This window comes from Theropithecus gelada, chromosome 1 (genome assembly GCF_003255815.1).
Source record: "Theropithecus gelada isolate Dixy chromosome 1, Tgel_1.0, whole genome shotgun sequence".
Lineage (NCBI taxonomy): Eukaryota > Metazoa > Chordata > Mammalia > Primates > Cercopithecidae > Theropithecus > Theropithecus gelada.
Window position 1 is genome coordinate 146,382,177 of NC_037668.1, and position 72,089 is coordinate 146,454,265.

The window sequence follows — 72,089 nt, forward strand, 5'->3', positions numbered from 1 at the left end:
TAAAAGAACATCCAAATAAACTAGCAGTTAAAAAAGGCAACCAGAAATGATAGTTATGTTATCGTCCAGTATTGCATGTCAATTGTGTGGTAATCACTGTACCAGGAATTAAGAGAAAAAAAAAAAAAACCAGATAGATAAAGGGATAGATAGCCCTTACCCTTGAGTTCAAAATGTGTAGTGGGTACAGGACCAACATGTAAAAGATGAATACAGAAACATGGAGAACAGAGAACATGAGTGACTTCTTCTACTGTAGACACTTGGGCAAGGCATTGGGTCACTCAAAACTTGGGTCTGAAACATTTAGTTTGTCAATTGAGGGAGAAGGAAAGAGCATTCCAGGTAGAGGGAATAATATGCTACACACAAAGTCATGAAAAGGTTTGGCATGTCCAGGAAATATTGGCATGGCAGAGGCATCAGGTGGGGGTGTGTGTGTGTGTGTGTGTGTGTGTCTGTGTGTGTCTGTGTGTCTGTTTGTGCATATGCACTGTAACATGGGAGACAAGAAAGGCAGGAGGTGAAGCCGTGGTGAAGCTGGTAAGGACCAGACTGTGAAGAGATTTACTGCTGAGCTAAAGAATTTGAGTGTTATTCTGAAGACAGACTAACATGGGGAGCCAGCAGGGCTTATTGGGTGGTGAAACAAACCAATAACTCTCAGGGCACGTGGGAAATAAACAGATGGAAGACAGGAGAAACCAGAAGCTGGGAGATCCATCCAAACTGATGATGAGGTGGGTAGAACTAAGATGGAGACAACAAGGATGGTTTAGAGGCCACAGTGGCAAGATGTTGCTTTTGTAGAACATCAGAAACATCTGACATTAACTGACAAGTGAGAAGATGAGGGGGGGATGAATAGATGCTGACATAATGATATTGTACGGAGGAAAAGTCATTTTTTGAAGATCACAAAAGGAGAAGAAGGTTCCAGGATGAACCACAAAAACAGTAACTTAACTTCTGTCCTGGGCTCTTTATATTAAATCTCACCACAAACCCATTTTACAGGTAAGGAAACAAAAACCTGGAGAGATTAGCTTCCGCCTCCCCGCCCCCACCAAATCACACATTTGGTAAATGTAAGAATTTTTCATTGTTTTGAACATATTATGACTGGTGAGCAACCAGGAGAGGAGGCCCAGCAGGAAGTTAGAAACATGAATCTGGAAATAGGAATGAGTGCTTGGGGCCACAGGTATAGACATGGAGCCAGTAGTCTGAAGCCACAGGAATAGCAGCTCAGCCAGAGTGAGAATAAAAAGAAACAATAGAGCCAGAAGGACCTTCCACATTAAGGGGCTAACAATGAGTGGGTCATTGAAAGAAACAGGAAACAGCTGAGAGAGACAAGAAAAACTAGACTGCAAGGTCCAAGTTTCTAGAATCAGAGGTTAATCAAACCCTATGAAGATATGGAAAAGATAAGGACTGAAGCAGGCTATGGAATTAGAAAATTAGAACTCTGAAGGAAATGATTCATAACCTTCAAAAACTCCTAAATACACAATTCTACACCATGACTATGGAAATTAGATTGGGTCAGCTATCACACTGCAGCAGAGGGAGAGACCAATGTATTCCTTTAGCAGAACAGTAAAAACTGAGCTAAAAGCAGCATGAATATAAAATGTCTACAAAGGAAATAGCTCTGAATCTAGAACATTTGAATTTTATATGAATTTTCAGTCATATTTTTTTCTGAACACTACCACTATGGCAGTGTGGCACAGTGACAATAACATCCATAAGGAGAATTATGTTTTCGTCCTGCATAATCAGAACCATGAGTACATTACCGCTCTTCTTTGGATCTCTGTTTCCATGTGTATAAAATGATAATCTCTGAATTCCCCTCCAGTAATAAAAGTTATTTGATTCTATAGAAGAACTAAGACAATGTTAACCAGCTGACCCAAAACATATGAGACTTCATAAGGTAATTAAGAAGTCCCCCTCAAAAATGCATTTTAGCTACTATTTGAAATGGAAATTTTTTTCTCTTGCCATTTAAAAATACTGTTGTTAGACTTACCTAGAGATTTATTGCTGTTGAAGTAAAATATTTTAAAAGAGTCATTTATTTGCTCTTGCCAGTTAGCTCATGTTGTGAACTTTCATGTTTAACACTTCTTTCTTTCTTGTTATATAATCGAGAAGCTGGCTTAATACCTAATGCCCAAAGGAAAGACTTCTGTCTCTCATGGATACCCCCACTCAATATTTCAATTTCAGTAATTTCACTGGCAAAAGAACACATACCAGAAGTTGCCAAAATTAATATGTTAAGTAACTAATATGTCAAGTGTATCTCTAATTTCAACTGGACAAGTCAACAACTGAATAGGAAAAATCAGAGTAGGGAAGAAAGAGAGAGACAAAAAATGGAAACAGTGATTTTTAACAAATAATACTATGCCTTTAAGAGTAGAAAGTGAAACCGCAAAAGAAGAAAACAAAACAAAATACCAATTATGAATTCATCACAATACAGACTGAAGTAACAAGCTATTTTGAAATTACCCCTAAAACAAATTTAAAATAAAATGCAAAAGCATCGAACTTTCTCATCACTTTTTAAGAAAAAAAAAAAAAAAAGATCCCAGAGGCTCTGAACCAAACTGTTGGCAAAAACATAAGTCTTTTATGGGCACTTTGCCCAAAAGATGATTTCTCCAAAACAAAACATCCACTATTCATCATGGAACCATTAATTCTATTCTTGTTATAAAAATCACATGACTTTCAAAACCAAATTGAAAACTAAAGGCCTAAATAATATCACAAAGCAAAAGCACATAATAATGAGAGGACAGCACAAAAATATATTTTGAAGTAATATTTTACATTTTTGAAAAGTCTACTCAATATTTTAAATATGATTTCACACTTATTTTCTAAAGTACTCATGGGCTAGAAAACAAAGAATAAAGGGCTTTGCAGGAGGATTAACAGGATTTGAGGGAAGTCAATGGCAAATGTTGAAAATGTTGATCAAATTGTATGGTTTACCGGGCAATAAATTATTTTTCACCTTATTTCCTTTTAATGAAGATAAATTAGGGAGGTAGGTGATTGTAGGCTGAAGGAAGACATCCAAACAACTACCCAAATGGTGTCTTATTTGTTGCTACTTCTCTTTCAGTTGGGAGAAGCTTGGTCCACCTCAGCCTTGGGCCCATGCTTTTATATCTAGTGTTAACATTCATTCTGGATGGGTAGAAGGTTCTGCCCTCTTTCAGAAAACAGTTACTGCTATGGTTTGAATGTATGTGTCCCTCCAAGATCCGCATGTTGGAATTTAAACCCCAAGGTGATGGTATTAAGAGGTGGAGCCTTTTGGAAAGTGATTATGTCATGATGGCTGTGCCCTCAAGAATACATTAGTGCTCTTATAACAGAAGTTTAAGGAACCCCCTAGTGCCTTTTGCCTTCTCCATTCCACCATGTGTGGACATAACATTCTGCCATATGAGAATTTAGCAAAAAGACACCATCTTGAAGAAAAGAGACAGCCTTCACCAGACACCAAATCTGCTGGTACTGTGCTCTTGGACTTCCTTATCAATTAATGATTCTATGGTATTTTGTTATAGCAATGGGAACAAACTAAGACAGTTACAGAGACACACACTTGCATTGAGTGTAAAAGGAGGGAAACTTACAGTCCTTTTAAGCAGAAACCAAGCAAGTTGCTAGACAGCTGGCTGGTACACCTGGAAGATGAGGGGGGTGGTGTGCGTTACAGTTGCAAAGGAAAAACCAGCAACAGCGAGACTTCTAAAGTCCATTATGCCAACCTTTGATCCATTTGAAGATGGCAGTGAACCACCTCAGAACTTTGTTTTGTTTTCTTTACAACTGGTCATGCCTGCTTTCAAGAAGCTTTGGCCCTCTCAGGGAGATTTCCCTGAGACAATTTCCCATGGGAAACCAAAAATGGGCCTTGACTAACATTCAGGGTCTTATTGTTTAGACTGAGTTTACAAAGCTGAAGAGGTTGATGCCCTGAAGTGTGAGAAACTGACCCCTCAAAATCAAAATAAGTTCTTGCAAGCAGCTGCCACATTGCTCAAAATTGAAATGTGGTTTGCTTACCGCATAGTGCCACTCTCCTCCATGGAGAGCCCTTTGATACATCCCTCCTCCTCTCACTGCCTTAAGTGGCATGAGAAGGATAATTCGAGATAGGACAACATCTCCCTGCTCCCAAGAGGGATTAAAAGCCATACATCTATTGAATATTTTGAAGAATGTCGGGTAGGGAAAGGATTCCAACTTCTGTGGCTCTGTTGGATTCTAGCATGTGAGTTATCATCCTACTGGGTCCCATAGGGTGAGGATATGTCCAAATTTGAGTTGGGGCAGAGATCATGGTGGGGAAGGGAAGTTACCATAACCTGAGGGTTGAGCCCTCTGTTGTTTTAACATATTGTTGTTTTGGCTTCCACTGCTGAAAGTGTAAGTGGTGTTGATGTTTTAAATGCCTATACTGTGAATGCTTGCAAGTACCAAAAGGGATTTTAGTGATTGGAAACAGCCAGATGTAGAGAGGTGCTAATACTTCTGCAGTCCCACATCTTCAATGATTCCTTTGAATTACACATCTCCGTGACTCTAATGTTGCCAATGGGAGCCTCTGGCAAAGGAAGGTGGCCTCCACTTGGAGGTGCCCCTTAGAATTTGGGCTTCACCTCCTTAACACAGCTACCAGCAGATAGGCCTCTTTTGAAAAGCAGCTATTAGTTTACTATTGGGTGGGTTCTTGTTGAAACTGAGCACCTGACCCCCAGGGGAACTGTAACTCTTTGGTTGATATTTCAGTTTTGGCAAGATCAACTCAGACTCCATGACTAACAAAGTGAAAAGGGTCCAAAAAGCTCACTTGTCAAATAGAAATGGTAAATCAAGAACACAGCCAGCCTGGCCTTGGTGACATCTAGGTGCTACATGAAAAGATGCAGCTTTTCTATTCCACCAATAGCAAGATGCTGGCTCAACGGAGCCCCTGATTCATAGAGGTTCCCCATAATCACTTCGCCTGCTTCACCAATGGTTCAGCTAAGCTGAAATCTGCTGGTGTCCACTGGGTGGCTTTAACTGCTCAGTCTCAGGCAGGGCCAACTATTCAGAACTGAAAATAGGCACAGTCATCACTGCACTTAGTGGGCAGAACTCAAGGCTGTTCTCATAGCTCTGGCAAATAATACCCTTGATGAACCTTATTATATTTTTACTGACTCTTGAGTTGTTGCCATGACCTGATATATTTTGGACTGTCACTAGGAAAACTACAGACTGGCAGATTTTAAAACACTCCTCTTTGGCTCTACAAACTAATAAAACAAATAGTGGCTGCTGATTGAATCATCTGGGTCACTCATGGACATGGATGGACCCATTCTGTGTTGAAACTGTCTGTAGTTAAGTTATCAATTGGGCCTGAACTGCCTAGATTGCTACCCTTGCTTACCTAAACCACCATCATAGCAGATATGGCAATATATCAACCATCACATTGGGCAAAAAGTAAAAAGTCCTGTGTTTTTGATGCATAGGCTGCAATTGCATGCCAGAATTTTGATTCCTGCTAAAAGTTGACCTGGTTGTCTTGCAATGAGGGCAGCCACACAGCATGGGTCACTGACATTGACCATATCTGTTTCTGACACATTAATCCCATCTGCTCTGTGACCTCTCCTAGGGGTTGTAAAGGCTGCCTTACTGAAATTAACACTTTTTCAGGTTGTGTATTGGTGTTACAGTCTCATAAGTTTACTCTGAACACAACATTGTGGCCCATGAAACTAATCTGTTGTATTTCTGACTTTATGAGCCACTTGGTATCTGACAACAATGTGCCTTTTATTGCAAAACAATTCAACAATCGGCTACTGGATATGATGGACCTTTTATACTTACTATAATTCTCAAAGACCTAGAATTGTTGAACGTTGGGGCGTTCTCCTCAAAAATTGACTCAAGAAATGTCACGTCTGGCTGTACCTCCCACACTTTCTTCTGATTCACATGCCTTAGTAAGGCAGTTTGGTCAGTAAATGCAGGTGTTCCCAGAAAGAGATCATCTCCTTTCAATGATATCCCAGATAAGGGTCAGAAGGAAAGTGCTGGGAGCTACTCTGAAAATCTGAGATTCCACCTGATCATTACTGGGCATGATGATGCTTTTTTACCTAATGGGTAGCCCTAGGGAAAAGTCCTTCTTTTCCCTAATGGTAGCTGGTACTAGTAGATGGGGCTGGCCTGGTTGATATACCTTCTGGGAGGCTGCTTAGTAAAAAAGAGGCAGGATATTTAAACTTAATTCTGGTTAACAGATATGGATTTACTTGTTGCACTGACAAGATCTTAGATAAAAAAGCTAATGGCTAATTGGTTGAGTACATTACTCACCAAGTGCCCCTATGTGGTCCACGTGGGCCAAAGTAGGGTGGCATAATGGGTCTCTTGTATATTTTTTAAATGCTTTAGTCCCTTTTGTATCTAGTCCTTCTGGAGGAAAGCTTTGAATTAGCAATGATTGGAAAAAGATGAGGTTATAGCTTCTGAAATGGGACACAAAAGTACAATTGTAGGGAAAGCAACAATTCTAGGACCTGAGAACACTCTAGTAGCTACACAGAAGGGAGGAACTTTAATGATGGCTATCTTCCAAAACAACCCCTGGAGCTTTCATTGCAAAGGAAAACAACATGATGTTGTTCTCCCAAACTGTTGCCAGCACCTTAAATTTAAAGTTGAAATTAAATTTGACTGCTAGGCCTGCCATACCTCAACAGAGGAATCACTAGTTAATCACTATTCTCCTTTACCTCACTGAGAAGTTTATGGAAACAGCAAGAGAGCCCCAGCTCCTATACCACAGCTGGGTGTGTTTGTGTGAGTGTACACAGACACAGACACACACACACACAAACATGAACCCACCTACCAATACCCCCAGGTATCTTCCCCATTTCTCATAGAACGAATAGTTGTCACTGTTCATTCTGTAGCATGGACAGATGGCACCCAGCTACCCAGCTGGTGGTACAAACAGCACAGGAGTGTCCCTGGGCATCCCCTGCATAAACCAAGAACTAGACTTAATTGTTTTAACTGAACTGGGAACTCAGGCTTACCAGATGGCCAGAAGACCACACTGAGGACAAGGTCACTTGTTCCTGTGACTGATGTTGGTCCTGTTTGAGGTGGCCTAATAAGTGTTAACTTGTCTCTAGAAAACATGGTGACTTTGACCTTTTGTAAGAGACTTTGGTATTTAAGGAAATACCGCAAATCATTCCTGTAGACTTCAGGTGACTGCAGGGATCTCTCCAAAATGAGGCTTACCTTGGTTATTCAGGAAAACTTTCTGGAGAGAAAACTGATTTTCTATTTAAGTACAGTCTGAGGGCCCATGATCCCTATATTGGGAATAACTATGAGAATAATTAGAAAAGTTGATATGAAGTTTGTGCCAGTCTTTAGCTAAAATGATTAATGATACCATCTTGGCCCTGGAAGCATTCAGGTCCACCTCAATTCACTGGCTATGGATGCTGTGAATGGCAACATTGTCCTAGACTTCCTCCTTGCAGGTCAAAGTGGAATCTGTGTACTTGCTCATACATCCTACAATGCTGGGACTAATGCTTTGGACAAAGCAGGAGGGTCAATACAGAGACTTAAGGAAGAGGACAGCTGGTCTCCTAATGCACACCTTTAATCATGGGATTTGTTTGGCTGGATGGGGCCAGGACCCTGGGAGGCACAGTTGAGGTTAGTACTTCAGCTTGACCTCATTCTAGTACTTGCATTCTTATTCATGGTTGTATTAATTCAATGCTACATGAAACAAATTGATTTCATTGCAGCTAAATGGCAGAATTGAACAAATGTGAAAAAGAACACATGCATGGGTCTGTATCTTACCTTCGGTATAGGAATATGCTTAGTCTTCCCTTCAGAAATGTTTACATGTGTACACTTAGGGTGTAAGTGTACTTACACCCTAAGTGTACACATGTAAACATTTCTTAAGGGAAACAGAATTATAATATACCAAACGGCCTATCTGTTCTAAGTACAGTTCTAGCTCTTCATGTGTTAAAATTACTCAAAGGCTGGTGAATCATCTGTCTTGAGTGATCATGGAATCTGAATTTTCTTGAAATGTTTACATCAAATGTGTCCAATTTTGTGGTTTCCCTGGGCCACATTGGAAGAATTGGCTTGAGTCACACAAAAAATACTAACACTAACAATAGCTGATGACCTAAAAAAAAAAAAAAAAGGCAAAAAAAGTCTCCATGTTTTAAGAAAGTTTATGAATCTGTGTTCATTCAAAGCTGTCATGGCCCACATGTGACCTGTGGGCTGCAGGGTGGACAATCTTGGTTTATATGCTTTTGGTATTTTCTTGAAATATTTGGTAATTTGTAATTACATGGCTTTGCTAATTCTGTGCTCTTGTCATATGTCAAGAAATTTTTTTCATCTAATGAACACAGTGTTTAAATATGTTCTTGGTAATAATATCTGAACATTTTATTTTACATACCAAAGTACCACACATGCTCAGTTATAACCAGTCTGCCTCCTATTTTGTTCTCAGTTCATTTTGTTATACTTCAATTGAACTATCCAATTTCCTATAAACAATGTATTTAATTTCCTTACTACTGATGGTCGTTGCCTGTTCAGTTTTCAGCTGAGAAAAAATTCTATCAATAAACATTTTACTTCTCTTTAAGGATTATAAAGTAATAAAGCCTGTTATAAAACTTCAAGCAGAAGAACTAGGTAATAAGAAATCAAAGTCCCCCTTCACTCACATCCTGATCTGTCTCTCTCTTCCTTTGCAAAATTCCAGTTCCCCTAACACATAAATGTAATTTATTGTGATACTGATTTATGCTTTCTTCTTGCTGCAATTTCTCCTCACTTATGTAAGAAAGTATCAAGGCTACTTCAACTTCCTGGCCTTAGGAAATATTTATATGTGCAAAGCAACAGAAAATTTTGGGGTGGGGGGCATGCAGAGAATGGTCGAGTGGTTTCTTAGGAGAATAAAATCTTAAACTCCAGGGTCCCCAGCCTTAGCAATGATTTGTCAGGCTCAAATACTTGGCTTTAAGAGACCACACATATGTGGGCAATCACCATCTCACGGTGAATGAGGAGTAGATAATTGAAGGTCTTCTCTGAATATATTGCCCCTGTGCAAGGGGCCCAAACCTTGCATGATTTAGAATGGAGAGTTCATAACTAAGACTAAATATCCTATCAGCTGATTAGATGGAGAACCAGGATTGAAGATTATAGAAAATATTTTGATATAACTTCCACATAACTCAGTCTGTGAAGATTTACAACCATCAGACACACACACACACACCCCAACCCTGGCAAAACAGTACTAACAATACTTGTATCTGTTTAAGTTTTCATTTTGTTAAAGACTTACAGAACAAGCATTCATTAAAAAATCTGGATTTATTTCCTTTAAATTATACCATATTTGGTATATACACTGAATATATGTCACAGGCATGGTATTTATGACACATGCATAAAACATGCATGCTACTCTTAAGGCAAAATACATCCATGAGGATTTTAAATATGAGTGGCATAGAATATGGTCAACATAAAACATTCAATATTTCAAGGTGAAGGTCATTAAAAGTTTTAGAAAATTAAAGCGCTGCATGAGTTGAGTCTTCTCTGAAGGGATTTTATTAAATTCTCAGTCTCAGAGGAATGAAGAGACTTCTACTTTTGACCAGTATGATCAAGACGGAATAATGGGTTCCAAATTAATTCTACCTCAAACAACTAGAAAGCTGTACTACACATATGTTTTTACATATTGTACTCTGGCAGCACAGGACAGTCATTCCTTAAGATGGGAAGACAAATGAGGTGAGCTTTAAGGAATGCCCCAGCTTACTGTCTGAATCAGAGTTTCCAGACTGCAGCCTGGGGAGGGAGATCTAGCTGGGGCCATGAGGATACTGAGCTGGGAGTCCACTGAGGTCAAGAGCTTAGAGTTCACAAGAGTACAGTACTGCACCCAGAGTGCCAGGTATCTGCAGAGGCACCCCCGCAATTCTTCAGTAGAGTACTAGTCATCAGATGTGTGCGAGGAAACCATGAACCTCCTGAAAGAGGAGCAATACGTGGGGCTCACATGAGGATGAGAAGTTTGTGTTCCCACTAGCTGTAGTGTAAAAACCTCACAATCCAGACAGTATCATATAGAGTATGCCAAAATGTATTGCTTGAGTAGTGTGGCAACATTAGTCCTGGATAAACACTGCTCTGCTACCACCAGGAAGTGACAAAAGAAAACCTGAAAGGATAAAACTGTTTTTAATACTTTTTAATAATTGTATTCCATGACAAAACTTGTGAATATTTACAGAAATGCAAAAATACCAAGTACTTAACAAGACAGAGCTCACATGTCTAGAATCCAATCAAAAGGGACCATTATTATAAAGAGACCAACAAAATACTACCCTTAATGAGAATAAAAATATACAAACTCAAAAATGACACTCAGAAAATATTAAAAATTGCTACAATTATATGCCATATATTCAAAAAGGCAGAGATTAAGCCTATTATATAGAAAAATGTAAGAAATAAAAAAACTAGAGATGAACACTATCTGATATGAAAAATAAAGTGCATTTTAGAATAAAAGATCAATGAACTTCACGAAGTATTTCAGGCAGAAGGAAAATGACACCATATGGAAATTTAAAGCTGTATCATGGAATGAAGAGCATTAGAAAAGGAAAATGTAAGGGTAATATAAAAAAGTTTTAAATCTTTTTAAAGGATCATTTAGCTTCCGGCTGTGATGTAGTAACAGGAACTCTTCTTCTTTCACCTGGAACAAATAAACAAACACACAGATAGCAAAATAATGGAAAAAATGTCTTTTCAAAAGCAGTGGACATTAGATAGTAAAGGACAGTGAACCCTCAGAGATGGGAAACAAACAGAGTGAGCTTTATGACTACTCTGGCTTACTGACTTCAGTGAGTTCCCAGTCCACAGTACAGGGAGGGAAAAGTCATGCAAAGCTTGCACCCCCCTGAGGTGAGATGCAGTTATGAATCTGAGTAGATCAGGCTGGCTACAGTTGATACGGCAGGGTATCAGAGACAAGTGAACTGCACAGAGAGAGAAGTCCTGAGATCCAGAGACATCTATCTTGAGTATTAAGCAGACTACTGATCACCATGGGTGTGAGTAAACACCCTCAGACCGGGGAAAGAACCACCCACAAAGATCAGAGGGCACTCCAAGCAAAAGACACGTGAAAAATTATACCAAGACACGCAATAATCAAGTTGGTCAAAATCAGTGATCAACAGAGACTACTAAAAACAGCAAGACTAAAAAGATACAACAGATACAGAAGAACAGAGATAAAAAATGACAGAAAATTTATTATCTGAAATAATTCAAGTAAGAAGATAGGAAAACAACATGTTTAAAACACTGAGAAAATACATTTATCTGGAATTCTACATTCAGTGAAAACACCTTTCAAAAACAAATGTAAAATACAGACTTCATCAGACACAAAAGCTGAAATTTATCACCAGATTTGCACTCCAAGAAATATTAAAGAATGTACTTCAGTCACAATGAAAATACCAGAAAAAAATACAGTTCTACACAAAAAATTGAGGAGCACCAGAAATGGTATCTCCCTGGGTAGATAGGTAAGATTTTTTCTCATTATGTAATTCACTTTAAAGAAAAATTGCCTGGGCGACATGCAGTGGCTTAGGCCTGTAATCCAGGCACTTTGGGAGGCCAAGGTGGGCAGATCACTTGAGGTCAGGAGTTTGAGACCAGCCTGGCCAACATGGTGAAAACCTGTCTCTATTACAAATACAAAAACTAGCTGGGCGTATTGGCAGGTGCATGTAATCCCAGATACTTGGGAGGCTGAGGTATGAAAAAAATCTCTTGAACCCAGGAGGTGGAGTTGTAGTGAGCAGAGATCGCGCCACTGTACTCCAGCAGCCTAGGTAACGAAGAAAGACTCCATCTCAAAAAACAAAAAAAAAGAAAGAAAAATTACTGGTTTAAATAAAGTAATACGAGGTTGATGGTACATGCAACTTATATTTATAAGCAAAATAAAAATAGCATACAGGCTGGGAAGGGAAATATGAAAAGTTATTATAATAAACGTGAAGTGGTATAATATTGCTGTAAGAAGATAAAAAGTTATAGTATACAGAAATCTCTGGGCCCAGATGATTTCACGAAAGAAATCTACCACACAGTTAAGGAAAAGTTAATAGCAATACTATATAATTTCTCTCAGAAAACAGAAGAGGAGAAAATACTACCCAATTTATTTTATGAAGCTAATATTGTCCTGATATCAAAATCAGACAAAGATAGTACAAAACAAGCAAAAACTACAGACCAAAATCTTTCATGAACATAGACACAAACATCCTTAACAAAGTATTAGTGAATACAATTCAGCAATATATAAAAAGAATTATACAATATAACCAAGGGAGTTTATTTCAGGAATGCAAAGCTGACTCAATATACCAAAATTAAGCAGGACAGTAACAGACTGAAGAAGAAAAATCACAAATACATTAATTGTTAAAAAAAAATCATTTGACAAAATTCAACAGCCATTCATCGTAACAACTCTCAGAAAAGCAGGAACAGAGAGGAACATCATCAATTTGATAATGGACATCTATTAAAACACTACAGCTAACATATTTAATGATGTAAGACTGAATGCTTTCTCCTAAGGCTGGGAACAAGACGAGGATGTCTGCTTTCAACACTCTTGTTCAGCATAGTACTAGAAATTCTAGCCAATGTAATAAGCAAATGAAAGAAAAGAAAAGGCATATATTTGGAAAGGCAGAAATAACACTGTTTCAGTTTGTAGATGACATAACACTCTTTACAGACACTCCTAAAAATCTACAGAAAAACTCCTAAATTTAACAAGTGAGCTCTATAAGATCAAGACCAACATATAAAAATTGTGATTCAATATGCTAGCAAAGGACACTTGGAAACTGAAAATAACACAAACCACTTATAATCAATCAAAAAATAAAACACGCATATAAATCTAACAAAATAGGTATAGAACTTGTATGGAGAAAGCCTCAAAAACGCTGATAAAAGAAATCAAGTATCTAAATAAGTGGAGTAACATATCACGTTTGTGGATTGGAAGATTCAACATAGTAAGGATGCAAATTCTCCCCAAATTGATATACAGGTTTAAAATAATTCCTATCAAAACCTCAGCAAGAATTTTTTTTTTTTTTTGCAGATACAGACAAGGTTGTTTTAAAATTTATGTGGAAAGGAAAGGAACAAAAATAGTCAAAAGCAATCTTGAAAAAAAAAAAAAAACTGAGAGGACTTACTCTACCTGATTTCAAGACTTAAAGTAATTAAGACTATGTGATGCTGGTTGAAGGATGGATACATAAATCAATGGAATGGAAGACAGAACCCAGAAACAGACCCACAAAGGCAAGATCTAGCTGAATTTTGACAAAGGTGCAAAAATATTTCCATGGAGGATAGTTGTTTCACCAAACAGTGCTGAGACACTGTTAATCAGTATATAAAAATTAACATATTCATTTAGAAAATGTAAATTAAGCCACAATATATTACTACCATATACTTACTGAATGGATAAAATTAAAGGAGTCATAATGAGTGTTGGCAAGGATCTGGGGCAGTAATACTCTCATACACTGCTGCTAGAATGTAAAATGGCACAACTATTTTCTCAAAGAGTTGGCTATTTCTTGGAAGGTTATATGTATGCCTGAAATATAACCCAGCCATTCTACTCCTACTTATTTACCAAAGAAAAATAACATAGGTTGATGCAGAGATTTTTACACAAATATTCATAGCAGCTTTATTTATAACAGCCTCACACTGGAAGCAATTTAAGTATCTGTCAGCGGTGAATGTACAAACAAATAGTGATACATCCACACAATGGAATATTACTGGGCAATAAAATAGATGAACTATTGATGTACACAACATGGAAAAATCTCAGGATAATTTTGTTGAATGAAAACAGGCAGGTATTGTATGATTCTATTTATAAAATAGGGATAATGTATATTTTATTAAACAGTTGTGAGGCTCAAATAAGATTATGTATGCATGAGAACCAACTAACATATGAAAATGTTATTATTTATAGTATTTTCATTGAAGTAATACAATTTCATTTTTCAGTCATCTAACAATGTATTCCGGGAACCAGATCATGACTCTCCTTATGGTTAATTTTTATTGAGTGTTTATTACGTATTTGCTATTTATTTAAATCTCAACAAAAATCCAATGGGATAAGTACTATTAGTATCATTTTACAGATGAAATTGAGACCTAAAGCAGAGCAGCAATTTGGGTTAACAGAAATAGAGCTCCACTGAGAATTAGGAGACCTGAATTTCTTGTCTTGACCCGAAGGCTGTGGGAAAGTCTTTAACCCCTCTATTGCTATTATTAAATACCAGTAACAAGTTCTCAGCTTACTTCACAAAGCTCTTGTGATGATCAAATAAGATAATGTGAAACCGGTTTATAAACATAGAGTATTAATGTTATTCTGTGGAAATTACATAAACACAAATATCTTTGGAAAGGTAATTTAAATAAAGTTGGAGAAAAGATAAAATAACACTATGCTAAGCCCTTTCATGTTTTTTCATTGTCCTTATTTATATTAGTTTAGAATACTTTATTTCAAAAATTTAAAGGTTTAAATACTTAAAAGGTTTCCAAATATTTACAGAATTGTCTGAAAAATTATGCACAGATGTTTGTCTATTGTTTTTCATTAGTAAGATTAGCTACTCTCTACAGTGATAAGCATTTTAATAATAATAAGTCAGGAAATTGTTAATTATCATTATAATTTGGCAGTAAAAATCACTTTCCACAAAGATATTACATGTATATTAACAAAACACTCTTGATTCATTCATTGTTGTTTTTCCATTTCTCTTGGCAGTTTTGTAAGAATCCATAATTTCAATTTGTCTAACTCAGGTTTGCTTAACTCATGGTAAACATCTGGAAAACTATGAAACTTCGTGGTCACTCCTAGAGATTTTAACATTGCGTTTGTCTCTTCTGCCCAAGAATGAAGAACTAACTCATCTGCAGTACCATGACACTGAAATAATTCAGGAAGTACATCATTATTCTTCTGAAGAGCCTAGAGAAAAAGATATAAAGACAGAAAAGTTTAAGAAATTCCATTTAAGATCATTCTTAGAAATCAGAGAGAGCAGGAAAATTCCACTTTTACCAAGGCTTCAATAACTAATGGGAAAAAAAAGACAGAGGGAGTGCTGTCTGAGGTATACATTGGTGGGCCAGGCCTGGGGACTTAGCTGGTTCCTGACACCATTCAATTGTAACTGTGTGTCACTTACATTTATTCTATAGAGGACATCTCAAAAATGGCCAAAGCATTTCCTGAAGAAACTGAGTGACTTGGGCAGACAGACCTCTTCACAGTGTGGAAGGAGGGAGGAGTACAGAACTAAGGTACAATTAAGGGGACAATTACATTTCAGTTCTCTATTCTGTATCTGCTTTATCATTTCCACTTCTGGTACTGAAGCTGTAATATTATAATTGAAGCTGCATCAAATTCACAGATGAGGATATTGCTGCATAATAAGTATGAGCTATGTAATTGATTTTTGTTTTGATTATGTTCATGATGCAATAAGCAAACCCAGCTATAACCATCATGCAGTTTTAATATGTATAAAATTTACATAGATGCTCCCCCACAACCACAGCCATAATTATCCTTTCCTCCTTGACACTTTGCTTAACAATATTTCTTGTACAGGAGATTTCCAAAACATTAATGATCAGCTGGAATTTAATCACTATGAACTCATTTGGCCATGAATTCCAGGAATGCTCAATTCATATCAACTGTGTGTGTTTTACAGTTTTATTACCGATTTTGATTTAGTTTCAACATGTATATATTTCATTTTTTAAAAAAAATCTAGAACTTACCTGGTAAACAGCAGATGCTTTATTCAGAAAACTAGAAAGAGCAAATACTCCTGCAACATCTTGATGATTTCTATATGCTAAATGCATTGCCATGCATCCTCCCATAGAGAATCCTCCTAAAAGCAAAAACACACTTACAGAAAAAGGAGAATACATAAAATAATAATTTAGGATATGATATATAACAATTTTCCATATTTTTAAAATATTTGGAGACCTTGAAAGAGAATGCTAAAAACAAATTTTGCCTACTGTAAGTTCCATAGACAAAAGCCTGAGATGCGTAAATAACCCTGTTCCCTTTATGTCACCACTGGTATCACTACCGGTAAAGAGAGCTGTGCTCTACAAGGAGCTAGGATTACACAAACAGATCATGTTCACCAAGTAAAATATCTATCGTAATTCAAAATGAGTCATATTACAAGCATTACTTAAATTCTCAACATCTACTTATATTTTGTTTATACCTACAGAAACCCTCACACTGAAACTACAATTAATAATTTGCACCTTTCTGTCTTACTTGCTAAGCTATGAGCTCCATGAGGTGTTATATTTCTGGTGTCTGCTATATAACAGATGGTTAGAGAATTTTGAATTAAGAAGAATGATAAAAAAAATTTGAGGAGCTAGTTAACACATTTTTGGATTACAATATTATTTTGGAAACTAACTTATGGTGGTATAATAAAAATGAAACATGTATGCCTATATGTAGTTTTTAAAACCAAAGTTTGAAAAAAAACATTAGTCAAACTGTTATTGTCTCTTTAACGTACCAACTCTATGCCAGTCACTGGACATATGTAGATTAAAATACACAGACCTTCCTGTTCAGGGGAACTTTGATGAGGAAACACATCCAACACAGAATATGGAGATAGGTGTATGAGGTGATGGCAGCAGACAGAATGGTGATTCCAGGCCTGACAAGTCAGTGACTCAGTGTAACATTCCTAAGCTTGAGAGAAAGCTAAATGACATCTCATTATGTTCCATGAGAAAATATAGAATGTTAATCATGTAGCCACACACTCATAGAAACACAAAAATATACTTTGATTTGAATTCAAATCTCCTAATTTCGAGTCTGCTGCTTTATTTCACTTAACAAACTGTAAAGCTGAGCTCTTAAGAGATCATAAATTTGAATTTACTATAATAATCTTTTATTCATGGAGGGAACTGAGGCCCAAGATTAGGTACACATTATTTTGGATATAAAGCTATTAATAGTAATTTTGGAATTCAGATCTTTTGCAACAGAGTTTAATATACTTTCTACCATCCCTTGATATTTGTTAAAATAGGACTACTTTATCTGGAATAGGCAGGTAATATTATTTTGGACTCAGAACACAAATACCGGAGAGAGGATTACCAGTCTGGCAAAGTTTAGATTTTTAAAAAAGGCACACTAAGTAAATAATGAATAAAAGTTATCTGCGATTTTCAACATACCAGCAAGAAATAATAAGGTCTCATCGTAGCAGTAGCTCACCATGGACAAGAGCCACCTGAAAGGCTCTTTCAAAATACCCCCAATAACTCCAGATGCAGATACATCTAATTAGAAGTTCATAAATGAGCTTGGTGGGGGAGAAAAAAGTGTAAGCATCTTAACACTGTATGTAAAATTTGCAAATGTACATTAGATTCTCCAAAAGGTTAAAAGCCACTGGGCTACATTATCCATGAATTTGTGCATTAAATCTTTGACATGTCCCATTTAGATATGAACAGCTTATGTAAATACACAAAATTAGTATTTCTGGTAAACATTTATTCTAAGTACACAGAAAGAATTCTCAACTCTTACTGGTTTTTGCCACAATTCTAGTTATAGATTTCTCTCTGCTTATAAAGTTTTCTCTGTAATAACATCATGAGGGTTGTAAAGCCAAGACATTTTGAAATAAAATTCTTATCGATTTAATTTATTGAGTATAAATTATTTAGATTTTGAAACCCTTAAGAGTAACAAACAGCTTTTCTTCAATAATCAAATTTTCGTTGAGTGCTTATGATTAGTTGAACAAAGTGTCTCTGTGGTGCACACATACTAATGAGTCAGTTTCAACTTTACATGCCCAGTGGTGAGTATAGTGCTTTGCACATAGCAGTAACTCAATAAAAATTTAACTGAATTTTTACAAACCATGTTATGGGTTTCTAATGAAAGCAGTAAAAAACTTACAAATATCTCTTAAGCTTATCAGAGAGACAACATTAAGGAAACTTTAGTTCTAGTCCTGCCTGTGATACTCCCTAGCTGAATATCTTTGTGTAAATTATTTAAAATGCTGGATTTCATTTATAATAAAACAAGACAGATGGACTAATCTTTAGAGTTTCCATCAACCTTTTAAATACAAACACTTAATCAGTTATAAAAACTAAAATTGTGAGCTTTAAAAATGTACAGTTACTGTAAATACAGAAATCTACATTCAGTTTAAGAATCCCTATCTGTCAAAACACAATTATAGCTTTCCTAAAAGTTCACAGAATAAATCTTAGCAAATACTCACTTCCTTCATCTCTTCCAATCTCCCCTTCTATTCTTTATAGCCCATTTACTTACAAAGGAATTTCGGGTTGCTTAAAATCAAATACACTGTTAACAATAAAACTACATCTCTAAAATAGAAGAGAATGTGAGAGAGGAAGAGATGGGATTTGAGCAAAGAGTGAGACACAGAGAACAAAAAAAGAGACTTAGAGACCATGATGTTAGGGTGGGGGCAGTAATTACCTGTGCAACTGGGCATTTAACAGTTTATCTGTAGCAAGGCAATATTCTTTAACAGAAGGAATCATAACAAGTCACACTAGAAATTTTTCTTAGCATTGAATTCCTCAACGGAATTTAAATGGATCTTTATTAAACATAAAAATTCAAAATCAGACATTCTACATACAGCTGCTTCTGTTGCTGATTCTTTTCATAAAATTCTAGGACATAAAGACTTAACTTTCACTAGAATTTAAAGATTATGGGAGCCGGGATTTTTGTGTTTTATTCACTAATGTATCCCTCTATGCTTACAACAGTGTCTGGCACACAGAAAGTGCTTATACTTATTAAACAAATGAACTTAATGTAACTGTAAGTCAATAACAATATCTCTGCAAGGAGACAAATTTATCATCAGAAAATGTACGTTTTTGGTAATTTAATTTGATATAAAAGTAAGGCTTAAAAAATCCTAGGAAATCTAGGAATGAATGATTAGTGTGCTCCACGCCCATCATTCCTAATCTGACCTCGTAAAAATAAAGATTTTAGACCCAATCCCAGACCCACTAACAAAATCTCACTGCATATGTCTAATTTTTAAAATCTCTTATGCCATAAATCAGATGTCTGATAATCACAGCTGTGTGGCAAATAATTCAAAATTAAATATAATGGGTAAAAACAAAAAGTTAAAATACAGTCACGACTTACAGAAAAATCTACACGCGATAGATACCAAGGCTGCAGGAGCAAATTTATTATTTTTTCTGAGAAATTCAAGAGCTTGAATTATGTGTCTGCCAAATATAACTAATATTTGAAATATGCTAGTGTGACCAAGGAACCAAATTCTATATTTTATTTAATTTTTACTAAAGAGCTACATGTAGCTAGTGGCTACCATAGTTCTAGATCATCTAAGCTGTACGAATGATTGAAAAAAGCTTCAACATTTACAAATGAAGCAAAAATAAAATTAGTATTTCACAGATAATTTTGAGGCTAAGATAAAGATTAAAAGATAAAATGTAAATAAAAGATTAGTAGGCAAAAACTTACATTAAAAAGAGATTTTAAAAGCATACCTATCAAGAAAATTTTACATATGAAGTGACAAACACTTCATTTTTGTTGACCAGGGAATGTAATCACTTTAGGTAGTTTCAGAGCCCTTTGAGGGTAACAACTTAAACAAAACAAAAAAAAAAAAAAAAAAAAGAGAAAGAAAACATTTACCCACACATAAAATGTCATTATGAATACACATAAATGCATCCTGATTTAACTTCATGTTCAATTCTCATAAGTTACAATGAAGAAAAATATACTCATTGAAATATTATTATTTTAAGATTTAATCTAAGTCCCTTTCCCATTTATGATTTTGTGAGGTAATCTGTAACTCCTCACTAGCCGTCTTTGACAATACAATGACCTTTAGCATAGGACACTACTGTGAAAAGGGACTTTGTATATTTTTTCCTAATAGAAGAAAATTTAACACAAAGAACTAGTTATTTGAATTCAATTTTCCACCTAAGAGTCTAAAAAATGATATAAAATCTACTGTTCAATAAGTAAATACCAAAATAGTAAATCCATTGTAGGTAATGGTTATAACGGGTATTTACGGTTGCTGGCAAAGTATTTAAAATGTCAAGAGTTAACATTTCAACATACACTTAAGATTAACAAGCTGAATAAAACATGTTAAAAAATAATAAACCTGGCTTTATGAACTCTTTATATAAAATAAAACAGAAACAATCTATAAAAAGACTATATTGGGAACATTAAGATAATCAATCTGAAAGTAAAATCCTTAAAAAAATCCACTTACAATTAAAGTGTGCTATCAACTACAAAGAGCTTTAAACATGCAATAAAGTCCATTACCATTCTAAATTTCAACAGTTCTTCCATTTAATTGGTGTACTATTATAATTATTCTTCAGATTTGGGAATACAGAAATTATGACTAATATATTTATTTGTATATCTCCTCTCATACAAAACTTGTGGGATAAACAAAGTATTTTCCTCTATGGAAAACTGTTAGAACAACAGTCCAGAGCCTTTAAAGTCCTACTAGTTGTTGAAGAAATATAAAATGTTTAATTAAAATATATATATGCTCAAAGAAAATAGAAGAATGCTATCATTCTGAAGTTTTAGCTCCCAGCTGGGCTATAGAGAAAACGTGTACAAGTTCAGAAAAAGGCAGGCTGGAAATTTTGATGCTAGACCTCATCTTGGGAATTCTAACTATTCCTTCATTTATTTTTATTTTTAATTTTTCTGCAAAATTAATGTACATCCATTGTACAAAATGTTTCTTGTAAAAAATAATTTTGACACGTTCTCTTAAATTTCATTTTAACAGTTTAACTCTACATGTTCAATTTTATCTTATTTTTTTCATGTAAAACTAATTTGAAATTCTACAGAATTACAAAATTTTATAATTTTTAATTGAACACATACTTACTGAGTGCCTTTTATGTGTGTATACATATAGTACTTAATGGTTACATAATACTGAATTCTATTAATGGGCCATCATTCCCTTAACCATTCCCATCATGATGGATATTTAGATCATCCACGTAAATTACTCGTGTAGTTCCAGAAGCACTTGATTCTCTCTGCTTCAAAATTCTGATAATATGCTCATATTATCACATTTTGGATAAATCTGTTAATATCATTTGTCAGGTTCTATACTTCCTAGATCTAAGTTAAGCCTAAATTATATCAGTATTTTCTCTTAACAACAAATTATCACCACCTAGTGGCCAATAAAGGAAGGTATTATGGGGACCTGGGTTCTAGTCCCAACTCTGTATTAGCCAGGAATCACTTTGAATTTTAGTTTCTTCACCTCTGAAATGAAAATAATTATATCCTATTTTACCTACTGCAAGGCCCAAGAGATCTAATGTATATAAAAACAACTTCAGAACTTAAAACATTACCTAAATATAAAACACTGACATACAATGGCAATTTTAAAACTATCCAGTGCAATATAGATGCCAATTAATTTAAGGTTATCTCTACCATATGTACTTTCTAAGGACAACAGTACACAAGGGAAAAATGATATACCTTTCTCCAGTTTCCTGTCTTATACAGAAACAAACTAGAAGGAAATGAAGAGTTCAAGACAGGCTTTAATAGTGATGGAGAATGTACTGACAATAAAATGCTTATATTCTGCACACTGGACACTTTTAATATGTTAATAAAGCCAGAAGAAGCCAGGATAATCTATTATTATTTTCTCAGAATACAGAATTTGAATCCTGGTTCTGTCAATGACTATATTGCCAACTTTCGAAAAGTAATTTAAAAGTCAATATTTTATTGCCTGTTTTCCCTATGTTTGCTCTTAATGTCTGGTAGAATCATATGAAGCATAAATACACAAAAATAAATTTTTAAAAAATCAACATTTTTCTTATATTCCTAATGTACAGAGTGAGGATCCATGAATGTCTCCAAGGAACCCCCTTTAATTGAACATGCCCTGTAATGAACCTTTTGCTGAGTTCTTCCTATCTTAACAAAGTTTATTATTTTTTTCTATTAAGAAAGCAGTGCATATCCAATGCAGAAAACTTAGAAAACAAAAACTTTTTATAGCTAAACCCCACAGACGATTAAAATTTTAAATGCAGTTTTACTCATTAAAATAGTGTGTCGGTTTAGCATTTCATCATTCTACTAGATCTATTGAATTTGCTTTCTTGCTGTTTTTCTGACCTTCACACTGACTAGTCAGCCCTCCAGAGTTGTCAGCATAATCTTTCTAAAATGCCCATTTGATCACATCATTCACTCCATGTATATAATTTAATGATACTAGGATTTGGGATGTACACCAAACCGTTTCCTGGAAGGATTTAACGTGTCCTTTGCTTTCTTTCCTGAGCATGTCTGTCTCTTTGTTTACCAGTCACATTCTCAATTATTCTTTAAGACTCAGTTGCCACTTCAACAAAGCAGTTCCCAACTCCCAGAAAGATTTACTTTTCTCCTTGCTGCTTACACTATACCTTCTACATTGTTCTTCAATAATACCTGTACGGTATTAGAATACTTTCAGTTCATATCTGTCTTACTAGACTGTAAATTTCTGTTTCTTTTATACTCCAGCACTTAAAATGTTACTGACAATTTGAAAATAAAATGTGAGAAGTATCATTTTTGACCTGTCCAAGCTAGACACAATACCTAGAAAAGGTGGAAGATCATATACTGTAAAAAAAAAAAAAAAAAAAAAAAAAAAAAATTGTTTCTAAAACTGAGTTCAACATAACAAAATACCACTAATCAAATAAAACCACAAAGAAAGAATGGGCTGCTATTGACATCAGATACGGAGAGTAGTTTTGTTTATAAAGTTACACAAATACAACTACACTCTCAGAGATTGGGTCCCATTAGGACATACTGTCTTATATTAAATCAGAAATCTGAACAGATTATTAAACAAAATGAATAAGGGTAACAACTTTTGAACCTATTACCTTCATATTTCTTTTCCAATCTTACATTTTGCTAGTTCTTCCCATTATAATTATTTTTTAAAAGAAACCTAGCCTGGGCCAGGCATGGTGGCTCACAGGTATAATACCAACACTCTGGGAGACTGAAGCAGAAGATCACTTGAGATCAGGAGTTTGAAACTAGCCTGGGCAACATGGAGAGACCCCATCTCTACATAAAACAAACAAATAAAAAAAACAGCCAGATATGGTTGCATGTGCCTATCGTCCTACCAATTCGAGAAGCTGATGCAGGAGGATCGCTGAGTCCAGGAGTTTAGGTTGCAGTGAGCTATGACCACACCATTGCACTTCAGCCGGGGCAACAGAGCAAGACCCTGTTTCAAAAAAACTTTGTTTTCAAAAAAACAAAAAAACTAACTTTATTCCTATGGGTTGTGTGTGCTTAATAAAAATTGTTTGGAATCTCAAATGCATTTTTTCTTTTATTTCCCACAGAATCCTTCCTTCATTAAAATGTTATGAATGGCACTTAAATCTGATTTAACAACTTCAATGTATCCTAATAGACACTGTACAAAAGTACAAATGCTAGTAGAAAAACACCAAACAGTAACTCTTGTTTAAATAATCTAGGAGCAATGAAAAAGAAAGAGGGAAACACAGCTCATATACCACTGAGGAAAAAGCAAGCAGCTGGTAGGGAAGAAACAACTGAGCTATCTGTAAGTCTCCAAGTAGTACCACTGTTCCAGTGTGGCCTTTTGCTATCTAGGTGCCCATAGGATGGGTGGTATGAAGTATATAATAATGGCAAGAAAACTTTTTCAACATCACATGTCAGACACATTTGTAAGTATTTCACACGAACTGACTAGTTCAACTTTCACAACTCTAAAAGGTAGGTATTATTACTACCATCCAAGACACAGAGAATAATGAGACTGGACACCTACAAACTGGGGAATATAGGACTAGAAAGAACTCGGCACTCTGAGTCTAGAGCCCAAGTTCTTAACTACGTTATATGTTGTCAGCTTAAGGGCATTTGTAATTATGTTTCGAACTCAGGGAATACATACATGAGAAGTTCAGCTGGATCACTAAGATAAACAACAACCGCAACAAAAAACTGCAACAAAAGACTTGAATACTATTTGCTCTATGAATCAATAACTCATGTATATGAAGAATCCGGCATATGAAAAGTGGGGTAACAGGACTAATGTTTTGTCATAGTATAAGAGTTAAAGAAACATGTGTGTTTTGTGGCATGTGTACAATTCCATAAAACTTAGTGAAGATTTATTTTCACTGGCTGGTTAAAGAACTATACAGTTAACAAAAACAAACATGACTGCATTTGCACTTCTGTGGTCTCTTTCTTTATCTCAATGTAGAAGAAAGATGCTTTATAGACATTAATTAGCTTATCTCACAAAAAATGTTTTTACCCCCACTTTAATCTGGTATATTATATATTACAATATGAAATTAATAAATCTTAGATTTTATAATTTCATAATAATCAACATATCTTCCAAAAAGAAATTTTATTTTCATAAATTCAAAAAAGGCTTAACAAAATACTGACCATATAACTGCTGCTTTAGAATTATAAGACTGTATTTTAACAAGGTTCTCTTGGTACTTCAGAAAATAGTCTTTCATTATATGCTAGAAACAAAAATAAACTCCAGATGAGTCAAATAATTCAGTGTAAAAAAAAAAAAAAAGCAACACTAGAAAAACCAGTAGAAAATTTATTTTATATTGACTCACATTCTAATGAGAAAACTTACTTAATCTCAGAAATTATTTCAAAGAAATTATAAAAAGTCTTTTTTTAAAGTCTTTTATGTCAAACTATAATGGAATTGAAAACAACAAATTAAGCACAAATTAAAATTAGTTGCCACTTCCTGTGTACTTGAGAACAATTTTTTCTTTTTTTTTTTTTTTTGAGACGGAGTCTTCCTCTGTCCCCCAGGCTGGAGTGCAGTGGCACAATCTCGGCTCACTGCAACCTCTGCCTCCTGGGTTCACACAACTCTTCTGCCTCCTGCCTGGGACTATAGGCGCTCGCCACTACACCCAGCTAATTTTTTGTATTCTTTGGTAGAGACAAGGTTTTACCGTGTTAGCCAGGATGGTCTCGATCTCCTGACCTCATAATCTGCCCGCCTCGGCCTCCTAAAGTGCTGGGATTACAGGCATGAGCCACCGTGCCCAGCCTGAGAAAAATTTTTTCAAGACCATATTATTCAATGTAATAAGGTTCTAATTCTACTAAAGGCAGTGCAAGTATCAACTGGTACAATTTTTTATGAAAGGAATTTGATAATACGTATTAAGAATCTTAAAAATGTTCAGCTAAATGTAAGAATCATTGGCTTTAAAGCGAAATAAAACTTACAAAATTCATATTGGCTCCCAGACCTTAAGAAAATCCAGAGATTCAAGGTTAGTGGACTGCCTCCTTGTGCCAGAAGGCAACTCCAGGGAGACAGAAGCTCTTGTTTTCAGGACCCGTCCAGACCTTGCCATATACATCGCTTCATCTGGCTGTTCCTCTCTTCTTTATAATATCTTCCATAATCAAGTGATAAACTTTATACTCAAGAGGAAATAATCCAGGCAAGGAAGAGCAAGCAGATCAAGATGTGTAGCTCTTTTGGCTGCCGAGTTGTGGTTTTTGACAGAGCATGGCATCAGGAACACTACCCCCAAAAGAGATCTTGTGAGCACTGAAGGCCAAATGCTGTGAGAAGACTTTAGGGCTGTGGTGATGCATGAGGTGGTGTTAACAATCCAGCAAGGAAACTAGGTCTACGGATCAACTGCTTACCCCACGTGGTGGCAGTGAGAGTACCAACCCCTTGGGTGATATCAATGTTTCGCACCATCTAGAGAAGGTGGAATGCCAGTTGATGAACTGATCTCAAGCCATCCTGAAATGTGCTAATAAGTCGTGGGCATTTCAAGAGTTGGCTGGCCATGGTGTTCCTCTGTCAGACACTTTTTCTTATGATGGCTATAAAAATTTTGCTAAAATAATTGATGAAGCAGAAGTACTGGAGTTACCAATGGTAGTGAAGAATACACAGGGTCACAGAGGTAAAGCTGTTTTCTTGGCTCGAGATAAGCACCATTTATTTGGCTGATCTAAGCCATCTTAATCATCATGAAGCTCTGTACCCATTCCAGAAGCTAGAAGAGTTTCATGGACAGGATATATGTTCCATTGTCATGGGAGGCTGTATGGTTGGCATAGATGTTCAATAGATGGAAGGATGCAAAGCAACTGCTCACTAAGTGGTGTGGGGATAATGTGCTCAGAGTGAACAAAGAAAGCAGCTAGCTGTCCAGGTGTCTAATATCCTTGGGATGGATGTGTGTGGCATTGACCTCGTGATGAAAGATGATGGCTCCTTCTCTGTCTGTGAGGCCAGTGAAATTTGCTATTTTCCTTCAGATGGACCTTGTATTTGAGACCAGCCTGGGCAACATGGTGAAACCCCATCTCCACGAAAATACAAAAAATTAGCCGGGCATGGTGGCAGGCGCCTGTAGTCCCAGCTATTCGTGAGGCCAAGGCAGGAGAATGGCGTGAACCCGGGAGACAGAACTTGCAGTGAGTGGAGATCGCACCACTGCACTCCAGAGTGAGACTCCATCTCAAAAAAAAATTAGGCGGGCGTAGTGGTATGCGCCTGTAGTCCCAGCTACTCGGGAGGCTGTGACAGGAGAATTGCTTAAACCCAGGAGGCGGAGGTTGCAGTGAGCAGAGATCTTGCCACTGCACTCCACCTTGGGCAGGCAACAGAGCAAGACTCCGTCTCCAAAAAAGAAAAAAAAAAAAGATCAGTATTAACCAGTTTTAAGAGAGGTTTGATCATACTTACTTGTACAATTTTTCCCCATTTTAAAAAGAAGTGTTATAAAATTTTTTTCCATAGACTAAAATATTAAAATTGAGTGAAAGTTTGATTATTAATGAACAGAATAATACTTCTTGTCTGTACAGTATCTCATTTCACTTCATAAAAAAGATATGAAAGAGGAGTTTCTAACTTAGGATACCCTAATCATACCTAAAAGAATTTATCTTGCACAGGGTAATTGAGGGACTCACACATATATTAGTACCTCCGACTCATTAGCAGAAAGAGATACTAAATACTTTTTTTCACTGAATGACCATACTTTGGAGTACGCATACTACTTGGTATCGAGAAATAAATGGGGAAGAGAACTGCTTAATTAAATCATCATTCATGTGTTCACATACAGACCTTCTGTTGCCACATATATTATGATATATATATACTTTGAACAGTTATATATCATGTGTAAGTAGACAAATGCATTTAAAAACACAAACAGAATAACCTCTGTATCTGATGAAAAGCTCAAGTTTGTGTTGGTGGGGTATGGGAACCAGGAAAAATGTATGTATGTAGTTTTTTTTCAACTTCACCAACTATATCACAAGAAATGTTTGAAATTAGTTCACTTCTAATTTTACTTACCATCTTTTGTGCATTCATGTAATATTAAAACATAGCTTTAGCAACCTATTTCTGGGCTGTAAACTCACACATTAGAATGAAAACGGGAGAAACGGTCAACTTAGATTTTATAAACATGGATATCTTCTTGAATTCCCTTAAAAATCAAGGTAAAGAATAAGAAAAAAATCATTCTGGAAGACCCAAAAGAAAGAACAATAGATATTTAAGTGAATGTTAAATTTATTTTCATAATTGTTTAATAACTTTTATGTAATTTCATTTCCATTATGAGAAAAAATATATCAAATGTGTAGTCATGACAAAATCTTAATTAAAGTTTTTATATGTTAAAAATTGTAATTCTAAACTATAAAAACTATTTCTGATAGTTTTTATATCACCCATGAAAACTGGATTATATGTAACATATATAATATACATATATGCATATATTACAAGTATAAGCTATTCTACTTAAACTTTTTAATAATAGCTTTTTTTTTTTTCTTTTTTGGTGCCTATTATTGACTCGTCATTTCTGCTGGCTTTTCTACAATGAACTTTGAAATAGTTCTGTATATACTGTCAATCAGAAAACTACCCTGGAGCATTAGAAAAATTCAACAAGAGACTTGATTTAATCAATCACACTGTCAGACTTTGAAAAGATATCAAAGGCACTGATTTTCAAAATACATCTTTTTTCTCAAGAAGAAAACAATGGAAAAACAAATTCTCTTCATTCAGTGAGCTCCAAGTTTGGGGTTTAGGGGGCTTACAGACATTGCAAAATCAAGTCTTGTGTTATATTTTTCTCCCAGGTGACTTTTTTTGAAGTTTATGAGCGATCTGGCTGGTAAGACATGATTCCCTCTAAGAAAATATAGGTGCTCAAACAGGTAACCTCTCCTACTACTGTTTTTATGTGTGTGTTAAACTTCATTTAAGATTTGTTTCTGCTTTGAGAAGTATCTGTTCATGTACTTTGCTCACTTTTTAATGGGTTTTTTTTTTCTTGTAAATTTAAGTTCCTTGTAGATTCTGGATATTAGACCTTTGTCAGATGGATAGATTACAAAAATTTTCTCCCATTCTGTAGGTTGTCTGTTCACTCTGATGATAGTTTCTTTTGCTGTGCAGAAGCTCTTTAGTTTAGTTAGATACCATTTGTCAACTTCTGCTTTTGTTGTGATTCCTTTTGACAGTTTCGTCATAAAATTTTGGCGCTTGTCTATGTTGTGAATGGTACTGCCTAGATTTACTTCTAGCATTTTCATAATTTTAGGTTTTAGATTTCAATCTTTATTCCATCTTGAGTTAGTTTTTGTATAAGGTGTAAGGAAGCGGTCCAGTTTCTATTTTCTGCATATGGCTAGCCAGTTTACCCAGCCCCATTTATTAAACAGGGAATCCTTTCCCCACTGCTTGTTTTTGTCAGGTTTGTTGAAGATCAGATGGTTGTAGATGTGCGGTCTTATTTCTGAGATCTCTATTCTGTTCCATTGGTCTATGTGTCTGTTTTTGTACCAGTACCATGCTGATTTGGTTACTGTGGCCTTGTAGTATAGTTTGAAGTTGGGTAGCATGATGCCTCCACCTTTGTCCTTTTTGCTTAGGACTATCTTGGCTATATGGGCTCTTTTTTGGTTCCAATTTTAAAGCAGTTTTTTTTTCCTAATTCTGTGAAGAATGTCAATGGTAGTTTAACGGGCACAGCATTGAATCTATAAATTACTTTGAGCTGTATGGCCATTTCACAATATTGATTCTTCCTATCCATGAGCGTAGAATGTTTTTTCCCATTTGTTTATGTCCTCTCTTATTTCCTTGAGCAGTGGTTTGTAGTTCTCCTTGAGGAGGTCCTTTGTATTCCTAATTTTATTCTCTTTGTAGCAATTGTACATGAGAGTTCATTCATGATTTAGCTCTCTGCTTGCCTGTTGTTGGTGTATAGGAATGCTTGTGATTTTTGCACATTCATTTTGTATCCTGAGACTTTGCTAAAGTTGCTTATCCACTTAAGAAGCTTTGGGGCTGAAATGATGGAGTTTTCTAGATATTAGATCATGTCATTTGCAAATAGATACAGTTTGACTTCTTCTCTTCCTATTTGAATACACTTTCTTTTTCTTGCCTGACTGCCCCGGCCAGAACTTCCAATACTATGTTGAATAGAAGTGGTGAGAGACAGCATCCTTGTCTTGTGCTGGATTTCAAGGGGAATGCTTCCAGCTTTTGTCCATTCAGTATGATACTGGCTGTGGGTTTGTCATAAATGACTCTTCAGACATTTCTCAAAAGCAGACACTTACGCAGCCAAAAAACATGAAAAAAAGCTGAACATCACTTATCACTAGAGAGATGCAAATCAAAATCACAATGAGATGGCATCTCACACCAGTCAGAGTGGCAATTAATAAAAATTCAAGAATTTTTGTATTTTGAAATTTTAAGATGCGAGGCTGTGGAGAAACGAACACTTTTACAGTGCTGGTGAAAATGTAAATTAGTTCAACCGTTGTGGAAGACAGTGTGGCAATTCCTCAAATACCTAGAATCGGAAATATCATTTGACCCAGGAATTTCATTACTGGGTATATACTCAAAGGAATATAAATCATTGTATTATAAAGGTACATGCACACGTAAGTCCATTGCAGCACTATTCACAATAGTAGACATGGAATCAATCCAAATGCCCATCAATGATAGACTGGGTTAAGAAAATGTGGTACATATACTCCATAGAATACTATGCAGACATAAAAAGGAACAAGATCATGTCCTTTGCAGGGACAAAGATGGAGCTGGAAGCCATTATCCTCAGCAAACTAACACAGGAACAGAAAACCAAACACTTACTGTTGGAAGCTGTACCATGAGAACACATGGACAGAGAGAGGCAAACGACACACACTGGGGACTGTCAGGGAGGCGGTGAGAGGCAGAGCATCAGGATAAACAGCTAATGAATACAGGGCTTAATACCTAGGTGATGGGTTGACAGGTACAGCAAACCACCATGACACATTTACCTATGTAACAAACCTGCACGTCCTGCACATGTATCCTGGAACTTAAAATAAAATTAAATTAAAATTTTTAAAAGATTTGATATTGTTGTACTAGGATTTTTAAAAATGTAATATACTGCAGAAAATCCACAGTATCTCTAGTACTCAAAGATGAACTAGATAAAGTAATAGATCTAGGAAAGGAAGAGAGAAGATGGGGCAAGAGACAAATGGACAGCAGTTACCATTCACTGTGATAAACTCTTCAATACACACTCATTAAGAGTACTACTCAGAGTATTTTCTCCTTTTATCTATTTTTTTTTTTTGCTTATGAAGACTAATTTTATTTTTTTAAGCAATTTCTTATCCTAATCTTTTATTTTCCTATTGCCACCACACCACTTCAGACTTTCATTATATTATACTCGTTTCTCCATGTCAGACTTCTCATCCTTTTACTTACCCCTTCTACCAAATTAGTTTTTCAAAGTATAATTCTAATTAACTATGACTTGAAGACATTATTTAATGATCCTTTACCAATTATTACATGTTATTATACCTACAACATAAAGGATAAAAACTGAACAGAGTATTTACTGAGAGACTAGAATAAACCAAATATTTTATTCATCTCTCAGTAAACAGATATTATATTATTATTTCCACTTTACTAATTAGGTAGCAAAAATTAAGTGTAGGTAATAAGTGGTAAGCCAACTAGGAAGTGGTGGACTGCAGATTTGAACTCATTTTTGTCACCATTATTTCATCATGTTCTAGTCTCTTACTGTGGCTATCTGAGTCAACAGATACTTTCTAGTTAGACGCAAACTTTGTTACAGCCAACTAATGTCCAGGCAGACAAAAACAAAAAGCATTACTTTGTCTACTTCTATTTTAATGTACATTCCCTATACCTAGACTTCTACACTATAATAGTTAAAATTTTAATAATCTGTGCATCTTAAATGCCACTGCATCTTAAATGCCACTGCCATCTTTCTATTAAATCTTTCTCTTATAGCCCCAAATGCATATGACTACTTCTTCCTCTGAATTCCTATGGTACTAATCGACAATTTACTGATTGGGTAATACTATTCATTATAGATTTCCTGAGTATTTGCTCTGTGCCAGGCATTGTGATAGGTCCTGGGAAATAAAAAGAAACATACACTATCATTTGCTTTGAAAAGCTATTAGTTATACCACATTAGAGCACTCATCACAGCCTGGCTGGCATTACAGTTACCACTTAATCTTATTGGCCATTTCAGGTTGTAAGAAATATGTAAGGCAGATAGATCCTGTTTTATTTATCTGCATGTCCCTGTGAACATCTATAATACTGTGTGGCACATAGTGGGGACTTAAAAAATACTTCATAATCCCCTAGACTAAGTTGGGCATCCCTTCCCTATGCTCTTCCTACTCCTCCCATAGTGCTCCATGTTTCTCTCTATTAGAGTTATACATCAACGTTAAGCATAGAAACATAGAAATACAGAGTTAAACATAATGAGGAAACTAAGGACCAGAAAAGTGATATTACTGGGGCTAGAGGCCTTGCTGCTTTCAACAAAGTGGAAACTAACACCAACACGGAATAGAATAGATTTTATCCATTATATCATGTTGCCTCTCCTGACTCAACAGATAGTTCAGTACTTCAATAAACACAAAGAAAGTTTATTAGTTTACTCAAATTCTATCTATAAAGAATTTCAATGTGCATTTTAAAGTTATTTAGAACATAAAGGAGATACTTAATTTGCTTTTTAATTTCATCATTAAATATAACCCATTATAAGTTAACTAGTTACAGATGGAAATAAAATCCTTTCACCAAAATGTGTCGTGTACTATTCATATTCTACACGCCCCATCTCACTTTTGTGTGTGTTAGAAAAAGAGATTTTAATAATTTATGCATATGCTAAGTACAGAAACAGAAAAAGGTATTAAGCAGAATAAAGAGCTTATATAAAGCTACTTATATTCCCTTAGGAACAGGGCTTGCTAAAGACAAGTCTAACAAAAATTTATAAATACTTTATTCTTGTGAGATTAACTCTGAAGATTATAATTTTCATAAATTTAACGGTATATTCTGACTGCATATGTTAATAATGGCAATAGTTGTTTAAATATATTCACAAGACTTAAGGTAACTGAAGTAAAATGTTTTAAAAATTGAAATGAATAATCTCTTAACTGAAAATTAAACTAGAAGAAAAATTTTAACTGCCACAAGATTCTCAAAATCTGTTATTATTCAAAAAGAAAATCAATTAAAGTTTCATGTGCTGTTGTTTATAATTCTTATATCTTTGAAATCCTCAATATGTAAAGTTTATCTGAAACTATGAATGCATTAAATGATATGTAAGTGCTTCTAAATAATGTTCCAAGTAAGATTTGATGTATAGAATTAGACAAAAGTGAACAGCTATAAATTACCAACATTTAAAGGTCTTACCTATTAATATCCTGTTCTTCTTGATGCCACTTTTTACTTCTTCAGCAATCAAATCAGTAAGCACTTGACACATGACATCAATTGATTCAAGGTGTTCTGGGCAGTCATTGCTTATTTTAAATCTGTCAAACCATACATTGGAGAGTCCTCCTTTCATAGGAGTATATGATCTGTTTAACAACCGCCCCCAAAAAAAGAAAAGAAAGGAAAAGGGAATATGAAAATTGATGCTTTAATTCTCAAAATATTAGTGTTTTGAATAAATGATTTCAATTTCCTCTAAGTTTTATAAGTTAAATGCATATTAAAACTACTCCCATGTACATTGTATTAATTATCCTATACTTACATTTAATCCATTAAAATTTACTAATGCCAGTTCATATCATCTTTACCTACTCCCTCCATCTTTTAAGAGGTAGAACAGTTACAGTACCAGCGAATGTTAATCCATTCATTGTATATTCACGCTCTGGGATACTATGTTGGTTAAAAAAAAAATACACACACATATGTGCACAGGCACACACACCATCAAGATATTCCAAACTGTAACGGAGTAAAGGGGGTCCTGTATTCAAGTACTATGTTGGTAGATGTAAATGAAAGGGGAACAAGAAAAAATCTTAGAGATTTCTGTGGGCAAACACAGAGAGGCATGGGGGATATGTAAGATAAACACAGAGAACAAATGTTTTCCAAATATGAAAAACAGAAGAGTTGCACAGAAGATAATGCTTATCCCTTGGCATGCCCTGCTTTCTCCTCATGTAATGATGAAAAAACAGAGTGCCAAAGAAAACACCTCCAGTGACAAAAGTGCCTATAGTAAGTTGAAAGAACTCTAAACCAATGACAATATTTCCCTTTGATGAACCCGACACATGATTCTTTCCAAACCAATACCTCTGCTACTTTGCCATCTCAAATTTAGTTATATACTGTCACCCACCAAAGTTAGTAAAGTAAAAGCATGAAATGTGCAGCTAAATTGAAAAACAAAAATAGAGGGTTAAAGGACAACAGGTGAGACCTGAACGTGCTTTTGTACTTCTTCTCTAGTGAAAAACTCAAGTAGAACCTCAGCATATCCAAGGAGCTAGAAATATTCAATTGTCATTGGCCTTGGGATGCATACAATCTTTAGGACTAGTGGGTGGTGCTGGAAGAGAACAGAATTACACCATTTTTCAATATTGATCATATCACCCCAAAATAGACATCCACTTAAGGAGCTTGGGCATCAAGAAGGTTATATTTGGAATGTTTCTCAGAGAAACTGAAAAAAAACCTGGAAACAAGAAAGTTGTGCTGACTAAAATTTAACAAAAATTCATATACAGGGGATCTTTTATTTACTCAAATAGAATCATACGAACATTACTTCGTAACACGTTTTCTAAAATTTAAATGGATACCATGAATACCTCTGAAAGTCAGTACATAAAAACTTAAATGTTTCCCTAAGTTTATGCAGACACATAAAATTTTTAAAATATGAAATTATGTATATATACATTGTTTAGATGTTTTAAATGTAAATCTCATTCATTTTTTACTCATCTCTCCATTCCTCCTCTTCTCTCCAACTCCCTCACACATCTTGTCCTTTACATTCAGGAAACTGTGTAAATGATATGAAATATATCCTTCAATGTTATTCTTATACATAAAAACATGGTATTTACAGGCTATTTCTTGGAGCACTATTAGCTTTTCAAAAATAGTCTATCTGATTCTATTATGTGCATCATTCTTTTTTCCTTCAACAATAGCTCATGGAAATCCTTTCATCAGATATAGTTCTAACTTACCCTTTTAATGGCTATATTCTATCCTATGATAAGGATAGTCTACAATTTAATCAGCCATTCCTCTAATAATGGGAATTAATTTGGTACCCAGTTTTCAGTCACTAAGAACAATGCTTCATTAAACATATGCATACATGTTTTTATCTACTAGAACTTTTATTCCTATGGAAAACAGTGAAGAAACAGGTTGGATTAAAAGGTACAATTTTTGTCTTAATGTCTCAAAGTTGCTTCCATAAAAGTTGTAAAAATTCACTTTCCTACAGGAAAGGTACAAAAATGTCCTTTTGCCCACAGCACTAATAGCAGTAGGTGCTAACATACATTAAAATGTTACCATTTAAGAGTATCAATTGAAGTTTTAAAACCAACTTTATTGAGGTATAATTTACATATATAAACTATATTGAACTATACACATTTTAGGTGTACAGTTCAATTACCTTTTACAAGGCAACCACCATCTCCACAGTGATATATAGAACATTCTTTTTCCTTGGAAAATTCCATCATGCCCCTTCACAAGCAACTCCCGTAAACTTCCCAGGCAACTACTGAGTGAGTCTAACAATATTGATTTCTTTTGCCTGTTCTATAACTCCACATAAGTGGAATTGCTGACTGATACCATTTGCTATATTTTTTCCTATTGTGGTTTCAATTTTTTTCTTGTTTAAAAGAGTACCTTGTCTATTATTGACAAATATTTGTTACATTTATTTCAGGTATTTTCTTCCAAGTCTATTTTGAATATTGATACTACGTTATTATGTATTTAAGGTTTTTTTTTAAAAAAAAAAACTGGATAAAATACTCCACATTTGATATAATGTCTTTTTTTAAAAAAATTAAATTTCTGGGTCTCCAGATTTGCTTAAGAAGCTCCTGCCAATCCATACGTTTTTTTTTGAGACGGATTCTCGCCCTGTTACACAGGTTGGAATGCAGTGGCGTGATCTCGGCTCACTGCAAGCTCCGCCTCCCAGGTTCGCGCCATTCTCCTGACTCAGCCTCTTGAGTAGCTGATACTACGTAGACGCCCGCCACCACGCCCGGCTAAGTTTTTGTATTTTTAGTAGAGACGGGATTTCACCGTGTTAGCCAGGATGGTCTTGATATCCTGACCTTGTGATCCGCCCGCCTCGGCCTCCCAAACTGCTGGGATTACAGGTGTGAGCCACCGTGCCTGGCCCCATACTTTTTTTATATGTAAAAGCCCAGATTTTCTTTTAAGATTTTTGTTTTCATTTTTATATCTAAGCCTTGAATTTTGGGGGAATTTCATACATGGAGTAACCTAAAGATTCAAATTCATTTTATTCCATGGGATAGCCAATTGTGCTTGTGCTATTAAGAGAGAGAGAAAGGGAGGGAAGGGGAAGACACCCTTCTCAGCAAACAGTGAAATTTTATCTTTGCCACATATTTTATAGTTCTGCATTATCTAGTCTCTCTAAACCTGATTTCTGTGAGAGAATTAAGCCCTAAGACATATGTTATATATAATGAACTGACTTCCCTCCAACACATCTAGAATGGTGCTAGTTTTATATCATACATGCGGTGGGCGGGAGAACAGTCACTCAAATAATTTTCTATGTCTTGTGATTCAGCTGAAGAGCTTTAGTTGAGAAAGGCTCTATTTTGTTCCACTAATCTATTTATCTATTAAGTTAGTATCACATTAATCAATTATGGTGGTTTTAGAGCATATTCTGAAGTTGTGTAAGGTAAGTTCCCCTCTCCTTACCATCATTACTACTAGTCTGTGTTTTCATACTTGTCCTAGCTATTTTCAGGCATCTATTGTTCTTGATTATCCAATAAATTTATCAATAAATTTAGTAAACTTTAAACTACTTTCAAATAATTATCCTTAAAAAATATTTTTGGAATTCTAATTAATATTGCGTTATTGTCTGAGAATTACATTTTATGACATAAACCTGTGAGGAGGGCAGATTTTTGCAGACTGAGCTTTTCCTTCATTGCTCTTTATCCAGGCTCTCCTACTATAAAATCTTGCACCAACTCTATAGTAGGACTCCTACAGAGCACAAATTATCCCACAACCCCATATGCCTTCTGACCTCAGAAGCTGTGTGGCTCTAGAAAGGTAGATAAATTGGAATTAGAAGGGGAGAGAAGGCTGAAAGCATTCAAACCTTCCTCATCCCAGAATCCCTGAAAATGAGAGTAGATGTTTTCCAAATAGTCATTGTCAGACAAAATGAAACCCCAAATTGTAGTCAAACTGTCACTAAAATCACGGTGAAGTTCTAAATCAAAATATCAAAAATACAACACTCACTTTAAAATTCAAATGAGCCTGTTACCCTTTTGGATTGTTTCTACTTCCCTTTTCATTTGACGCTGCTATTTCTGTGCTTATTTGTCTGTCTAAATACTTAAATAAGGATGATATCATAGGCTAAAATGTGAATCATTCTGGGAACTCAGCCATTAATGGAAAAAAGTGACATTCACTTAACTTTTCTTTTCTTGACAATACCTTAATTAGAGATAGATGCTCAGTAGAGGTAGAATCCCAATGTAAGTATTTTACTAATGTGGTAGCTAAGAAAATTAAAATTATCTTCAAACGGAGTAATTGAGAAAAGTTAACAGACAAAAATAATTTAGAACTTTCTTGCTAAGAAAGCATAACCAAGAATGTATAAATCTCCTAAAATGTTAGAATAACATTTAAATAAAATATAAAAGTTTGTTTTTTAAACAGCTAAAAACTGTCACATATGTTATACTCATTCACCTTCTTCCTCAAATAAATCACTTTATTAGCTGGTATAAAACTCCTCAGACATTACCACAATAAATAAATATGTTTGGCAAAGAACATCTGTGTGGTTCCTAAGTTAATCAATCAATCAACTCATTACACATTGGTAAAATACTAAGCTAGAATAAAATGTCCAAGGTTTAAAAAAGAGAGTTGACATTCAGCTTCATACCAAGTTGTTTTTGATCTGTATTGCCTTAAAGTCATAAAATCCAAAGGTCATTCATAACCTTTAAATTAACAAACTGGCACCAGTCTTCTTCTTTATCCTCATTTCATACCACTTCTCCCACCATTCACTAGGTTCCAGTCACATCTGTCACTTCCTTTTCTTCAAATAGGACAAGCTCATTATTAGTTGAGTGACTTTGCATCTGATATCCCCACTACTTAGAGGGCTCTTTGCAACATTTCTGCATGGTGGGCTCCGACTGTTCATTTAGGTCTCAGCTCAAGTGTCACCTTCTCAGGGGAGCTTCTTTGACTCTCCAACTGAAAATATACCTCCCTTTTACCCCACAACACACACATATACTCGCTATCCCATTATTCTATTTAACAGTCTTAATACCATTTGTCACTATTTGAAATTATTACATTTAATTTCCCTTTATTTTCTGTCTCTACATAAGCTCACTGAGAGCAGGGACTTTATCCTTTCCACAGACATAGCCCAGGTGCTAAGAACAAAGCCTGACATAGAAGAGATGCTAAATATCTGCTGAACAAATTTCAGTAATCATTTGTGTCACTTGGGAATAATTTGTGTCAGCTAGAAATAACCATGTCTAAAATTATTTTATTTTTGCTTCGACATATTTTGACTTTAACTCTTGTAAAATCTACACTGTGATTTGTAAAAAACAGTCCATTTTTGTTCCTTTTTTAAAAAACCATATCTAGGAAAACTTTTTCATACTAGTGCATATTTAAACATACCTAATACTTACCAAAGAAGTACATTATTTCTTCAAAGCAGCTGTTTTTAGTAGGGTTCCTTACTAGCATACTTGTAGTACAGATTTACCGTTATCAGGAGAGGGCTCTCCTACTATCATGCTTCAGATAGAAATCCTAAGTGATGGAGTAAAGAGGAATTCAATTGTTTACGATGCCTAAATAAAAAGTGCCTAGTTTATTTTAGAATAGATATTTACTGAAAAATACAAACATGGCCTTTATGTGGAAAAACAGTGAATCCAAAAGTATAGGCCCTATGCAAATCTTATTACTTTTATAATTTTTTAAAACACCAAAAGAAACTATATTATCACATAAATCATAAGTGGCTTGTTAAAAAGTATTTTTAAATGGAAATTCTGATAATAAACACAAACTAAGAAAATCTCTAATTGTAAATATAGCTAAAGCATGTCACAGAAATAAAAATCTTTATTGGGCACTTGAATTAAAGAGTCCAAATTACCACAGTGGAAAAAAAAAAAAAAAAAAGCAGTATTTTCCATCTAAATCAACACAGCAAACTAATTGCTGAGTTTTACTGAATATGACCCTACCTTAGCTGATTTAAAACATCTATTAAATATAGTTGAGGAAAATGGATACCTTATAATCAAAATGGTAATTCACAATTTAATCAAAACATGCTTATATGCTGTAATAGACCACAACTGAGTAAATACAATAAACTATTGTTCTCCTCTTAAGCTCTTTACAATATGGTTGACTGTTGAAAACAAAAATTATAACCTTGTTTGGTACAGTTTTCAATGTATGCAGACAAAATACATATGAAAACTATAACATACACAAGATGAGGATAAAGGGACCTATATAGTTACAAGGAAAAAAAAAAAAAAAAACCAACAAAGAACTCTAAGTAGGTAAAAAAATCTGTGCTATGTACATCATAATCCCTATGGCAATCAGAAAAAAATAAAGCAAAATGGTGTATTAAAAAATGAATAATTCAGTAGAAAGTATAAAACGGAAACAGAGGAATGAAAAGCAGTAGACCTAAATTCAAGATGTAAATTGCTTAAACAAATCACTTGGAAGACAAATTATCAGCTTGGTTACAGATGAAAACAAAGCCCAGCTACGTGTTGTCTATAAGAAATCCACTTTAAATATAATGATATAGGTAGGTTAAAAGCAAAAGAATGGAAAAAGACATACTGTACAGCTCTAATCAAAAGGTAAAAGGATGAAAAGTGTCATGTAAACAGTAAGCATAGGGAAGTTGAGATATATTATATTTTTATTAAACACAGCACAACAGAGTATTACCACAAATTAAAAAGGAACATTTTATAGATAAAAGTAGCCATAAAAAGACAATAATACTACATGAATATGCACCTAATAATATAGCCCAAAAATACATAAAGAGAAAACTGACAGAACTAAAGGGAGAAACAGACCAACCTACAATCATAGAGATTTTAATACCCATCCCTTGGTAACTAACAGAACAACTTAGAAAAGTAATCACTAAACACATACAGAATTAGCGTCATGCTTTCAAACACCGTGAACCATTAACATTTATAGAACACGACACACAGAAATGCACAGTAACAGTCACCAAGATAGACCATATGCAAAGCCATAAAAAGGTCCCAATGAGTATCAAAAAGAAGAAAATCATACAGGCTATTTTCTCTAACAATAATGAAATGAAACTAGATATCAGCAGTAATAAGAATATCTAGAAGAGCTCCAAATATCTGGAAAGAACATATTTCTAAATAACTCCTGGGTTAATGAGGACCCAGAACTTAAGGGTTATTTGGGTCCCATGGGTTATATAGGTCCCAGAACTATATTTTCGGTAACTGGCCAGAGTAATACCTTCCATCCCACATACCCTTCTTACAGTGTAACTCTGTCTGACACTTCATCAAGAAACAGAAGTCTATGTTTTCTCCGCTTGATTCTACGGAGTCTTTTAACTAATGAGGGAAGAGAACTATGTTACTGCTAACACTAGGTCTATAGGTCTGGTTCTCTTTAGACACTTGCTCTTGGAATCCAGCCTCCATGCTACCAGGAAGCCCAAGATACTACATGGTGAGGTCTCACAAAAGTGTTACAGTAATAAGACCAAAGGAAGGTCCCAGTTAATATCCAGCATTATGCCATATATGTGAGTGAGCCTTCAGATGATTCCAGTTCCTAGCAATCACATGACGAGTCATCACCAGTCTTCAAGTTTCGCCATAGGAGAGGCCCCAGATCAAGTCATAACCACTGCCCCCTTTCTGAATTCTTAGCCCACAAAATTTGTGAACGTAACAAAACTATTATTATTTGGGGTGGTCTGTTATACAAGTACAGCAATGGGACCATGAAGATTTGAAAACATTTCAATACAAATAAAAAGAGAGAGAAAAAATTAGTGGAACTTAGCTAAAGTAATATTAGTGAGAAATGTATAGATTTAATGTAAATAGAAGAAAATAGAAATATAAGAATAGCTATAAATGAAATAGAAAGCAATTAAGAGAGAAAATAAGAAAGCCAAAGTTGGTTCTATAAAAGCTTAATAAAATTGGTAACCTCTTGGTAAGATGAACCATGAAAAAAAAGAGAAAATATACAAATTATTACCAGTAATGAAATAAAAGGTATCAACAACAAATCATAAAAGCATTAAAAGGAAATATCATGAACATCTTTGTGTCAATAAATTTGACAAATCAGAAAAAAGATACAAACTTCATAAGAAACACAAATTATCAAAACTGGCATAAAAATAAATATAAAATCTGAATATCTTGGTTTCATGAAAGAAATTGAATTCATTACCCAAACCTTCATACAAGGAAATCTCAGGTTCAGGTAATTTCACTAGTGAATTTTATCAAATATTTAAGGAAGAAATAACATAAACTCAGACACAGAGAAGGGAATCCTTCCCAATGCTTTTAAGAGACTAGCATAACCCTGATGATAAAGTTTTTCAAAGGCATTAAAGAAAATCACAGAACAATATTCCTCAAGAACACAGACATAAAATTCTTTACTAAAGTATTAGCAAAACGAATTTAGATACATATAAAAAGGATAATACATTACAAAAGGGTTTATCTCAGGAATGTAAGGTTGGTTTAAGACTTGGAAATCCATTAATGTAATTCATTGTGTTAACAAAATGAAAGATAAAAACCATGACTACTTCAAAGGACACAGAAAAGCATTTGATAAATTCACAAAGAAACCTCTCAGCTAATTAGGCAAAGAAATGTCCTCGATATTAAAAAAAAAGGCATATATACAAAAAAACCCCTAGGACTAACATCATACTTAACAGTGAAATACTGAACACTTCCCCTCTAAGATTACACAGGAAGGAAGTACTCATTTCTATTTAACATGGTACTGGAAGTTCAAACAAGTTCAAAAAAGCAAGACAATGAAATAAAATGCATATACAAAATTAATAAGGAATATACTAAATAAGTACTAGAAATAAGTGAATTTAGAAAGATAGCAGGACACAGGACAAAATAAAACAAAATAAAAAAGTAAATTTATTTCTCTGTACTAACAACAATTTAAAAATTAAATTTTTTAAAATTCCATTTACAATAACATGAGGAAACAAAATACTTGTAAACAAATTTAGCAAAAGACTGCTACACTAAAAACTCCAAATCACTTCTGAGAGAAATTAATAAAGACCTAAATAAATGGTGAGACATACCATGTGTATGTATTAGAAGGCATCTATTTTCTCTAAATCAAACTAGATTCCATGCAATTTCAATCAAAATCCAAACAGGTGTTTTGTAAAACTGAAGAGCAGGTTCTAAAATTTACACGTAAATGCAAGTAACACAGAATGGGCAAAAGTTACACCACTTGGTTTCAAAATTTTCTATACAGCTGTGATAATTAAAACAATTTTATACTACTATAAGATTAGACCAACAGACCAATGGAATAGAGTCTAGATAAGAATTCAAATTATGCTCACAAAAAGACTTGTAACAAGAATATTTATGGTAGAATTATTCATTAGCTCTCCAAACGTGCAACAACAGTAAAATAAATAAACAAATTGTCGTATATTTATACAATACCTACTTAGAAGTTTTAAAATTGAACTATTGATACACACATCACACATATAGATGAACCCCAAAAATACCAAGTTGAATAAAAGAAGCCAGACACAAGATTACATTAAATCATTTCACTAAATGACTCAATTTAACTGAAATTCAAGAACAAGCCAAACTATATTATAGTAATAGATATCCAAACAATAATACATGATACGGGAATTGACTTGAAAGAAGCACGAGGAAACTTTCTGCAGTGATGAGAATCTTCTCCAACTTAATTGAGGTAAATAGGTGCATAAAGTTACCAAAATTCTCTGTACTATAATTTATCAAAATTAACTATGCACATACAATTTTTGTATTTCACTGTAATTTTAAAGAAACATGTTAGAACTTATGTCCACAAGATGTCATTAAGAATGTGAAAATGCAAACCACAAAGAGAAGGTATTTGTATTCATATATCCAACAAGAATAATAAACTGTAGCCAAAAAACTATAGAGCTCCAACAAATCAATAGAAAAAGATGACCAAATAAAAAGAATGGGCAAATAATCTGAGTGGGTATTTCTTTTGAGGATATTTAAATGCTCAATAAGCATATGAAACAGTGTGGAACATAATTAGCATTAAAGAAATATTAATTAAAAGCACAATAAGATACCATTACACATCTACTGGTTTGGCTAAAATTAAAAAGACAATGGAAAGTGTTCAGGAGGATGTGAGATAAATGGGAATATTGAATACTGCTGGCGAGGCTGTCAACTGTTACAGCCTCTCTGGAAATAGGTTTGGCATTGTGTACCAAAGTTAATAAAGCTTAACCTGCTTTTATACGTTTCATTTTCACTCATTTCTATAAATACTGGCTTGGGTAAAGCCACATAATAGTAAGCATCATTTCCATGTAACGGGAGACTAGATACATTCTAGGACAAAACTGGCCAACTAACAGGCAGGTAAACCCTGAATATCATTTACATGCCATCAATTGAATGATTTTACAAGCCAAGTAATACCTTCAGTATACCCTATAGGAATAACATAATCCATGAAATATCTGTAGTAGAGAAAAACTTACAGGTTTACAAGTGGTAAAAGAAAAAAAACAGGAGAGAGAATAAATACCAGAAATGTGGACAATATTGGAAAGATGTAGCAAAATATTAAAGCATGAAATCTTGATAAATTTTTGAAAAGGTTGTTAAAGTTCATTTTTATCCTGAACCAATCACATTAAAAAGAGTGAGAGTTAAGGAAGGCACGTATCTATCACATGCCTCCTTTAGATGTCACCGGAAAGGTAGCAAGCAAGGTAGATGACTCCAGAGTCTCTCTTATTAGCAGCACAAGAAACACTGCCATAATAGATGGAAGGTAGCAACTATCCTTACAACCCCAAATGAAGCCATATTATGCTACAAAAGCAAGGACAATAAATCTATGCCCAAACTGCTTGCCTAAACAGGGTCATGTGTTAGGAACATCAATCAGAAGTCTTAAAACAGCAAAGTACACCATGAATGCCAGAGCATTCTAATAAAATACTATCAAACAGCATTCTGAAGTGTGGAAACCAATCAAAGGCTGTAGACTTAATGACACCGCAGCACTCCTCAATTTGAGACTCATTAGTTAAAAGTGGCTCATAATCTTGTGCTCACTCAATTAATCTATTACTGGGTCATGCCCTAGGACAAGTAACTGCAACCCCTTATGAACAACAATTCTTAGATTATTTACCACAACAAAACATGCTTTTTAAAACCTCACATAGGCATAAACTATTATACAATTAAAATATTAGCATTATATATAAATACCTGCAATTACTCATTCTTATTACACTATTTTAAATTATAACAAGCAAATATTATAAGACATTTATTTGATATTCACTAAACATCTATTTGTCAGGTTCTATGCTAAGTGCTTAGAGATACTGTATCCTTTAGTGTCTGTAGGAATACAGAAGTATCATATAAACTGCTCTAGAAAATTAGTCTAGCACAAGGTAGGAAAAAATCAGCCAATTGTAATATACTAAGTATGATATTATCTCTCTTAACTGACCTCCATTGAACTGCCTTACAGTATTAACCAAACCCATGTGTTCCTATAGCTAATGCTCATGGAAGACCAAATGGTCCAGATCAAGAGGCTTCATTCTTGTACACCCTCACACTTTCACTCCCACAAATTGAGCCTTATGCTTTTTATGCTTACCAAGAGTCAACTATGTTTGTTCTCAAATTTGTTTATGCCAGCTTCATTTTCTATTGCAATTAAATAATTTAATATTTAAAGTAATGTGTTGGAAATCTTCTATGTTTCGCTACTAATAACTGAAAACTTGAGCAAACCAATAAGTATTGTATGCATAAGTAAAAATGATGACTTAATCTAGAACAGTGGCTCCGAATATATTGTATACGGGAACTCCTCTTTAAGGTCTAAAACTAAGCTGTAGAAAACGGAAGCCCCCACCACATAAGGTTATGAAGCACGTAAATGTAGCCAGTGCAACTTGAGGAACTTAATTTTTACTATTATTTAACTTAAGTGTAATTAGCCAGCATCAGAAGTAAGATATGTAGTACATGTAAAACACATGCCAAAATTTGAAAATTTAGTGTGAAAATATAAAATATCACTTTAACAATTTTATACCAATTACATGTTGAATATTTTGAATATACTGGGTTAAATAAAATATATTATTAAAATTTTACATATTTCTTCCTTTTTATAATGTGGTATCAAGAAAATTTTAATTTATTTGTAGCTCATATTACACTTCTGTTGGTGAATACGGTCTAAAATGTTTGATGATCTGTCCAAATAGCTATTGATTATAAAACTGTATCACAAAAAGCTACTATGAAGCTGGCTAGTCCAATGATTTCATATTTTACTAAATCACAACAGCAACCACAAATAATGCTTAGTGCACACGGAGATTTCTGGATTTTCTGAAATATCTCTGGCCTAAAGTTTGAGAAATACTGTCTAGAATTCCTATCACAATTGGTAATGACATGAAATTCTTAAGATAAAGAACATTAATTCCTAGAATAAGGTTTTCAATGGTCTTATGATTAATCAGACAATTGTATTTATATTTAGGCAGAAATGAACTTCTTTCCTCCCTGCAGAAATACCACTATGTTTCTTCCTTCCAACTCAACTACCCTAAAAATCAGTAACAACAAGCTCTTTTGACATTTTCAAAGACATGCAATTTAGAGCACAGAAATAACCACTGGTGATTGGGTCTTTCAACTACACTACCAAACTTTTGAATTCTACTAAAATTACATTTAAATAATAACTCCTTTGAGTCTTCAGTCTTACCTTATCATTTTGTTCTCCCTTTTTCAATTCTATCAATTAAAGTAAGTAAATTCTTATTAGTTCATATAAAAATGTCCTTGAAGTTCTGGTTTTATTTCTCTTTAATACTAAGTTAACGGAAATATAAAGCAAGGCATTTGCATAGTGTGCCTGATAAGAAAAAATCAAGAACAGGCTGGGCGCAGTGGCTCCTGCCTGTTATACCAGCACTTTTTGGGAGGCCGAGGTGAGTGGATCACCTCAGGTCAAGAGTTCCAGACCAGCCTAGCCAACATGGCAAAACCTTGTCTTTAAAATTAGCTAGGCATGGTGTCACATGCCTGTATTCTCAGCTACTCAGGAGGCTGAGGCAGGAGAATCCTTTGAATTCAGGAGGCAAAGGCTGCAGTGGGCCAAGACTGTACCACTGCACTCCAGCCTGGGCAACAGAGCGAGACTCTGTCTCAGAAAAGAAAAAAAAAAATCAAGAACAGATTATGAGAAATCAGATTGGGGTGTAGCTCCACACATCATTTCACTTAACCAAAAAAAATCCCCAATACTTGATTTACAGCATGTGTTCCGAATAAAAGACTATGCAGATGTTAATTTAATGTTTACAAAGAGCGGTTTGACCTCAAAACTATAGCAGTTTTATTACTGTGAATTTTGTTGCACACACCTACAGGTTACATAACCTAAATATTTATTAAGTAGTCAATTCCATCTTCCTATTCTGGTTTACTGATTAAAAAAGCATAACATTGTTTCTTAATAATCCTTTTAAATGTGGAAAGAATGCCATAAAACCCTTTTCCAGAGATTATGAACTCTGGCTTAACTAAATTATTAGAAAGATTATACTTGTTGGAGTTATTAAGTTTCCTTTTGGGGTGAATGTAGGGAAGAAGAAAGTATGAAAGTTGAGCAATCTGCAGGGCAAGAGGAAGCAGAGTTACATAAGCCATGCTTGGGACACAGTTTAAATTCAGAGCTTTAGGGAATGCTTTACAGAGAGGGAATAAATTACTCACCTGACAAAACTTGGTCCAACAGTGTCACTGCAATAAAGGATACATTCTGGGGACAAAGTACTCTAATTTAAAGTATCTTAAATACAAAATCAAGCTTAAAGAACTCCTAGCTGGCACATCTCTTTACATATATTTTATGCCACAGAGTTATATTGACAAGTGAGATAAATTACTACATACCTGGGAGGAGCTGTTGGATAAATAATTTTTATGTGTTGGAATGTTAAATCTTGATTTAAAACCTGCTTGATCCACATTCTTAATCTTTGTCCAGAATCACCTGATGAATCACAAAATCAAGATTAAAATAAATATTTTAGTAATACAATGCATTTCAAAGCAGTCTAAAACTTTTATGTCACACAGAGGATGGAATAAGGAAAAAACCTACATACATAATAATAACTGAATAGAAACTGACTTATTAATATGAATTAACTAACCAGGTCTCAGTAACTAGCATTAATTTTGATTATTTTACTCCTGGCTTCACCATTGATTACTCTGAAGATCTTGTTTAAGCTTAAGTTTTAAGTTTCCTAATTGTTTAGTGGGTACTACAGGAATAAATAAATTGATTTTTCTAAAAAAAAAAATTATTTCTGTATTTATATGTGATTTTTAAGTCATTTATCTTATTCTTAATAGTAATAAATTCCTAAAGTGATTGTTAAACTTCTGTAGTTAGAAGAACCTAATATAATTTTCTTGGTTTAAAAAAAGTCCAAAAGGTATACTCAATGTAATTTTAACTTGAAGAAATCATAATTTAATTTTGACAACATGTTTGCATGATCCAAAAGAATGATTATCTACTCCAAAGCTGATAAGTAATAAAAAATCATACAAATATTAATATATATGTATTTACACGAAAAATGGAAGGAAATAGAAGTCCATCTTATGGAGTCTTCAGGAGGAAATTAAGAGGTCACAACTTTAATTTTTTCATCAATTAACTCATTAAGGTGTCAGTTCAAAAACTGTCTATTGAATCCCTATTAATGTGTCAAACACTGTGTTCACCGCTAGAGAGGCAATGATGGCGGGGTAAGGGAGTAATAGAGTCCATATTCTTATGGAGTCTGTAGCATATTGCGAAAAACAGAAATTAGTCAAAAAATCACACAAATAAATGTGAAAGGCAAATGTAATTGCTTCAAAGATGAGACACTTGCTGCTGCAAGGATTTATTATATTCAGAATTGACTGGCTTATGGAGTTCAAGGATAAATGCACTAGCCTATAAACTATGCAAGACGAAGTTTATTATGTATTTTATCTGAGTTATTTGTTCACATAGTGCCTAGAACAGGACTGACAAAAATTGGGTATCCAAAGATAGTTGCTGAATGGTTTGAACTAAAGTCTACAGGACGGTGAGAAGTGCAGGGCAGAAGCAAAAAGTATCCCAGGCCAAGGAAAGGGCAGGTGCCAATATTCTGCACAAGAAGGAGCAGTAAGACATGTAAGAACTGAAAAGCAGAGAATGAAAAGAAGAGCAGTGTCTATAAAATGAGACCAGAGAAACTGTAGGAACCTGACAAATCTGTTCATGGAGAAGCCATGAATATTTCTGACAGAAAGCTTGGCATGATTCTAAAGGATCAATCTGGAAAATGTGTCAAGACAGAATTGAAAGACAGCAAAAGTAGATGTACAGAGATCAGTTAGGAAACTATTGTTCATGCTTAGACTAGGGTGATGATATAGATAGAAACAGATATTAAAGAAATTTAGGTGGTAAAATTAATAGAGATTGGCAATGGATTTGTTATGAAGGGTCAATAGTGAAAGATTTCATGGATGACTAACAGGCTTTTGACCAGAGTAACTGGGTGAACAATAATACTAGACACCTGCCTAGGCAGGAAACATAAGCAACAGGCATACACAGGTTGAGTGTGAGATGCCTCTTTGTAATGCATGCAAGGTCTAATACCATGGGTTGATTGAGCAACTATGGACAGGTAGAGGGGAGGACAAAATCCAATCTAGGGTCCTTAAGGAGGATAAGCTAACAATGAGTTTCACATTATTAAAAAGTCCTTTCTTAAAGAGAAGGGAAAAATATGGGGAAGAGACCTTACATGGCCCACAAAAGCTAAAATGCTTACCTGACTTTTTACTGAAAGTTTGCCAACCCCTGCCCTATACTACCTGGATGTCAGTACCCTCTTGGATATCCCTTCCTATTCTTCTCACTCCAGGCACACTAGCCTTACTGCTGTCCCTTGAACATGTCAAGGAACCTACCCTGGGACCTCCAACTTGGCTTTTCCTTTGTCTAAACAGTCTAACCCAATATCTACATTATTCTCATCACCTAAGTCTAGCTGTAAAGTTTCATCTTCTGTCATCTTTGCAGTGAGGCATATCCTGACTACTTTATTCAAAATTGTAACACTGTTCCAACTCCTTATCTAAGGAAGCATTCCCTTATCCTGCTTTCTTTGCTTCCATAAAACTGACTACCTTCTACTATAGTATTTATTTATTTCATTAGAACATAAGCTCCATGAGAGCAGTGATTTGTTTTGTTCATTGCTATATGATCAGAGCACAGAACAGTGCCTTACTCATGGAGGCTGTGATATAGTTCTTGAATGAATGGATTCATGAATGAATGTATCAGACAGTTAGATAAACTTGTCTAGAGCTCAAAAATAGAATCTATGAATCTCCATAGAAATTCAAACATTCTGTTGTTACCTATACACCGGCGACACAAATGGGTATCTCTAGGAGACTTCTGTGATTAGCCTAGGGAGAAAAATGTAGAGTGAAAAACCTTGAACCAAATTTAGAGAAACCCCATCATTAATGGCCAGGTAGAGGAGGATGAGTCTGCAAAAGAAACCAGAAGGAGCAAATCAAGATAGAAAAAGAACCAGGAGAGTTTTTTGAGAAGAAAGCTGAATGTGGATGACAGTTCAAATAAGAGGAAGACTGAAAATGTCCATTACATTGAGCGACACAGAGCTTGAGCTTACTGGTGACTTTACCAAGAAGCTACTTAGTCAACTTGCTGAGCCTTACTACACAAGAAGAAAGCCATAAACAAGACGCATGGTTTGGGCTTTGTGGACCTAATAGGTTAGTGTGGAATACAGACATTACGTTACATAATTACAAGTATGATGACTACTACTGAAAGAAGAACCAGTGTCCTATGGGAGCAAATAAGAGTGAATTAATCTGATCTGAGAGACTGAACAAAACTAATTAACCTATCATTTATTTTTATCATCTTAAAAGAAGGTCCGTCTTTAGTACTTTATTAATAGAAAAGGCTCAAATTAAGTTGGCTATATATAATTTACACTCCCATATGTTCTTCTATGGCTGCTATCTCCTAGAAGAAAATCTCAAGCTTTTAAGGTTTTTTATTTGAAAAAACAAAATATGTCTTTAATAACATTTTTTCAGCCTTGAAGAGTAAGAATGAAGCTGCAAAACAACATCTATGCATTCACAATGTCCACTTTTTAAAAAGCTAGTACCTTATTCCATAGTAAAACTGTTAAAACTGGTTAACAGTATGGTAAAACTGAGTGTGATTAAACTGTTAGAATTGCTTTGCCCATATTCTAATTAAGCAGAAACCAAACATCTCCTATAACATAACCGCATATATTAAAGTTTAATGTAAAATCACTAGCTGCTAAAGACCTACTGGATGATAAAGACCTACTCCTAATGATGAAGATGATAAAGACCTACTCCCAATAAGGTTTTATTTACTTCAATGGATATTTAAACATATAGGAATCACATTATACTCGCATACTTGGCAGAATTCTTTGCATAAATTCTTGGTTCAAAGTGCAAAGGAAAAAATACATACATACATGACTCTGAATTTTAGAGACATATCATTACAGGTTATAAAAATGTAATCTGAAATTTTAAAAAAAGGATAGTTACTTTTAGCAAAGAGGTCCAGGGGAAAAAAGAACATAGTCTAGGAGTTCTTCCTAAATATAATGAGAATTGATTATGAGAAAGGGTACAGTGCTGGGGAATTTCTGGGTACTTATAAATGAACACTCTTGGAGCCCTAAATAGTATCACCAGTCTCCTAGTTATTAAGTACCACTGTCATCTTGCACACTTCACCTTCTAAATGTATGCCAAGTCTTTTCCTTTAAACACTATTGGCCCTCTTCTTCCCTATCTCCAAAACAATACATCCTAGTTCAAGCTTTTTCACCTTACCTCACCAAAGCCCTGAGTTTGAGGTCGGAGAGCTTTGGGTTCTAATCCCAAATCCGCCACTACTCACAGTAACAGCTAAAAGACCTTGGCCAAGCTGCTGAACCTGTCTGGCCTCATTTTCAAAATAAAGAGAATACGTCCCACAATTGCCCTTTTCCAGGTCTCTGCCCAGTACCTTTCCAATTCCCTCCCAATCACAGTCCCTTTTAAGCCTATCCGTCTCGGCTCAAAGACCACTTTCTTCGAAAAGTCTGACAAGCTTTTCATCTTCCAAATGCCTTAATAATGCCTAACCACATTTTTTTCTCTTACAATTCACTTGGCAGGAAACCACGCACCGTCTTGTGATCTTCCATGCACTGCTGACTCAAACTAATTGGATTGTTTTTGTTTTTAACTTTAGGTAGGCCCCCTGAGGACACCGGCTGCATCTCATTTCTTTAAAAAACATTTCCTGAGAGCTTACCCTGGGCCAAGCACTGGGGGTGCAAAGATTGACATAAGGGCCCTTACTCTCACAATCCAGTGAAGACTGACAAAAGTGATTACAGATGAGTGTTAAGAAACGATACAGCATTAAGTACACGTTACTAAGGGTAAGCAGTGGAAGATAACCTGCCCCTGGGGCTCCTGCCCCTGTAGTCTATCTTGGAAGTTTAATGACACAGGCGGGAAAGGGGAAGGAAGGAAAGAGAAGCAGGAAAAAGGAAAGGGAGAGAAAACACTCCAACCATGGCACAGTGGGTTACAGAAAAGAGATACTCTGTAAACAGTATCTAAGATTAACTGTGAATCTCAATTGTCTACATTAGTATGGGAGCCTGGAGAAAGCAATGGGCAATTACGACTGAAAAATTTCTAGTAGCTGATCATGAAAAACACTAAATAATTTCCCTCTAGCAGAAGACTTACCTTACTAACTTGCTCTGTTTAAACCTGGGGCGAGGAATGGGGAGGTGGTAAAGGTTGCACTGGAGAGAATGTTGTGTGGATGGAGAGCCGGCTGAGCGGCGGGACACAAGGCCCCAAAGCGAGGGTGGTGGGCCAGTGACCACCCGATAGAAAGAGGAAGATTAAGGAGAGCTGCTGGGGGCAGGTGGCGCTGCCCGTGCATCCACAGTAGGGGCTGGCGACGGGGGAGCCACCCACTGGGCCCTATTTGGGCCCGGCGACACCTCCACTTGGACAATACTGGGGTAACCGAGGGGAAGTTGTTTCCCGAGCTGTAGAAAACCAGGACGTAAAATTGAATCCACCTGAGCCATGTAGGAAGATCAGAGAGGCGCTATGCCTCCCAGTCGGCGACACGATACAGCGCTGCAGAACTGACCCCGACGCAGCCGCCATAGCTGATCCCACTGCCAGTCATGCGGCTCCGCCCCAGCGTTGCAGCGCGGGGCCGCGCACGCAAATACGCAGGCACGGGCGGGGGCACGCCCGGGAGTGCGCATGCGCACTGCGGCTGGCCCGCTCTCCGAGGAGCTTTCGATACTTTGGGGTCAAGTTTGAGGCAGTTGTAAGTGTACTGAGTTTAGTTTTGCTAATAATGGTATTCTACGTGTGTCAGCCTCGTATGGACTTCTGTAATGACTAATGGATATGTTTATGCCCTGAGCATTTGCTCTAGGACTTTTAAATGAAATCCCGAAACTCAAGATTACCTTATTTGGAGAAATTATTAGTGTTATTATGTTTAAAATGTAATAGATAGAGCGATATTTTACCTTTCACTTTGGGACTCGCACAGGATGTTTGCAGCTTTTGATACACACGGTAAGGGAAGCGTATAATAATAACTTCGTGTGTCTTATTTTTAATAAATAGTTTACAAAGCAAATCTGATGAGATTCTACCTTATATACCCATTAGAATGGCTCTGTTTTTTTGATTTAAAAAAACAGAAAATAAGTATTGGTGAAGATGTGTAGAAATTAGAAACCTTGTGCATAGCTGATGGGAATGTAAAATGATGTTGCAGCAATAGAAATAATTTGGTGGTTCCTCAGCAAGTTAAACATTGACTTAACATATGATCCAGCAGTTGCACTCCTAGGTTTATGCCCAAAAGAGATGAAAGCAGAAACTCAAACAAATACTTGTACTTCAGTGTTCTATAGCAGCATTATTCACAAGTACCAAAAGGTGGAAACAACTCAAATGTTCATCTACAGATGGAGAGATAAAGAAAATGTGCTATGTACATATTGGAATGGAATATTATTCAGCCTGTAAAAGGAATGCGATTCGGATACATGCCACAACATGGATGAACCTTGAAAACATTATACCAAGTGAAATAAGCCAGACACAAAAGGACAAATAATTGTATGATTCCACTTACATGAGATATCTACAATTGGCAAATGCATAGAGACAGAAAGTAGAGTAGAAATTACCAGGGGCTAAGGGAAGAAGGGGGTTGGGAGGTTGTTGTTTAATGAGTACAGAGTTTCTGCTTAGATAGTGAAACATTTTTAGAAATGGACAGTGATGATGGTTGTACAACATTGTTAATAAGTGCCAGTGAACTGTACACTTAGTAAATTTTATATGTATTTTACCACAATTTAAAAAATACTAAAAAATGGAATTATTTCCTCTATGAAAGCCAAAACATAGATATCTTTTAATACTGAAGGCAGTGGTCCCAGCAGGTTGCTCTTTCCTCATGTAAAATTCAACAAAATAACCCAGTAGAAGCTTAAGTGCCATTAAACACTGGCATTCCATTCATTGTAGTCTGCATCACGTTTAAGCAACTACGACTTATCTTTTATTTGTTCCAGGTAATGTAGTCACCCTACTTCCAGGTAACTAAACTGTTTACTATCAAACGTCAGTTGCCAAAATCAGCTCTAAGCTATCATAGTGTTGTATTAATACCAGTGCCATCAACCAGAATGGTCCTACATGCCATTAGTTAACCAGATCGAAAAGAAATTCTGAGTCATTTCTCCAAAGCCCGTAGATCTGCAGCTGAGAGTTGTATAAGTGAAATCCCTAAGGAGGACAAATAAGGGTAGGCTGAGCTCTGATAGTCAATTCTTAAAAAATGCCTCTGTCTTTTGACCTGCCTTCCCCGTGTAAGTTCTAGATAACCTTCCCTAGCCAGGTGAGAAGAGGGCAGTGTTACTAGGAAAGACCACTTGGAGATACGCCAGGGAAGGCTTTGAGTTCTACTCTTAGAACTCCATTTACTACCAGAAAATCTTACTGTACACCACCCCATGCTTTTGAGACAGCAAAAAATCAGAATATAATTATTTAAGAGTAATGATTAATAATAATAATAAGCAACTAATATTCATGGGATTCAGTAGGTCCCAAAAACTGTCATAAATTAATTCCAATAAAACTCAGTACTATCACTATCTGCTTTTGTCGACGAGGCTCAAAGAGGTAAGAAACCTGGTTCAAAGTCATAGTGCCAGTCAATTGTAGAACCTGGATTCACATGCTGGACTTGCCTCCAGAGCATAGGTTCTTAACTATTACCCACATGTACACAGGAGTGCACAGAAATAAAGCAAGGGCATGTCCCAACTCTCATTTCAAAAACAAAAGTCTGGAATTTGTACTGTGGGCCTTTAGAATCTCTATTAGGTGTTCCTGTTTTTCTTTAGTTTTCCCCAAGTCTCCTGCTATTAGTTCCTGATTTGTTCTTCCAACTATTCTACCAGTTTAAACAGGTAGATATCAGAAGCAACCTTCTGTATTCTGAATTTCACTGAGAACTCCAGCCTTCCCAGATTCATTATTAGAATGAGCCAGATTCTTCCAAACTTAACTCAAGTGCTATTTTATTTCAAGTGATTCAAATGCTTAGCTATTGTTGCTATTCCTTTCATCTTTATTTGTGTATAGGACAAGCAAAGGTTTTAGATTACTATATTTAGAGATCCCATCTGGTAGGCAAACTGTTGAACAAAAATGTTTTGTTCCTTTCATGTTACTATACTACTTTGAAATGTAATTAAGTTTCAGGATGATTATTCGCTTCTTTTGTGATGGATCTTTTGCCCTATTGAAGGTGGGGGAATATTGTCACTGGAAGATTCCTATTCATGCATTCTTTTACTCTTTGTATAGCTCCTAATTATTTTTTGTTGCTACTCATTTGCTTTCTGCCAACCTATATGCCCCTCCTTTTGGTAATTTCAGTTCTAAACTTAAAAAAGCAAGTAGGCTGGGGCGCGGTGGCTCATGCCTGTAATCCCAACACTTTGGGAGGCCGAGGCGAGCAGATCACCAAGTCAGGAGATCGAGACCATCCTGGCTAACACGGTGAAACCCCGTCTCCACTAAAAAAATACAAAAAAATGAGCCAGGCATGGTGGCAGGTGCCTGTAGTCCCAGCTACTCGGGAGGCTGAGGCAGGAGAATGGTGTGAACCCAGGAAGCGGAGCTTGCAGTGAGCCAAGATCGCGCCACTGCACTCTAGCCTGGGTGACAGAGCAATACTCTTGTCTCAAAAAAAAACAACAACAAAAAAGCAAGTAAACGAAATAAAAGAAAAAGAAAAAAGTCTCCTATTTTGCAGGGTTTCAATATCTATTAGGATCTAACGATATAAATGGCAAAGTCGGAGTTTAGTTTACTGTTCTTCAGTGTTTTGAGAAATGCTTTAGGCCACACTTGGTTTTCAAAACAGAAAAACAATTGAAAGTTCAGCCGTTAAGATGGGTATATTTTGCCTGGGTGCAGTGACTCACTGTAATCCCAGCACTTTGGGAGGCCAAGGCAGGCGGTTCACTTCAGGCCAGGAGTTTGAGACCAGCCTGGCCAACATGGCGAAAACCCATCTATACTAAAAATACAAAAAAAAAGTAGCCAGATATTGTGGCGCATGCCTGTAATCCCAGCTACTCGGGCGGCTGAGACACAAAAATTGATTGAACCCTGAGGCAGAGGTTGCAGTGAGCCAAGATCTCGCCACTGAACTCCAGCCTGGGTGACAGAGCAAGACTCTGTCTCAAAAAAGAACAAAAACAACGAACAAGATTAGTATACTTGGGGTTTTCAAATGATAACAGTTAAATGAAGTTGCATTAGTCATGCAGACAGTATACAGTTAACCATTTGTTGTTTGGCTCATTCTTAAGCATCAAGCCATATCCTCTCTATTGGTTAGTTTTCATCTGTTGCATCATTCAGAGACAGAGAGAGAAACACACATATATAAACAATACATACACATTGCACAAAATGCTTCAGCTTTAGGTAATTTAACATTTTTTCATAGATTAACAAAACGATTTCTTTCGTACATTCCCCCTGTCCATTCATGAAAGAAAAACTAGAAAAAAACTTAAAGGTCTTGAATTCTTACAAAACAGCAAAACTATACTTTTTAAAAATGAGATTATAAATTTTAGTATAACCGTTGCTTCAGTTCTGAGGGCCTTAATCTTTTTCAGTCCAGTCTTTCTAGATACAGATGTGGGTCGTTCCTCTACTTCACCTTACTACTAGATGTGCATGGTCTCATTCTGTTTTTAGAGCAGATGGGTCACCTGGGGCATTGTGAGATGGACTGAGATGGCATTGGCATTAGGGGTAGGGGAATACATGAGCTCCTCAAACACAGACCAAATGCAGCCTTGGAGAATGGATAGTGATTACTCTGCTGGATTATTAACGGTCAACGTGATACACACCAAAGCAGTGTGTAGGCCCTAGAGGAGGACAGTGAACTTTCCTCCCTTGGGTTCAGGCTACAGGGTCGGTGTTTATGCTTGGACACCAGAACAATGTTCTTTGTGTTGCCATTTGTCTCCTCTTTTCTGGAAAATGGGTCTTCTTCCATTTGAGCACCTCTCATGACCAGTTCTCAAATTCCTAAGTTACCCTCTGGAAACACTTCTTATTCAACATCCACTCAGTGCTTATACGAGTCTCGGGAATCCCTCCTGCAATCTTCATATTTGTCTCTGTACTCTAGAACCTATTAATTTTTTCTTCTATAACGAATTTTGAGACTTTTAAAATCCAAGGCAAGAATCAACAGCAACTCCTAATCAGGTTTTGGGCCCTTGAGGGCAGGGAAGTTCAAATCCTCCCATGAGATGAGGGGAAGTCGTTGCATAGCATACGTCTATTACAAAGAAAAGAAATAAAAGCCGAAAGAGTAATTTCCCTATGAAAACAGTCTGAATATCTACTGTATATTGCTACATTCTTTTAACAGAAGATAAGATAGGTAGTTATAAAAAATATTGAAGTAACGAAATGATAGGAGTTCCTGTTCCAGCTTTGGGGATGACAAGCTATGTAACATTAGACAGGCCATTTAGTCTCATTGGACATGTTTCTCCAATTGTGAAATAAGGGAGCAGGACTTGATGGAGAAGCCCCAGGTTCTATGATTCTGAGATCCTGAAAGAATTTAAATATGTGACATGTGCCACTCATTTATGAACATACCTCTGATATTTAACTCTGCTTATAAAATAATGGTTCAAAACTCTTAATTGCAGTATATCAACTTTTAGTTAGTAGTATGAGAAAGATCAGCACATGTGCTTCTCCTTCCTCCTTGTATGGCTGAGTTTAGCAGACTTAATCTCGTACTACTCTTTCTGTGATTACTTTTAAAAGCCAGGAATAAAAGTTTAAAAAGACCTTTAAAAAAAGATATTCAGAAAATATGAAGTCAATTTTTGCAATTTGAAAAGTGGAAGTGCACTTTATTCTGAAGTAGACTATTTTCAGGATGTGTCTGTGTATGTGCATATTTCTCTGTGTATATGTATTTATGAATATTTTCTGTATATGTATAATTGGCATCAAGGTATGACAATGGATTTTCTTTTGTCATAACTATTATATGAAGAAGATCAAGAAGCTTTGAAAAATTTACCTTAGTTTATATTTGAAAGGCAAATTAATACATTTATTTTGTCTTATCGTATTTCCAAAGAATTTACTTTCTTATAGATTGATGGCAAAATGTCAGTCTTCGGGAGCAGATATTCTTTGTGTAGGTTAAAAATGGATGCAAGTGTATATACCCAAAAGTATTGAAAGCAGGGGCTCAAAGATATATTTGTACACTCATGCTCATAGCTGTGCTATTCACAATAACAAAGAGGTGGAAGCAACCCAAATGTCCATCAACAGATAAATGGGTAAATAAAATGTTGTATATACATGTAATGGAATATTGTTCAGCCTTAAAAAGGAAAAACATCCTGTCACATGCTACAACATGGATGAATCTTGAGGACATTATGTTAAGTTGAATAAAGCAGTCACAAAAAGACAAATACTGTATGCTTTCCCTTATATGAAATATCTGAAGTAGTCAAATTCATAGAAAAAAAAAAAGTATAATGGTGGTTACCAGGAGCTGGAGAGAAGAGGAAAAGGGGATTAGTACTTTAATGGATATAAATTTTCAGATTTGCAAGATGACAAAGTTCAGGAGATTTGTTTCATAACAATGTGAATATACTTAACACTACTGAACTGTACACTTAAAAATGGTAAGATCATTTTACATTATGCGCTTTTTATCACAATAGTAAAAGGATGCAAGTGACAAGAGAAGTTTAAAGCAATGATTATTCAAAATATTAGTTTGTCATTCATTATATATTTTCATTCATATGCATTTATTTAGTTTTCCTTCACAGGGGTTAACAGAATAAAATAATATAAGTGAAAACAAATATCTTTATTAGATACTCTTGCAAACCTGAAAACCCATACACAATTTCAAAATAATTGTAAGCAAAATCGTCATTGAGCTGTGGTAGAAGGTGCGATGGATTTGAGGTAGGAGAACCTAGGATTGAGTACTTTTCCTGCATGGCTAGCCCTGTGAACTACTAAATTTTAGTTGCCTTAATAGCAAGAACTGTTTTATTTCTTTGTATCCTCCCTAAAGGCCTAGCACAGTGTCTTAGATATTACTTGTTGGAGTTAAATTATGCTTTTAATTGAGTTATATTTTGAATAGGAAGGATGAACAAACAAGGAAGTGCTACACTGGCAACTACTTGTTACTCTGGCATGTAAGCAGTAACCAGAGGTACACAGGTAACAGGCCACCTCTTGGAGAAAACCAGCCAAGGCCAGGGTCAGGATCACAATATTAGGACTGGTTTTCAGCTTAGTGTGGGAAGCAAAATTTTTGAAAATTGCAAAGCCCAATGTCAAATCTTGTAGTGAGAACCAAGCAAAGCTAGAACATGACCCTGAGCAAGAAATAACCAGATCATAAAAGACAAAGAAACAAAAGAACCATAATATAGGAAGGCTGGTAGCTTAAAGTGTGGCATATGTGATTTGAGTACCGAGGTCAGTCAGCCAATGAAGAAGAGACTCTGTACCATGGTAAGGCAATTAAATTGATGGTGACAATGGTAGGGGGTATTTATAGTCTCATGTAAGATTTAGCTTAAAGTTACAGACCCTCTCAAGTGAAAGGGAAATCAATATACACCGCATACACACACACACACACACACACACACACACACAGTGCTCTGAATGCCCGCTAAAGGGTTTGTGAACCCACCAAAGCTAATGAGTGGACCCCTTGAAATCGGTAGATCTCAGAGTGTGACTCACCTACCTCGTACTTTTATACTTTTGAGGGCAGAAACACATAAAATTAATGGCCACAGGTCCGTTCCAATTCCCAACAAGGCAAAGCTTATGAGAGGTCCTGTGCTTTATGTCCTCAACTAAATCAAAGCAGTACTGTTTACCTGGTGCTAGCTACAACTGTCCAGTTTAGTTGGTATAGTAAAAATAATTAATTTTTATGGTCGTTGTCTCAGAAATTTGTCTATTATATGTATCTATCAGTAAAAAGTTTTTAGAGCATCTCTTATAAATGCGTATTTTTTAATTTATAAATTACATGAATGCACTATTATAGCAATGCATTATGTGCATACTGAACATAGAAAAAAGTAGAAATGTAAAACAAGGAAGAAAAGTAAAATATAAACAAATTCTAATATTTTCTTTCTACATGCCCAAAGAACTGTCTTGTACACCCTTAAGGTGTAGTAATCCTATTTAGAAAATACCATTCTTTAGGTTAATTATGCATATCAAAGCATGGAAATAAAAGCAAGTAAGGTCATTTTGATAGGAATGCCTCATTTTAAGAAAGTATAATTTATATCTCAAAGTCTAAATTTACAAGATAGAGTACATATAACTTATATCTCAATGAGTGTCTGTTTCTGTGACCTTCTTGCAGTCAAACCAGATATTTTTTTCATTTTCATTTCTCAGTGTCTACAATAGCATTCTTCAAAGAGTTGTCTTTTTAAAAAGACGCTTTTACAGTGCATCTAATATAAGGATTGATACCCGTTTTCCTAAAACTCTTTAGGAACACACCTCTACTTATGTTCCCAGTTTTATATCTGGTGACATCCGGTCTTATATTCTACTCTTTTTACCATGTTGAATACCAACAGTGTTAAAAATGTGCTGTGCCACCTCCTGTCCCTTCACCTTTGCCCATTCTAATCTCAGCCAGGCGTGTAGCCCTCCTCTATTTACTTCTTCAACTGCCTACTCATTCTTCAGAACTAAGGTCTGCTGTTTCTTCCTTTGATCAGTCCTCTTCTACTGGCTCTTAGCAAGCTCAGCTACCAGTAACATAGCCATTTGCACATTTGACTGTTTACTTTTCTGCCTTTCCCTCTTTATACCAACATTGTGGGCCTGAGAAACAATAATGTAAACAAAAATAAGGAGATTCTCTTTAGTGTTGGCTCTGTGCTAAGTCCTCAATCATTGTCTCACTTAAAAATAGGATGCAGGTATGTGTGTGTGTATGTGTGTTTGTAGAAATAATTTTTGCTTATTTTTTCTCATATTGCTTATTAATTTATGTTCACATGGTCATTATAGAATGCATAATACACAAAAGACATTCACAAATTATATTAACCACATCTGTCTCAATAAGAAAAGTATAAAAGACAAGCAATTTACTCAATAATTTAGATTAAAAAAACACACTACACATCAGTGTTTGGAACCTTAGACAATCTCAGCCATTGCTTTAATATGTACAAATGACAGAATTTGAAAAACTGTTTATCCAGGTATTTTGTTTCTCTTTTCTAACAATTTGTATATTCTTCTTGCTAGCATTAAAATCAAAATGGAAAAACATTAATAATATTTTATTTATGAAGACAAGTGAGTTGACTTTAATAAAAATATTGATTCATGTCTTGCTTTTCAGTAAGAAATACCACCCATGAAGTCTGCTGGCACTTGCTGCTAGTAATAATATAATTTCAAGAAAGCCAGAAAAAGTGCATACCCTCCCTTGAAAAAGTGAGAATTATTTATTTTTCTTAATAGAAAATGTAAAGTGCATCAGTGTTTGGCTGGTAACAATTTAACAGCATATTTTTACCTAGAAAATGGAAAACATCAAAAGGGCTTGTCATAAATTAACATAAACCATAATAATTTATCTCCCTTTCTATAGAGAATAGGCATATAATTTAAAATCTAAAAACAAAGGATTAGATAATAAATTACATTCAGCTTTCATTAATATAGCTATTCTTTCTTTTTTTAAAGAGAAACTTCACCTATGCTATACAGATTTCAGTCTTCCTCTTCTCCCCAAAAAAGTATCCTATTTATGTAGGATTTTTACATCATGCAGTGGAGGTGATAGACAAAAAAGGTATTTTTCATGGTTATTGAAATCATCATATATACTAACAATTTCCTTCTCTTGCCACTCTTGTTAGAGAATAGTTGAGTTCGGTCACATGGCATGGTTAACACCTGGAAGTCACTCAAGGTAATAACTGCCATGGATTTGTTGCTTATTCAGAGGAAACATATCAGAATGGAAGTAAAGAAGGCAAACTTTATGTCTCTTTTGACACACAAGGACTCAAATCTCATCGTTGTCTTTACGTCATCCATTATACCAGTAAAAAGATCGAACTGTCAATAAATATGTTCTTTGTCTTAAAAGAAACTTCCAGAAAACATAAAAATGCACTGCAAATGAAATATCTTGATTATTTCAGTTCAAACAGGACATGATTTTCATTTTGACCCATGGCCCTGGCCATAAACACAAGGTGCATTGTTTTCTACAATTTGTGCTTTGTGTAGAGCACTAAGTTTCTCTTATAACATTATTCACCACACTTGTTCATTTCTGAGTATGGAAAAAAAATACAGAGTGTAATATAAAAAGTTTAGCCATACTCTTTATACTGAATAGCAATCATTTAACTGTGTTCCACAGATCTCCAAGGCATTTTCAATAGTATCAATCTAAGAAGCTTCTCTAGGAATTTCTTTAAATCTGGTTTAATAATGACGACATTTTCATTTTGTCCCTATGACTATTCCTGTAGATTCTATGGCATTTAAAAGGTACATATAAGCTCAAAAAAAAGACACAAATCTTGTAAAGATCAATTTTTTTTTTTCATTTAAATAGTGGCCTATGTCACAAGTTAGAAAAAAAGTAAAGGTTTTTCTTTACATACAAAGCTTATGCTAATTATGGCAATTATTTTGGGATCTGTAACTTAAAATGAAGCCCTTTGAAGGCAGAACTTTAATTTGTAGCTATGGTTCTTGTTCTCAGAAGCTGTATGTATTTTTAATTATTGTCTTTATTGACCAGTGATTGGCTAAATCCTTTTCTCAAAAGACATCACCACATTCCACATTACTATGTTCCTAGCTGTTCTGCTGATGTTTCTTGCCAGCTTCCCACGTTGTTTGAAGAAGTACTTACTGCATCTGTAAGAGTGTGTCTGTCAGGATCTTGCTATTTGCAGTTCATTCACTTAAACTCATTAAAGCCTTTAGGGTATTTTGTGCCTAGACCAGTGAAGATGTATTGTGATCAACATAATTTGAATTCAAGTGGATTAAAATCTCATTGTAAGGGATACAAAATCAGCAATAACTCACATGCCCAGATGTCTCATTCTAATGCAGAATTGTCCAGTATTCACCACTTGCCAATGTGAGCAGGAGAGGCTTAAAAAGTTTTTAATAGTCTTTCCTTCCAGAGTAAAATCAGGAATCAGTTTCCCAGAGATTATGTGGAAATGAGGCAAACTTATCTTCACAGTGTCAGTCATCCTCAAAGTTCAACTAGATACCAAAAATTTAGTATCTATTACCTGATGATGGATAATTACCTGAGGATTAGTAATAGAAACTTTTCATCAAACTTAATCAAGTTCATTAAAATGTTACTAGCACTGGTAGATTTTCTGCTACCTTGAGCACTGTTACAGAAGGTAATTGATAAGTCTGTAATCTTGAAAAACTTGTTAGAAACTACTACAACTAACTAAAATCGTTCCTGTTTTTCCATTTCCATGATAGATATTTAACATTAGTAACAATAACAGTAGAGATAGGCTGGGTGCAGTGGCTCATGCCTGTAATCCTAGCACTTTGGGAGGCCGAGGTCGGTGGATCACCTGAGGTCAGGGGTTCAAGACCAGCCTGGCCAACATGGTGAAACCCCATCTCTATCAAAAATATATATATATAAAAAAATTAGCTGAGCATGGTGGCGGGCGCTCTAATCCCAGCTACTTGGGAGGCTGAGACAGGAGAACCGCTTGAACCTGGGAGGTGGAGGTTGCAGTGAGCTGAGATTGTGCCATTGCATTCCAGCCTGGGGAATAAGAGCGAAACTCCATAACACACACACACACACACACACACACACACACACACACACAGAGAAAAGAATAGTAACAATAACGGGAATGAATTTGTTCCTGGAAATCATCTGCTATTTGCAGAATCTGCATTTGTTTGTGAGGGAAAATACTCCAGTGATACATTTTATTGAATTATGGAACATAAAAATGGTAATATCACACAGCTTATGTAACTGCAGTCTTGTATTGTGGCCTTTAAAATACACTCAATACGCTCAGATACTTTTTGGGAATTTGAAAAAGGTCACTTTTCAGTGGTTTCTTCGTGTGATTCCACATTTTAAAAGGTGCAACCAGAATTTCCTTATTTGGTTCCATTATTTACTAATCTGCACATGATTTAGACTACCAAAATGGTACTTCTCTTAAATGTTAGTTATGTTTTTTGGGCTTCTACACTAGTATTTATATTTTTTGTCATTATGTATTACTACAATGTGTTATTCAGATGCTATGAGTACTTTGACTATATATTGGTTGAATTCATTGAAAACTTTATCCAATGAAATAGTATAGAAAGTTCATAATTATAATGTATTATGCAAAATGAGAGATAAATCAGACTTTAGTTTGAGCTTTAAGGAGTTTTACATTTAGTAAGGCGATATGAGATGTACACCTATAATATAAGGTAATTAACAATAACTGATATAATAAGATCATAGCAATTTTTTTACAAGTTCAGAGGAGAGACTGTATTTCTAGCTGTGTAAATTCAGGGATGGCATCTATCGAACAGATAATCACAGCTCTCTAAATACGACAATCAGAAATTCCCAGCCACTTGAGTCAACAGCACCTAGGAGCCTTCGGGCAGGGCTTAGAGCTGCTCTGTGTCCTCTTGTTTTACCGAAGTTTAGTATTTCCCTATGGGAAAGGAATGTACCCTACCAATGCACCCTTATGCCTCTCTACCTTGTTCTGGCTGCAGCTCATTTATTTCAAACCCTGTGTAAAGGGTTTTTTTTTTTTTTTTCTTTCTACGATTGATTTGGGATCTTTTGCTATAACAGCACGTTCTCTGTGATTTATTAGGCCTGTGTGACTTGGGTATAGTAAACTCGCAATAGACATGTACTGATTGAATGTTGAATGAGTGACTAGTGAGTGATTGAGTGAGAGAGTGAATGAGTGGGTGAGTGACCATCAGCTGGGAAACAAACCAGCCCAAGAAAAACAGCTGGGCTCTGACTATATTATGTCATGTAAATTTCACAAGAACTCTTAGCATCATTCTTTGAACTCTATTGTAGTTATTCAATAAATATTTGTTGGACATGATGTTCCTCAAAATCCTCAAGTTGTACACTTATATTACAGTATTTACATTGTTAGGGAAAGCTATCTCCTTGTAAAAGGGATAATCCTATTTCACTACTGCATAAATAGATCATTATGTAGTGTGTCCAACCGCTTTCCTAGAAATAACCCCTTCGAGGTTCAAAAAGGAACCAAAAGTGATTAGATTTTACAAATGTTATGCCACTTCTTACTACATATAGTATTCAACAAAAAGAAAATCCCAGAAGACAATTCTGTTTGCCCTATAGGCCTACTATCATAAAGTCTCATTGTTACAGCATCTACATTCTGGCATTTGTTTGTCAAAAATGGAGTGGAGGTAAAAGTATTCTTTTTGCCAGTTTATGTGATGCCATAAAGCAGCATTTTTCATTTTTCAACACTTATTAGCTCAGCTCCCCAGCTGTGTAGCACCACGCCCTGGTGTGAAATTGAGAGAGAGAACTCTGAAAAGTTTATATTGGCTTAAATTTATAGCTTTCTTTTGGGTGGGGGAAGGGATTTTTTAAAAGGACATTGTAATTTTGTGATGTTGTATTATAAAACCTCTATAATATGAAATAGTATCTATGGGAATAATTATTAGTATATTGTGTTTGACTCCCCTAAAGCAATATTAATGGCTCTGTATTTAGAAGAAGAGTGAAGTAGGAAGTTTTTAATTAATTGTAAGTTAATTGACTGACCCGTTTAAGCACTTTTATATCCTGCAACATGTACAGCTGAGTGTCTTACATGAAAAATATGTTCAAATATGTGAGCTGTAGATAAAAATACAAGCTCAAACTCCACTTAAACAGTTGGATTTTGACAGAATTATTTGTATAATTGCTTTAAAACTTTATATCTCTTGTTTTCTGGAGAGCAATTTCAAAAAGACAAAATTAAATTGATTTCACTGAAGGTTTGGTATGGTCACCAGAAAATGGGTTAAAACAATTATTGTAGTATGATGTAGCACATTAAAATGAAATGACTGACTACAAGCTAAAAGTTTTAAGACAAACTTAATCCTTGGCTACTTCTTTCCTGCTCTCACACACACCCTAACATGTGACAAACAAGGCGGAGATTTTTAAAACATTTTAAAAACTACATCTTGAGTGAGACAGTACAAGTAAACTCAGATCAAATTCCTTATGTTTATGTTGTGTGAAAGGCTTAACTATCAACACAAAATCAGGTTTTTAGCTTTCTTCTAAGTAATACTTTATATTGGAAGTAGAGTGGACAAAGAAAGAGCCTTTACACATCCTAAACAAGCTTGAAAGAGATGCACAGATATCTTTCCAGCCAGGGTGGGAGGGAAGATCCACGAGTCAAGACTTGCACGCTGCCCAGGCTGGCACTGACAGTACATAAATACCTTCCTGTACATACTATCAGAATGAACTGAAAGCAGCCTTAATTGGCTTGATGACTTTGCACATGTAAAATGCAAAGTAGCAGTTGCATATCTTCTAAAATAATCTTGGAATTCCAGGGCTATCTTCAATTCAGTGAGCTCTTTTAATCTCTGTAATCGTAATCTTATTCCAGATAGAAGACCAGGACATTGGACATTTCAGCAGGCATTTCAAAAAGTGACATTCAGCAGGCATTTAAAAAAGTGACAACACTAATTTTTATGCCAAGTGTAAGGATTATTCTTTAGAAATAAGTGAGACATCTTAAAGAGAGCTCATTGATGCCCAAATTCTATCTTTTCACCATGGTTGTGAGGTACAAGGAAAGGGCAGCAGCTGGAAAATGAGGCTGGTATACAGCCATTTACAGAGAAAGACTCATTTTGAGTACAAAGAACTGCATCTGGAAAGAGGATAAAGTGGTTTCACAGACAGCACCTGGTAGTTTGAACAATAGAAGAAAATAGGTACCATCACTCAAATAAAATCCACATGGGCAAAAGTTACACCTTGGACTTCTCGACCAGTGTTAATATGTAGCCCATATTTTTACTTGGGAGGACACAAACGACAGGCTAGGATTTAGCAATTCATCTCAGATCAGAGGCCTTTTTTCTATTTTCTATTTTTTTTTTTAACATAGGAGTGACATGTTCGTGTATGTAACAGGCTAGCTCTGGCACATAGAAATAACAATAAGAGTGAATGAGAGGCTATAAGAAGACACTTATTAGTAATCTTTTTCTGTCTTTTTTTTTTCTTTTGAGATGGAGTCTTGCTTTTTTGTCTAGGTTGGATTGCAATGGCTCTTTGCAACCTCCACCTCCAGGTTCAAGCGATTCTCCTGCCTCAGCCTTCCAAGTAGCTGGGACTACAGGCATGTGCCACCACACCCAGATAATTTTTATATTTTTATTAGAGATGGGGGGTCTAACCATGTTGGCTAGGCTAGTCTCCAACTCCCGACCTCAGGTGATCAGCCCGCCTCAGCCTCCCAAAGTGCTGGAATGACAAGCGTGAGCCGCCGCACCCAGCCCTTCAATAGACTGAGAAGTATGGGAGAGAGGGCAGATTAGAAAGGTTGAATGGTTTAGGACTTGGTTATCCATTTGACTTGGAGATGAGGTATAGGAAATTATCTAAAATGGCTATTTTAAAGTGTTCTGGTAAAGATACTAACAAGTATAAAGAAGCAAGTGTAGAATGAAGATAAGTAGTTTAACTTTTGGTGGGTTGTTTGAGGTGTTAATGGGAATTTGGTGACAGCTGTGAATTTTAGTCTAAAGCTCAGATTGGGGATAGAAATAAATTTTGGGAGTCATTAGCATATAGGAATCAGAGAAAACTACAGGAATTGAAAAATCATTTTGGGAGAAAATTTGTAGGAGAAGAAAAGATAACTTAGAAATCATTTTTTAAAACCCACATTTAAAAGCTAGATCAAAGAAGACAAATTAGTGAAAACCTCTCAGGAATTATGCAAGTAGAAGGAAATATGGTGAAATGTCATGAAAGCAATGGAGACAGTTGTTTTGAGATGTAGGTGAAAAACTATGGGGTGCTACAGAAGGATGAAATGAATCCATTGGATTTAGCAGGTAAGGGAGAGGTGACCAGAAAAGTTTCTGAGAGCAGGTTCAGTAGAAATGTGCGACTCGGGGTCAGATCGCAGTGACTCAAGTTGGGAATCTGGAATGAGAAAGTGTACACAGCAAGTGTAGTCTATTCCTTTAAACAGTTTACTTGTAAAGCGAAGAAACAGACAGGGCTGGAAAAAAAGGTATTTTAAAATATGGGGATGATGCTAACTTATTATAAACTGACAAAAGAAGCTGAAGGAAAAGAATAAACAGAACAATCACATGCAGGAACTCAAAGATGAAAGGGGAAGGGAGCCGGAGCCTGGAAGAGCAAGGCCATGCTGCTTCTAACACTAGAAAGGGAAGAATGGCTAAAGAAATAGCGGTAAATCTGAATGTGAGAATAGAGTACGCCCTGCAATGACCATTTTCTGAGAATAAAATAGAAAGCAGATTAGACGCTTAAAAACATAGAGGTTTAAAGGAAAAGAGAACTGAGTAAGAATAGGGAATAATTGCTAATTCACTATAAATACAAACAGAATATTTAAAGGAGCTAATCAATATTGTCATTAAATTTGTACCAATAGCTTCTGGAAATAAAAGAAGAATGAACAATGTATTGATTCTGTTTTTGGAAATAGCAAGGCAGGAAGTCAAGGTGAGGTGGAGCTATTAATGAGACTGGCGAGGATGTAGTACTGTATTGGTTAAATAGGAAGAGAATTAAAGCCAGAAAAGGCAAATAGACAGGAAAAATGATGAGGTAAAAAAGCCTGTAGATCTTCAGTGGGGTCTCTGAGCCAATTTAGTGGGAATGAAGGAATAAGAGAGATGAAAGGACAAGAAATGACATATTAATACATTGAAAGTTAGTTATTTCAGAGGTAAGATATTATGATACAGAGTATGGTAGTGTGAGAAGGCCCCAGACTGTTAGGGTTTTAAGGGTGGGGAAGAGCAAGTATATTCTGTGTCCAAAGTCAAAGAAATGGGGACAGGCTGGAAGAGCGCTCATGAGGCCCAGAGAAAGGGGAGGTCCAGCTAAAAAGGAAGCAGTGACCTGTCTGGAACAGTAGCTGTGTGCTGAAATTTAAAAGAGAAAGATATCTGTATTTCTTTTTTAAACTGATAGACTGAGCTCATTACAGAAGGATTTGAAAACCTATTGCAGGATGAGAGCTTTTATCTAGTGGACAATTGGAAACCATAGCAAAATGTTAAGCAGCGGGATGCCATGAAGAAAGTGATGCTTTTGACACATTTACCTGGATGGAGACTGTGGAGGGGATTTCACAGAAGAGGAGTCTATACCTTCAGAGTGTCATCAAGAGGCTCAGAATGCAGGAGATGGGAGGTCTGAGCTTGGGAACAGTGACGTGAATCCAGACAGCCCCAGTTAACAGATGACAGGATCTCATGACAAATCGTATACAGGGGAGATACAGAAGGAAGAGTTAAAGTGTTTCTAACGTTTCCAGGCTGGGACACCAGAAAACTGTCTTTCTGTTAAGAGATGTGGGGAAATTAGAAAGGAGAGGGTGGGGGTGGAGAGAGGGAGCCGGGGAATCAGAAGATCTGCTCCGATGCTGCTTGTTTGTGTTATGAAAAAATAAATTTCTTATGAATCCACAGGATGTCAAAAGCTCATAAACAGAGTTATTATCATGTTGTTTTCTTTTATTAAAACTGATGTGTGACAGAGCAGTACACTGCTGAGAGATTGTCAGTAGCAGATATCAACCTGGTGTGAAGAAATCAGAAGTTGGGTGCCTCGTTTGGTCATTTGGAGAAAAGAATTCTGGTGAACAGGCTCTGTTAATGATGTCCGTGTTCCAATTAAAAAACTTTTTTAATGGAGGATAATATGAAAAAGACCATTTAATCACACCTTGATTTTTTTTCAGTCACAGCTGCATATGGGTTGCAGGCACCATGCTGGGAGCACTACCTTTGATTGCAAAGCATAAAATTTTTACAGGCTTTTTTTCCCCTAATAAGTTAAAATTCGGGGTCTCCTCTATGTTGCATTTGGGTAGTAATCTGGGACAAAATATTTGAAAGTGTGTAAGTGGGCCTACTTCAAATATTTTTTTAAAATCATCTTTGATGGTTCCTAGTTACTTAGGTTGTGGAAAAAAGTAGATTAATGATTATTTTAAATGAACTTTACAGTGTAATAGATTTAAAATTGAGCTAGATAGATCTGTAGCAACTAAGAGTAATGAAAATATTTCTTGAATTGGTTGTTTCATAGCAGAAAAATGACAGCATTTTATTATATTTTTGGAGTTAATTTTTTTCTAAAATATTTCCTTTAACTTTATTTTTTTAGAACGAGAACGTGTCTTTTAAGAGCATGCGGTTTTATAATTATGTGGAAGTATGCTACGCAAGGGAAAAAAGGCTCTTGCTGTACGTAAATTTTGCCCTAATTATTGGACCATCAAAAGTGAGAATAAATGTTGCCAGTATTGGCTTGTGTTTTCCTCTTGTGGAGTAAGATCCATAATTTTCCCCACATAGAGTGTGATTTTCGGAATTTTTACTTTAGTTTTATATTTCGAATCTCTGATTCTTCAGGGATTTGGAGAGTCATTGAAATACCTTTTCTAATTATTTCTAGAATAAAGAGTAGTAGTAGTGGAGTAGTAATAGTCGATTTGTTTTCTAGGGCTGTATCAAATCACCAAAACTCGGGTAGCTTAAAAAAAGAAAAATTTATTCTCTCATAGTTCTGGAGGCTGGAAGCCTGAGAGCAAAATGTCAGCAGGGCCATCCTCCCTCCTAAGGCTCCAGGGAAGAATTCTTCCTTGCTTCTTCCAGCTTCTGGTGGCTCCTGGCAATCCCTTGTGTTCTTTGGTCTGTGGTAATATCACTCCAGTTTCTGACTCTAGCTTTGCATGGCGTTCTCTGTATCTCCAGTTCTTCTGCATCTGTGTCTCTGTGCCCAAATCTCTCTTTCCTTTCTTCATAAGAACATCAGGCATTGGATTTAGTGCCCACCCTAAATTCAGGATGATTTACACCTGAAATCCTTAACTAATCACATCTGAAAAGACCCTATTTCCGAACAAAGTGACCTTCTGAAGTTCTGGGTAAATATGAATTTTGGGAGGACAATGCTCCACCCATTAAAAGTAGTAGTAATCATGTGTTAGGCTTGTATTATTTTATGTTTTGAAAATAATCAGCCAGAACAGCTGTAGAGGGGAGGGCCTGCAAGGGTGAGTGGCCAAAAATGTGGAGGCTTCAGGATATAACACAGGAAGTGGTCTGGCAATAGAGCTGTCCCTCAGGTCTTGCATGTTCCGTAGAGTATTCACCAGATGGACCCGCAGCAAGATCCTTGGCCTTGCATATGTCTTCCAAGATCCCCTGACATTTCTATATGTAGAAATATAGTCAGCAAGTTCTACCCTGATACCTAAACTGAGTTCACCACATACTAGACTAGACCAAAAAAGGGGTAAAATGAATGTAG

The 72,089-nt window shown here is 35.6% G+C and overlaps 1 protein-coding gene, 1 long non-coding RNA gene and 1 pseudogene across 7 annotated transcripts; 2 read left to right on the top strand and 1 right to left on the bottom strand.

The window, feature by feature from the left end:
* Window positions 1-832: 832 nt before the first annotated feature.
* On the top strand, window positions 833-4,076 carry LOC112613816. Its single transcript, XR_003117011.1, has 2 exons — window positions 833-1,017; window positions 3,152-4,076. It is a non-coding gene; the product is annotated as an uncharacterized LOC112613816 (long non-coding RNA).
* Window positions 4,077-13,943: 9,867 nt separating this feature from the next.
* On the bottom strand, window positions 13,944-53,020 carry LYPLAL1 (lysophospholipase like 1). Of its 6 annotated transcripts, none has more exons than XM_025360363.1 (6): window positions 52,870-53,020; window positions 47,576-47,675; window positions 47,396-47,422; window positions 33,378-33,499; window positions 16,111-16,226; window positions 13,944-15,286 (listed from the first exon to the last, which is right to left on the bottom strand). In XM_025360363.1, exons 1-6 carry the CDS (start codon window positions 52,958-52,960, stop codon window positions 15,050-15,052), a joined length of 693 nt encoding a protein of 230 aa, XP_025216148.1. In that variant the 5' UTR covers window positions 52,961-53,020; the 3' UTR covers window positions 13,944-15,049. The 6 variants fall into 6 exon arrangements, with proteins under 6 accessions (XP_025216148.1, XP_025216136.1, XP_025216157.1 ...); XM_025360351.1 differs by having other exon boundaries at window positions 33,378-33,547; XM_025360372.1 differs by lacking the exon at window positions 47,396-47,422.
* LOC112634016 lies at window positions 24,006-26,856 on the top strand (annotated as a pseudogene).
* Window positions 53,021-72,089: the final 19,069 nt, after the last annotated feature.

Bases quoted from the DNA above. Each gene is read 5' to 3' on its own strand.
- LYPLAL1 (XM_025360351.1), bottom strand. From the start codon at position 52,960: ATGGCGGCTGCGTCGGGGTCAGTTCTGCAGCGCTGTATCGTGTCGCCG. The intron at 47,423-47,575 runs GTATGTAGTAAT...CCTTTATTGCAG, and splicing joins TATCCAACAGCTCCTCCCAG to TGACACTGTTGGACCAAGTT. The intron at 33,548-47,395 runs GTGAGTAATTTA...GTTGTTAAACAG, and splicing joins GTTGGACCAAGTTTTGTCAG to ATCATATACTCCTATGAAAG.